The sequence below is a fragment of the Andrographis paniculata genome, unplaced genomic scaffold (assembly GCF_009805555.1).
Source record: "Andrographis paniculata isolate CXL003 unplaced genomic scaffold, ASM980555v1 Contig54END, whole genome shotgun sequence".
Taxonomy (NCBI): Eukaryota; Viridiplantae; Streptophyta; class Magnoliopsida; order Lamiales; family Acanthaceae; genus Andrographis; species Andrographis paniculata.
The window spans coordinates 713716-785804 of NW_026137589.1; the positions used below are offsets into that span (position 1 = coordinate 713716).

At 36.9% G+C, this 72089-nt stretch overlaps 2 protein-coding genes and 3 long non-coding RNA genes across 6 annotated transcripts; all 5 read left to right on the forward strand.

The window, feature by feature from the left end:
• The first annotated feature begins 8102 nt into the window (after positions 1-8102).
• On the forward strand, positions 8103-12143 carry LOC127255947 (uncharacterized). The gene is made up of 3 exons (XR_007839746.1): positions 8103-8234; positions 9573-9617; positions 11819-12143. It is a non-coding gene; the product is annotated as an uncharacterized LOC127255947 (long non-coding RNA).
• A 13534-nt stretch (positions 12144-25677) lies between these two features.
• LOC127255842 (uncharacterized) lies at positions 25678-28063 on the forward strand. The gene is made up of 5 exons (XM_051281592.1): positions 25678-26181; positions 26269-26525; positions 26625-26744; positions 27058-27187; positions 27287-28063. The coding sequence occupies exons 1-5, from the start codon at positions 25678-25680 to the stop codon at positions 28061-28063; spliced, it is 1788 nt and encodes a 595-aa protein (XP_051137549.1).
• A 163-nt stretch (positions 28064-28226) lies between these two features.
• LOC127255394 (uncharacterized) lies at positions 28227-31283 on the forward strand. Of its 2 annotated transcripts, XR_007839617.1 has the most exons (5): positions 28227-28559; positions 28699-28774; positions 28861-29128; positions 29467-29730; positions 29828-31283. It is a non-coding gene; the product is annotated as an uncharacterized LOC127255394 (long non-coding RNA). The 2 variants fall into 2 exon arrangements; XR_007839616.1 differs by having other exon boundaries at positions 28699-29128; positions 29828-31281.
• A 2346-nt stretch (positions 31284-33629) lies between these two features.
• Positions 33630-34250, forward strand: LOC127255843 (uncharacterized). The gene has a single exon (XM_051281593.1). The coding sequence runs from the start codon at positions 33630-33632 to the stop codon at positions 34248-34250; it is 621 nt and encodes a 206-aa protein (XP_051137550.1).
• A 529-nt stretch (positions 34251-34779) lies between these two features.
• On the forward strand, positions 34780-37045 carry LOC127255395 (uncharacterized). Its single transcript, XR_007839618.1, has 3 exons — positions 34780-35227; positions 36387-36442; positions 36577-37045. It is a non-coding gene; the product is annotated as an uncharacterized LOC127255395 (long non-coding RNA).
• The last annotated feature ends 35044 nt before the right edge of the window (positions 37046-72089 follow it).

Genomic DNA, 72089 nt, shown 5'->3' on the forward strand with positions numbered 1-72089 from the left:
CTCTCTGACATTATCATGCTGATCGACAGACACATGGATACCAGCAGAAATCTTAGTCTTTATGAGCATCATGGAAAGATGGTTAGATCTCTCCCATCGCTCATAAAGATCCACATCATATGGCTCGCTGGTTTCAGTAATAACCGGCAGCTCGTCTTTCCATATAGCATAATCAATGTCCATCCAGCCTAAATGAAGGAGAATCCTCTCCTTTAAGATTTTGTAATTATCACCAGTCAATTCGGGAATATCACATTTAATGTCAGAGAAATTCATAGGATTAAATGATGAAAAATTAAACATACATGCTCATCTATAAACGAGACAAATAAATTACATGCTCTACCAATGTAAACACGTCAAGACATAAATCTAAAGATATAAGACTTTGCCTGTGGGCTAAAGTTTTACTCAATTAGATTTCATCAAAAATTTTACAATAAAACTATCAAATTGCGTTCTTTTTCTCAATTCCTGTGGGTAGATTAAGATATACAACTCGATATTTTATCCTAATTACTCGTACAAATATAACAAGACTCTTGTGGGTAGATCTCATCACATCATACATATCTATTAATGTGATTTCAAATAAATCATATATAAAATTTTAATTAATCGAGGATGCTGTGGCTTTTCCGCAATTAAATAAAATTTAAAATAAATCAAAGACATCATGAATGTATAAACTGAAGTTCACATAAATAAATCATATCAATACCATCAGCATGCTTTAATTAAGAATGTAGTGTAGATATATGCAAAATAATAATGATAATAACATTCTGCATGCCTCGTCATCATAGTAATATTAAATATAATAATAATAATAATAGCAAAAATACTACTGCAGCAAGAATAATAAAACTATTGCAACAAGAATACTACTGCAATAATACTCAAATGTGGCACGGAAACTCAGACACACTTTTTATATATTCTTAATGCATGGATATCGATGTATAATATTCATTCAACGCGTATAATTTTAACTGAAACGGAAAGACGTGATTATATAATCACTTGACTAAATATTGATAGTCACATATGTTCTACTAATGGGCAACTAAATTTCGGTTAAACATAAATGGATTTAATAAAATATCTCAATAATTTCCTCAAGGTAATTAATTGTGCATACAAGATAACCCAGATATGAAGTGTACAAAAGACATTACAGAAGAATTTGAACACTCCATCGAAACACAGGAAAAATTTACAAATTTAATATTTTGCATAAATTAATTTCAAAATAAAATTCAAAATTTTTTCAAAAACTATAATGAAAATTTCTCAAATCGCAGGATCGGATCTTGATCAAGAAATATCGCAAAGTAATTGTTGAAAATAAAAAACCAAAATATTTCCAAATAGGAAATTAAAGCGAATTTTGATCAAGAATTTGATGAGAAGAAAATTCAAAGCAAGGCAGAGGCAAAATAGCTCTGATACCAAATGTTAGAAAATAAACATCTAATCAAATATGTTAGCGGAAGCGGGTAGCAAAATTTAAACAAATCTACAGCCATTGCTAAAAATTAAATTTGTTTATGAGATCTTCTTCTTCAAGAACAGTAGATTGAAATCGTGGGAAGATGGTGTTACCAAACTCTAGAACCCTTGAGAGGATGTTGCCAAACTTTGTAACCCTGTGAAGATGTTGCTAGATCCTGGAACCCTAGGATGACGTTGCCAAACCCTGGCTCTCAAATAGCGATGGTGTATTCTAATTTTCTGAGAGTAGGTTTAGTAACCCGTGTGAAAGTATTTATAATAATAAAAAAGAGAAACCGTCCATCACGATTTTTCGTCACTTCTCACGTATATTTTGAATGTGATGGACTTAATGTGAAAAAAGTGGGCCACAATTTAAGGTTAGTTTAATTATACAAGATAATTAAAAAATAATTAAAATTTAAATATGATTAAATAATTAATTAAAGTAACAAGCATCTCATTAAATGACTCATCACATTGTTTATTGTCTATAAATAGGCTATGTGAAGTAAAATGAAATGAATGGGAATTTACTCTCTCTCAATCAATTTGTATCTCTCTGCCTCTGTCTTTCTATATATATATATATATATATAGATAGATACTTATTCGTTTATTTTTGTGTATTGCAAACACATTCATTCACACGGCCATACATATATATATATATATTTATATATTATATCTAATTTGTTATATATTCTATAATATGTTATCAACACCAGAATTTGCCAAGGAAGTTTTAATATAAATATAACATATTTATTTTGTGCTTTTAAAGTTATTTAAAAAGGTTGCAAAATTTGCATTTGAAGAAAAAAAAAATCCCGATATTCTGTCCAAATATTATAAAAAGATATCAAAGCTTTGTGAAAGCTTTGCAAAAAATTCGAGGTATTTATTTAATTATTTTATTTCAATAAAATTATTACTAACATAAATTTTTAATTTTTTCACTAGCTATTATAGATAAAACTGCACCCGAAGATGTCAATATTCAATAAATAAATTTGAAAAATAATGCTATTGGTGGTGATATTTTATTATTAACACACAATTAGATGTGTGATTTTTTTTTATATACCCAAAAGGCACATACTTTGATAACCCCGAAGGTTTATATTTTGGTAACCCTGAAGGTTTATATTTTGGTAGCCCTGAAGGTTCATATTTTAAAAATTATCGATAGTGTATATTGAGCACCCTGAAGGTTCATATTGTGAAACCCCTCAATATTATATATTCAGTACCTGAAGATACATATTTTAAATTTCTGATTTTTTTTTTTTTCATAACCCCCTAATATTGTATGTTATGTACGCTGAAGTTACATTAAATTTTTAATGATTCATATTTTGGACACCCTGAAGGTGCAATGGGATAATACATATTTGAAAGTTTCGATGATTTATATTTTAAACACCCTGAAGGTGCAATGTGATAATATATATTAGAAACTCCTTATATATAATTATTTTTACTCTTATATTTGGTAATAACATAAAAATTATGAATTTTGTTTAAATTTCTGATATATTTATTTTGTGATATTTCTTTCTTTCAGAAGAAATATGAATGTTGAATGCGCTATAATGAATAATACGAAAGACAATTTATGTCTCATTGATAGTGCATCAGCGTACACCATCCTAAAATATAAGAAATATTTCACGAACCTGAAATTGGAAAAAATTCATTTGAATACTCACTTCCAAAAAAGCAGTTTTATGCTACGCCAAAAAATCGTAACTAAAACTTGTTTTTCGTGCAAAATATAGTTTTTGTAACGCCGTAGTTACGACTTATTACCGTAATGTATACTCGCGTAACGAATGTTTTTTACCATGCAATTTTTCATCACAATTGTGGATGGTCAACGCTGCCTGCCCGCGCGTGGGCGGAGCTTTTGTTACGATTTTTATTACGCTCTTTCTTCATCACAATAAATCAGCCCGGCCCGTGCATGGGCTTGGCTTCTGTTACATTTTTTGTTACGTCACATAGTTTGTAACAAAAAATCGGACTTTTTGCACATAGGATTGGCTTTTGTTACGATTTTTATTACGCCATTTCATTCGTCAATAAGAATCACAAAAACATTTATTACGAAATTATAGCAGTAATATCAAGGACTAAGCCATTCCATTACAATCAACACCGTACATCACACTACAAATTCTAAGACAATAAAAATAATAATATATACAATTCCTACTCAACCACAATACACATTAAAAAAATATTCATCAGTCCTCAAGAGCAATTCATACAATATCGTTTCAAGGCGAGACACCTAAAAAAAGCAACAAAGAAAATTGACCACCAGGAGAGTAAAGTGGAAATGAATCCCCGGCAAAAGTATCCAAGAACGAGGCCAATGAAGAAGCTGTACTGAAATCATAATAGTATATCAGTCTAAATTTTAAATTATTTAATCGATGTTCGAAATATACAAAAAAACAAAAAAAAAAGTATAAAGGCTAAAAAAAAGTTGCATTGAAATCCTAAGATAATAACAAAAATACATTAGACTAAGTTGCAAATCAATTAGATAATAACAAAAAATACAAATCGAACTAACAATTTATAAATCCTTGTATGTCTCTTCATTTGGATCGACATGGAATACATTAAACCAATTCAATCAAACAGGTTCTATATAAATTACAAAAAACCTATTTCAACAAATTCAAAATTAAATAAATTAAATTAAACTTATTTCAACCAATCCGAAATTAAATCAAATTATTGTCTGGATCCTATCTTAAATAAGCATATACCAACAACTAAAACCAAAACACAACTTTGGGGTGACCACTAAAACATAATAACAATAAATCATACAACAATAATAAACTATCAAACAGCTCTACAAATGAATATTAACATGTGTGTTTGTGCAGGCCCATGCAGGTGTTTACACTTATACATCTATAGGCATTTGCATCAAAATGGAATGACAGACATCTCAAAACATCTGAAAACAATAAGAAGTGAATATTCTTACAATTTTTTCATCCATTGCTTTTGAATCAATCCTTGGAATCAATTTCATAGTTACTTTCTTCCGAACTTCATTGACATATACAACCTAGCATATATTGGTTAAATTCACAAAGTTAGGAAATTATTTTCCAGAAATACCAATGAAATTTCTCAATGTTAGCAGATAGTTTTCTACTTATGCAAGATCACATTTATGCCTTCCACTAAAGATCGGGCCAACATGCCCTTAGAGATTCCAACCGTTTTGTTTCTTACCGATTGAAAACGAGAAATTTCATTAGTTAGAACCTTCATCACTTTACTGGAATATACAGTCCCAATCCCTTTATATGCCTGCAAATTCAAAATTTTAGATAGTTCCTAACATTACTAAGAATTCAAGTAGATATATGATACATATAATACACCCACACGAAATTGTTTATGCATGCATCTAACAAAAAGCCTCAAATGTAGATAGATTGTTCAAACACAATTACTTTAACTAGATATAATAATCAGATACTCGAACAAGGGCAAGAAAATCACTTCATAGATATCATGTTGTCTATCAGTTTCAACAAAAAAATAAAGCCCTTTAAGTGATCAACAACACATGCAGATATAATCTACAATTTAGTTCCTATTTCCTTCAAGTTTACAAATTTTTGCACAAGACATAAGGCTGAATGCCTCTCACGTCCAACCTAAGAGAAAAATTAATTATGAAATATAAACATTGATGAAGAATTTAATATAAAACAAAACAAATACATAACACCTACCTGTTAGAATCCACATTAGGAAAACAAACATGTTGCAAAACTAGAAACAAACTAAACTAAAATATTGAAACTAATGAATGCAGCATGCTGAACTATCAGATAGAGCACTGCACATGGAGCCATCTATGCATATCCATTAGGAGTGACCTAAAAGGAAAAAAAATAAATGAAAACAGGAGACAGTAAAATATGATATAAATTGGTATAATGTAATTTGAAAAAAAAAAAAAAAATTCATGCTTGATATGCATCATTCCAAAATTGAGCAAGCATGCTTCTATCTTGACAACTGAATATGGAAACTTCTAAATTCATCAGAAAACAAATCTATTTTCTTTCTTTTTTCTTCTTCCAATCCTTCATTTTCTCTGAGTTTCTCTCCATTTTCATTTACATCTGCATGTTCATCTTATCGTCCTTCCCCACAAACAAACAAGTATAGTACTGTAAGTTAATTGATTGAACAATTCTTTGGTTCTAATGTAAATGCATTTATATTAGGAATACTTATTTTCCACTATGACTTTTAAGTTTATCTACTGAACTTGCTTGCTTACTAGTTACCTTGCTTTGTCTATCTGTTAAAGACATAGAACATATATTACGACAAGAAGAACAAGAAGTATCACAACAATTACAACAATCAACCACCAAGCAGGTAGGCAGATAGCATTTCCTCACCTCACCTCCTCCCTCTTCTCTTCTCTTTCAGATAATTCTCGGTACCCTCCAAACGCCAAAATCTTCCAATAATAAGTAACATAAACATATTATAATCATCTATCTATCTATCAAATCCCTACTCTTCTCTTCTATTCTCTTATCCTTAATTGTAAAATTCAAGACTAACCAAACAACCAACCTTAAGATTGGTGTCCCAACTTCTTGAAAATGATAAAAATGATACTTTGAAATAGGAGGGAGGGAGTATAATATTGTGCATTTACTTTAAAGGATATTATTGTAATCCTTATGATTATTTAATAGATTATGAGTTTGTTCTTTCAAACTTTCTTTTTCTATATGATTTTCAATATATATTTTATCGTATCACAAAAATTCTCAATATATATATATTTTATCATATCACAAAAATCCTATTTAATATAATTTTTTTTTTTTACCGACGAAAATTTCTATTCTTTACATAAAAAATCAAATCAAAACACCGATGAAACAAACCCTATATAATTATGATATTAATTAATCGGACGATTTCTACTAAATTTATTCATTCAACAATGGTTGAATTTAAATCAGTCCTTAATCTTTTCACAATTTTTAGTTTTAAAATTATTAATATAAGATAAATGGTTAAAATTTAATTCAGCAAATGCTTAATTAAATTGTACATCGGCACTTTAGTCACATGCATAATCGAAATAAAATTTACTTTATTTGATAAAATATAAGATAACGTCAATTTAGTATAAATATTCTTTAAATAAATTAATTTCATCCTTCTTAATTATCCTTAATTAAAAGTCTATTAGTGTAGAGAGTTTTAATTAAATCGAATTTTAATCAATTACAGTAGATATATAATTAAGTTGGATAAAATAATATTATTTACTCTAATCACTCAAAGTAAACACACTGCTTATATGACGCAGTTATGGTACTTATTTGATAAAATCAGCACCGTGTTGATTTTATCATATAACATCGTTCAATTGTTCAAATAGCACTTATTGAAATTCCAAATATCATATAGTATATTAATAACGTTAGTTTATGGACTCTTGATTGGTGTATTTTAGATTCTTGATCGATGGTTTATGAATTCTTGAATTGATGGTATTTGGGGAATTAACAACACAATATAGAATATAATATACACTACATAGAGCACTAGATATATTTTATAAAGTACCAATATATTTCTATTGAGTATCAGACATATTTTTATAGAACAACATACGCACTTTTCTAGATCACCGATTTAAAAAATAAATAGATAGTACACAATTCTTATTTCACATAGTACTCAGTGTTAGATGCACTAATTAAACAGGGTATGGATCATATTTGATCGGATCACACTACCAAAAAATTGGCTTTTTGTAGCGGATATGTAGTCCGTCAAAATAAATTCGTCACAAAAAGTGACTTTTGTTATGAAAGTTGTCGTCACAAAAAAGTTTAATGATTGGTCAACTTTTTTTTGTATTTATTTCGACAATTTATCCGTAACAACTATATTTTGGACGGAATTTCGTCATATATATATATTTGTTACGTAATTCAAGCCGTGACAAATAGGTCAATTTAAAAATTTTCTATATACTTAGAAAATCTATATAGAATTATTTTAAAATTAGAAAAAAAAAAAGATTATTTATTTCGATAGTTATCCGTAACAATTACATTTTGGACGGAACATCGTCATATATATATTTGTTATGCAATTCAAGCCGTAACAAATAAGTCAATTTTAAATATTCTATATATCAAAAAAATCGGTATATAATTATTTTAAAAATAAATTTATTTAAAAATTGAATAAATTTATCAAAAAAATAAATAAAAATAAAAATATGAAAATATTTTCATAAATCATACCTAAAATATCAATTAAAAAAAATTAATTATTTTTTAAAACATAAAAAATATATTATTAAAAAAATTAAATAAAAACACAAGCATATAATATTTAAAATAAACAAAAAATCTGCATTAAAAAGTACATATAAATTTTGAGAAAAATTTTAAAATGACTTAAGGATTTTGAAAAAAATTTACAAATTATTATTATTATTTTTTTTAAAAAAATAAAACTAAAAATGAATCATAACCCTAATCCAATATCCTAAACCCAAACCCAACTACACCGCCAAAGTGATTTCTCGCACATCGCTGCTCGCCTGCCCCATCGTCGCCTCGCGCCGACGTCCCCAACTCCGTCCGATGACGTCTTCCACCAGCCACACTAGTGCAAAAGATGACTATCTGGTGTTATCCCCAAAGGTTTGTGTTGTCTTCCATTTTGTAATCGTAAGCCCTTCTAATTTATTGTTCTTCGAATTATGTGGCTAGTTCAACCGTCTATTTTTTTTATTATTATTTTAATAACGCGTATTATGTGCTTCCCCTTGATTGAGTAGAATTTTGTTCGAATTGGTTCTCTTATATAAATTTTTGAATGATTTCATGTGCCTTTTGGTGTTGATTTTCCTTCTTTAAAACATGATTTGAAACTTAATTCCTAAATTTTGGTGGTCCTATGTTATTGTCTTCGATCATAATTTCTATGTTTTTTTTTTCTACATATTATGAAATTTCATAAATGAAGCTTATGCCAGTTAAGGTTTTCAATGTCCTGGGAGAATTACATCGTAGAATCGCAGAAATTCTACCCAAAACTTCCCAAAAAGTCTTATCTCGATGATTTTTTTTGGCTGATGTTTGTTTATAAAGTGTGAAGGCAGGGAAAGAACACTATGCAGTATGTTTTTATTATGTAAATGAAAAAAAAAAAAAAAAGAATGTATATATGTTTAAAGCATTGTGAACTGAAGACCATGCTTTGTGTTGTTTTGGGTATCTTCTTATTTGATATAAAAATAATCTATTCTAGTCGTTGTGATTAGTGCTTACTATAGCATATTAGAGTTCCTTGTGCTGAATGGAATTAACGAAGATGATGTTGTATATTAATTATATATTACAGAGTCACAATTATCATTGTTAACTCAAGTTCTTTACATGCTGTTTCGGTCGGCGCAGAACACTACTTCATTAAAAAAAAATTACTTTGTGCGGACTTTGCATATTTCTTGGCACCCTTATAGTGACACACTTGGGAATCTTGTCTTCTGATTATGTTTTTAGGTAATACTTCATTCTTGGTAGCTGAAATTTTGTTTAGTTAACCAAAAATATAAAGTTAGATGGTTTTGCTTTCAATAAATGTCCTTTCATTAATGGGTTGTTACCAATACATTATTGTAGCAATTAATTAAGTAAATATCATGTTGCTTTGCATTTGTGCATTTAAAATTTTTTTCGAGAATCTATTATTAGTACACATATTTTGTATTATGTATGAGGAGCCTAACAAGCTTCATAGCACTAAATCTTTAGGGAAGGGCTCATCTTTTATGAAGCTTCATTGATCTCTAAACTTTTCCAGTGCTATATATGTGGTATGCACTCTGAATTACATGATATATTTACGGTTCAATACACTTTATGCCCTGATGAAGTTTATGAACTGTCAAATCCCAAGTTTTTTTATTTTTTATTTTTTTTGTCCAGAATGGTTGTAAATCTTGTTATTTATGAATTGCATTTTTTATGGTCTAGATTAATTGTCACCTTGTCAAGAGATCTACAAAACGACTTCATACCGTAAGTTTATTACTTTGGATAAAGGAACTTAATGTCTTTCTTCCCTTAGTAATTCTTATTGAACACATATTCTTTAAGCTCCGTGGTGTTTGAATAGCATAATTGTTTTCATTCTGGTGTTTGGTATCCTATTGGTGCCTGATGGTGATGAGAGGTATGGCTTTATTTTATCTTGTTTCCTTTTAATTTTCTAGGTGTCTTTGTGCTTGGCTCTTTATTAAGGCTAGATTAGATTCTTTTAATCTACAACTTCAATCTTAACATGTCTTCTTATGTACTTACTACATTAAAAACACATTTTCCTGAGTGACTTGTGAAAAGCATTATTGACACCTTAGACAACATGGATCAAGGACAAGGACAAGATCTACTGTCCACCTTAAGACATTTTCAAATACTTGCCCTTCTGATGTCTTAGGAATCAATATACTAGTTTCATGTCACGGCTGAGTTATTGTTGCGTTGAGTCCGTTTAGGTGGGTTTCGTTTTTAAAGTGTAACATTTGAATGCATATTTCTTTTTTTTTTTCATTGAATAGTAGAAAGCAATTTTAAATAAATGCTTGCAAATATGGATACATGGTTCTCTAAGTTGATTCAACACTTAAGAATTTGAACCTGAGGTTGGTTAAGCTAGGTGCTTAATGCATTAGGTTCAGGTTTGCTTGAGATATTGATTACTAAGTAAAACCTTGAAATTGTTTTGTTTTTTGTATTGCTTGTTTTGTTTCAGACTTACTAATCTATGTGCTAGCTAATTACTTAGTCTGCACTAGTTGTAGCTTGGTTAATTAGTTCTATTTATCTTAACAGTTCAGCTCCACACACTATGATTCCCTGCTTTGTGTGCGGAAATATGTATGTCACTGAATAAAATATTCATGTAAGATTTAGCTTGCCGGAGAATAGAATGAAACTAACTATGATTGTAAGACTCCCATATATTTTATCATCACAATAGCGCAAAAACACCGCACTCAAAATGACCATTTCTCTCCAGGTTCTCCATCTATAAATGTATCAATAATTTCCATAGAATATGAGTTTATGAATGCCGGGCAGCTAATCGCAGCCGCAGCTCACCGGTCATTCCAATCTTCCGTATACTGCATAAGATAATCATTTTGCTCGTGTTGGTACCCATCACCCTTCCAATCTCAAAGCATTTACCCTCTTCTCGCAAGATATGTCATTAATTATGTATACCTGTAGACATTGTTTTAGAAAATGAAAGCATGTTCCACAGTTTGATCACTTTCTTAGGTAGCCTTAGGCTTTACATATAAAGATTCATAAAAATAATATATTATACACCATTGGAATTGTTGTTTAATCAATGTTATGATTGTGAACATAGTATTGTGTAACTTCTACGGTAATATAAAAGTCTAACTTCTAGGTTGATACGGATTTGAATGTTAACTTCTTACATTCCTCCAAAGTTGGATGAGAACTCTAAGATGTTTACAAATAAAGAAAACTAATTGCATCAACTATGCCACGTAATGAATGATGTTTTGGTCTGTTCCCCATTCGTCCTCTAGAATGCTCTAGTAATATGGTTACACCCATCGTACTACCACTTTGGCATATTACATACTCCTCTATTACTATCAAAATGGACCTATTTGGATCTAAACATCATGGCACACTACATGAACCTCTACAGGCTTAATTTGTATACAATTTCTTGTTCAAGATTTCTATAAATCGTGTTAAAGTTAAACTATACATGTATGGTGCTTCAACTATAGGGCATGCCATATATCATATAGATTTTTAATTCTTTTTGTTATTTTCTTGTGTTGCATCATATCAAAGTTTTAAATGCTATATAGTTATTTCAGAATGATTTGGATTGAATCAGTATGATGGACTTAAGGGCATGCCAAATCTGAAAATTATTTGGTTAATTTAGGTGATGAATTATCAATGTTATGTATTGAATGAACTCAAATGTTGTTTTGGTTAATTTAGGTGATGAATTACAAATGTTTTATTTTGGTTTTATATTTAAAAGATAGTTTAGATAAGAATTTGATAGAAATTTTTGTATTATAGTTTGTAGTTCTTTATATTATCTGTGTATTTTTGTTTCTTCAATGCGTTAAAGCAAATAGAAGATCTTCTCTTGAGCGATATATGCTTTGTAGTTATTATGTGGAAATTAAAATCTTATGTAAGTGCACATTTCATTGCAGCTGCTTTGCCGTTCTTGAGTGCTTTCCCGGAGATTGGAGCAACAAGTTTATTTTTCAATTGCAACTGCTTTGTCATCCTTGAGTGACTCCTGGGAAATTGCAGAACAACGACCATGTGTGTTCATTATACTACGTTAATACTTATGTTTATTTCTTTATCTTTTGGATGTTCGATATTCTGGATTTTGGATGTGTTGGTACTTATTTGATAAGGTTGTTAGGGGTAAAATATTACATTTATGTTTCTGGCGTGTTGGAAACATTGTTGGATCAGTGTCATTTTGTATATTGTTTTTATAATTTTTGTATTTGATATAAAAACAGGTATTATGCTATTTGTAATGAAATTAATTTTATAACAAAATCCTTCTTTGACGCCAAAAAACCTTTTGTAGCAACATTTTGTTATAGGCATTGACTGACACAAATGGTGTTTTACAATCACATGCCTTGTACTTAATTTTTTTTGTTATGGACAAATTTTGTAACAAATAATTTTCTAACAAAAAGTCTACTTTTGTACCGCCTTTTTTGTTTCAGATATATTTTTTAACAAAAAGTTTTCTCACAAGATTTTACTTTTGTTCCGCATTTTTGGATACGGACATATGTCGTCACAAAAACATGATCAATTTTTTTGTTGCGTATAAAAAATGTAACAAATAAACCTAACACATGCTTATTTACTGCGTTGACTACCACTTATTTATTACGAATTTTGTTGCAGCAATGACCTTTTGTACTGTGACTTTTCGTAGTAGTTCAAATCCGTAACAAAGTCGACACAAAAGGCCTTTTTGCACAAAAATTGAGCTTTGGTTACGAATTTCAGACTGCTACAAAAAGTCAATTTTTTGGTAGTGTTAGCATATGCTCATATACATAATAGGGATGGCTAACATATATCTATACATATTTCAACATATTTATAATAGATAATTATATTATACTACCTCCGTCCCATTTAAATTGTCTTATTTTGCTTAGGCATGTCGTTTTATGTATTGTATAATTAGTAAGTAATTGAGAAATATATGAGTAAAAATAATTATATTTTAATAAAAATAATTATAAATTAAGATTAAGATGACTAAATAATTTAATTAAAATAAAAATTATTAATTATTAATTTAAAAATGTGATTAAAATGTATAATTATATTTCCAAAAATGAAAGAACACATTATGCGGTAGAGACGGAAATAGAAAGAGTGGACAAATTAAGAAAAATTGCAAACTATATATCTCATATATACATCATTATTACTTTTGTCATATATTTATTTTGCTGGTAAAATATATCTCATATGTTTGTAAAAGTCGTTATTTATATCATTTGGCCGCGCGTAGCAGTGCGTAACCGCGCATGGTGTGAACATCACGCATGGCCAAAGGACAATAATAACGACTTTTGCAAACATATATGATATATTTTGCTGTAGAGATAAATACGGAACAAAAGTAATAATAAGGTATACATGAATGATATTTTTTGCAATTTTCTAGAACAAATTAAATGGGACATAAGGAGCATTGTAATTCAACATATGGTATCTTATAATGCATCATATGATGAGATATATATAAATATATGTTAATCACCTATATGATATATGCTGACCCAATTAAATTACACCATCCTGACTTGGCCGGATCGGCACAACATGTACAACCAATTAAGTATTAATACTAAATGGACATTCAATCTCTGCTAAGGCCTCTACACTGTAAATGAAGCCGAAGCCGGGTGTATATATATATATATATATATATCCTAGTATAATTGCGACTCGCACTACACTTCGATTGTCTTTTTCATACCTTGTACAAAATCTTTCCGCCAGTCTGTCTGTCTGTCTGTCCGGGTTCCATACACACTATATATTGCATGCTTCTTCAAGCACGATTTTGCTAAAGACTTTCTTATCTGTGCATATGAAAAGTTGTATCCAATAATAAATAATCAAATAAATAAATAAATAAATAAATAAAAGAAATGCCTATAGTATATATGCATATTATATACAGTGCTAGATTTGAGTGAACAATTAATTACTTAAAAATTAATTAATGATAATAAAATAGAACATCATATTGAATGGCACGAAAGATTGCAATCACAAGTATATTCATGGGAATTATAACTAATTATTGTTCTCATTGCTTTAATTTATTTGATTTCTTTTAATCGGAATTAATTTATTTAATTATTGTTTCATTAGTGCAGCTCCTCCTTTATGCTAATCATCATTATATATATTGAATATATATATATATATATTTAATTCATACACATAACAAAAGCCTATTTTTCTGGCCTTTTCCCCATTCAACCAGTATTATTTATAAATAATTGAATTAAATTAAACGTATTGTATGAATGGTTGCGAACACACAAGGAAGAGAGAAAAAAATAAAATTATAAGACAAGATAATTTAACGTGGTTCGGTCTTACAACAGATCTACATCCACGATCCTAAAATGAGATAATCCACTAAAATATTTATTACAATTTTTGCACGGATAAAATTGCAAAACCCTCCTGACAACAACTCATCAAATCTTAATTTCGCCCTCTCTAATTACTAAAGGAAAAGGTTTGTTGTCATCTTAAAATAGGACCCAAAGGGGTCAATTTATAGGAGTCAATGCCCCTCCCCTACCTTTTTATCTACTTCCTATGTGGGACATGGGAAGTTAAACAACATGAATAAAGTTGATCAAAGTTTTCACTACAAAAATATAATATATTTGTAACAGAATTTCGTCCCTAAAGTTCACGTAGCTAACGTAATTTTATTCTTAATTCTGCCTCTAATGTCATTAGTAACGGAAAAGGTAAATTTAGAGACAAAAAAGTTTTGTTACAAAAATATATTTTTTCTTGTAGTGTCTAAAGTACATCCAATAGCTCAGAAGAATCTAATTAAGAAAGGAGGAAGATAGATTCACCAATCACGAAGACAATACCTTGCCTTAAAAGGAAAACCATGTTCAAGAAAAATAAGGCATCCTAGAGAACAAAAATAAATAAATAAATAATGCTACCCCCGTCAGGTTCTAAGGTCATCTACCTTTTGTCTGTTCATCTTTGAATATTAATTATTATATGTAAACGTAATATAAATTAAGGGAAAATGACAAAAATACTTATATTAGTGTCTTATAATACTATTACAATACCATTTGTACAAAATATTATACAAATATAAGTATATTTTTAATGTTAAAGTACAATAACGCAAAAAGTAAATGAGACCCTTACAGCCGGACGAATGGAGTAGTTAATAAAGGACAGGGTATTTTTTTGTCAAAAACCAAAAAACAAAGTACATTTTTTCCAAAAAAATTAATATATCACATACACTCATTATGTTTATATTACCAATACAATTTTCTATACCTCATATACAAAACTATCCCTTCAAACTATTTTATAAAACAAACAAATAAAATTAGTTTCAATTTCTTTATTATGTCATTATCACGAAATCTCTTATAAAACAAAATACTATTTTGATGCATTTTTTGTAATTTTTTAGTGTTGTTTATATACTTTTGTTTTATTTGAGGTGTAAATTTTTGTGTAATCTTTTAACTAGAGACCAAATTTGTTCCATTTTTGTCTAAAATGAATTTTATCTAATTTTTAAAAATTTACAACATATTTCTTGACGAAAGGTCTGTTCGGTAAGTTTAACTAATATTATATTCTTTTTGGATATTATTTTCATTTTTTGATTTAATTGGAAATATAGATATATGTGTTAGCTTTAATTTAAGACCAAGTTTGTCCCATTTGAGTATTGTTATGAGAAAACGAGAAAGAAAACAAATAAAGAACACAGAAGTTTTACGTGGTTTGGTGACGGTGTGTCAACCTACGTCCATGGGCAGGAACCGGAGAGATTTTATTATACTGATTCAGAGATTTACAATATGTCATCCGACTAAGAACCATAGTTGTCTATTTATAAGCATCCCAAAACACCCTAAACCCTAAGCCCATTTGTTATTAATTAGGATAAGCCCAAAAGGAACCCTGCCAATTGAAACAGCCCTTTCGGTTTGGTTTAGGGTCGGGTAGATCGCTAAATCCAAGTCACGTTTCAACAATCTCCACCTTGACTTGGAGTTTCTCCAACTGCCAAAGTTTCGTCAGTATCTCTCAGTCGTCTCCTTCCTGCCAAATGCCCCGAGAGGGTTTTACCTTCTGCGAATATTCACCAAGTTCAAGCAGTGCTCAAACTTCTCCGTTGGTAGCACCTTTGTCAACATATCAGCTGGATTGTGTTATGTAGCTATTTTCTAAATAGAAAACTTGTCTTCCTCCAGAACATCACAGATAAAATTCAACCTTACATCAATATGTTTGGTTCTCTCATAATACACTGGGTTTTTAGCCAAACTCAAAGCACTTTGACTATCACGGAATAACACCGGTTTCTCCACCTTCAGACCCAAACTCTGCACCAGACCATGTAACCAAATACCCTCCTTAATACCTTCAGTCATTGACATGTATTCCGCCTCAGTCGTCGACAGTGCAACCGTAGGTTGTAAAGTAGACTTCTAATTGACTGCACATCCAAACAGAGTGAAGATAAAACAAGTCAGTGATCTTCGTTTCACCAAGTCACCCCCATAATCAGAGTCTGCATAGCCAACAAGACCATCACCATGGCCTTTATCATCATATACCAGACAAATATCAGACGCTCATTTCAAATATTGCAAGATCCACTTTACAGCTCCCCAGTGAGCTTTACCCGGATTAGCCATAAACCTGCTTACCACACTAACCGCATAAGCGAGATCCGGTCTCGTACATACCATCACATACATAAGACTTCCAATTGCACTTGAATATGAAACCGTCTTCATGTAACTAACCTCTTCATCTGTAGCCGGTATAGTGCTTCGATCAAGTTTAAAGTGTGCCGCCAAAGGGGTACTTACCGGTTTGGACTGATCAACAGAGAATGCCTGCAAAACTTTCTCAATATACTTTTCTTGAGAAACCCATAGCCGTCTTGCTTCTTTATCACGCCAGATCTCCATACCAAGTATTTTCTTTGCCGCACCCAAATCCTTCATATCAAACTCACCTTTTAGTAGAGCCTTCAAGTCATTAATTACAGCCATGTTTTTAGCTGCAATTAACATATCATCCACATACAACAGCAGATACACAAAGGAATCAATAGAAACTTTCTTCGAGTAAACACAGTTATCAAACTAATTACGAGTATAACCATTAGACACCATGAATGAGTCAAATCTCTTGTACTATTGCCTCGGAGACCGCTTCAAGCCATACAAAGATTTCTTTAACAAGCATACCTGGTCCCCTTTAGAACTGTAGAACCCCTCCGGTTGAGACATGTAAATTTGTTCTTCTAGATTACCATGAAGGAATGCTGTTTTTACATCAAGCTGCTCTAGCTCCAGATCAAAAGCACCCACCATTGGCAAAAGAACCCGAATGGTTTTGTGTTTCACTACAGGAGAAAAGACTTCATGGTAATCGATTCCTTCCTTCTGTGAAAACCCTTTTGCCACCAGTCTCGCCTTAAACCTAGCAGGTTCAACACCAGGAATTCCCTCATTTCTTTTAAAGACCCACTTGCATCCCACTGGCTTCACCCCTTTTGGTAGTGCAACAAGATCCCAAGTCTTGTTCTTTTCAAGAGACTGCATCTTTTCATTCATTGCCATAATCCAGGTTTCTGCATCTTTACTCGCCACAGCTTCTTTATATGTCTTTAGCTCATCAGAGTCAAGATCATCACCAACCGCCAGTGCATAAGCCACATAATTCATGTCACATGTATTGACACATCCTGCAAACCTAGCTGGTTTCTGAATATTTCTCTTTCCCTTTCTTGCTGCTATGGAATCTTCAACCCGAGTACCAGCGTCATCAGCTTCCCCCTCAATCGGTTTCCCTTGAGGTTTTGACTGATCTGGTTGATCGGATTGATCAATAGTATTATCCTGCTGCTCTTCCTCTAACACAACTCTGTCAAGAGTCTCAAACTCCACCCTTTGGTTAGCACCACAATCTTTTGTACCTGCAATACTTTCACAACCTCTACTCTGATCAAGCATAGCAAATTCATCAAAGGTTACATCTCTGCTAATAAGAAATTTACCAGGATTTTTACCTTTTGTACACCACAGTCGATAACCTTTTACTCCTGTTGCATACCCTAGAAATATGCATTTTACCGCCCTCGGCTCCAGCTTACCATCATTCACATGTGCGTATGCAGGGCATCCAAATATTCTTAGATTAGAGTAATCAGAGGGTTTACCGGACCATACCTTTTGAGGAGTCTTTAAGTCAATTGCAGTTGATGAAGATCTATTAACCAGATAGCTAGCAGTGTTTACTGCTTCAGCCCATAATTGCTTAGATAAGCCAGCAAATATGCGCATACACCTAGCACGCGCCATGAGGGTTTGGTTCATTCGCTCTGCAACATCATTTTGCTGTGGTGTGTGTCGTACACTGCGGTGCCTCACTATACCTTCTTTCTTGCAGAAATCATCTAATGGAGCGTTGCAGAACTCCAACCCATTATCAGTTTTTAGAGTCTTGACCTGTTTACCCGTCCGTTTTTCAACCATGGTCTTCCACTCCTTGAACTTCCCAAACACCTTATCTTTAGTCTTCATAAAGTACAACCAGACTTTTCTCGAATAATGATCTATGAAAGTGACAAAGTAAGAACACCCACCTTGCGATTTCACCGGAGAGGGACCCCATAGATCTGAATGAACATACTCCAGAATTTCTTTTGAAATGTGATGACCGGTACTAAACCTCACCCTGCGTTGCTTCCCTTTGACACAAGCCTCACATAATTGAATTTTACCTATCACATCCCCACCAAATAAACCCTGCTTGCTCAACACAGACAACCCTAGCTCACTCATGTCCTAATCGCCGGTGCCACAAATTTGTCCTGTCATCATGTTTATCCAAGGACTGGGATACCGCCGTCGTTCCCATCACTGAACTGTCCTGTAGAAAATAAATTCCTTGCTGCAGTTTTCCTTTCATCATTACCAGAGCACTTTTCAGGACTTTCAGCCACTCACCTTCACCATGATATTTTAAACCATTCTTGGCTAAGGTGCCAAGAGAAATCAAATTCTTTCTGAGTTCAGGAACATACCAACAATTAAATTTCCTGACAGTACCATCATGCAATTTTATCTGCACTATCCCAATGCCTTTTATGGCTCGAACCCCATCATCACCTAACTTCACCGTTCCATTCCACTCCTTAAAAGAAGTGAGTAGATCACGAGAGAACGTCATATGGTGAGAAGCACCGGTATCCATAATCCAGGAATCAGCAGTACTAGCACTACACGCTGTCAGAACTTCACCAAAGTCCCCATCATCAGAACTGTCTTGTATCACAGCAGCACTGCTGCCACTGTTACTAGAATCAACTTTTGTATTTCCCTTCTTTTGTGGACAATCCCTTCTAACGTGCCCTTTCTCCTTGCAAAGATAACACTTAACTTTGCTAGAGGATTTTGATTTTAAACGCGACCTCCCATTCCCGTTACCCCTCTCCTGTGGTCTTCCCCTACCTGCAAACAGACCTGAACCAGAACCCTCTTCTAGAGAAACCTTTCTTTTTAATTCTTTGGACATAAGGGCATCTTTCACATCATTAACAGAAATTGTAGTTCTACCATATAGCATAGTATCTACAAAATTCTCATATGAACCAGGTAGTGAACACAATAAAATTAGGGCTTGATCTTCATCATCTACTTTAACCTCAACTCCTTGAAGATCAAGAATGATACGGTTAAAGGTATCAAGATGATCCTTTACCTGAGTACTTTCGGACATCCGGAGGGTGTAAAGACGTTGCTTCTGATATAGCCTGTTCGTGAGAGAGTTGTTTTGGTACTTCTCACACAGTTTATTCCATAACCCAAAAGCCGTTGTCTGATCTACAACCTCCCATAACACCTCATCAGTAACTGACAGCAAGATCGCGGAATGAGCCCTTGCCAAAATCTCCTTATTTACCTCATCCTTCGTGTCTTAGGAAACTTGTCTTCTCCCTCCAACGCAGCCGCACATCCTTGTTGAACCAGAAGTGCCCTCATCTTAACCTTCTAGAGCGTGAAGTCATTCGACCCATTAAACTTCTCAAGATCAAACTTATACGAGGACATCTTCAATCAATGAGATATGGCTCTGATACCACTTGTTATGAGAAAACGAGAAAGAAAGCAAATAAAGAACACAAAGGTTTTACGTGGTTCGGTGACGGTGTGTCAACTTACGTCCACGGACAGGAACCGGAGAGATTTTATTATACTGATTCAGAGATTTACAATATGTCATCCGACTAAGAACCATAGTTGTCTCTTTATAAGCACCCCAAAACACCCTAAACCCTAAGCCAATTTGTTATTAATTAGGATAAGCCCAAAAGGAACCCTGCCAATTGAAACAGCCCTTTCGCTCTGGTTTAGGGTCGGGTAGACCGCTAAATCCAAGTCACGTTTCAACAAGTATAAAATGGATTTTTATTGATTTTTACAATAAAACTATTTTTTTCCTTCAATTGAACAAAATATTCGAGTTAAGATGATATTATAGATGTAACTCAAATTAGTAATCGAAATTTTGATCTTTGAAATGAAATTTTGGAATGGTAGCTTTGATTTGATATTATTTTCATAATGTTTGGACTAACGATGAATTTATGGTGAAATTTATAAGATCTATGAAAATTTTGAGTAAGTTGATTAATTGTGCGTGGTGGTTAGGTGAAGTCTGATTGATCTAAGTTTCACTAGTTAGTGATAGTTGAGTTGGTTAGTTTTCTCTAAATAAGGTAAAAGGTTAAATTACGGGCGCTTGAAATAGATTGACCATCTAACTAAGTATCTTAATTAAATAGACAATTATGATTATATCTTCGTATGTGATATTTGGTGAACTTACTATGATATGAGATTAATAATTTTTAAGTTTTGTAAGTTTTTGATTTGTCCAAAATTAACCATTGATGATTAATAATTTGTGTTTGCCATGGATTTGACTTAGACTTTGGCCATTGATTGGCAATTCGATTATTACTTTCGATTGATAAATTCTGTAAGTCGTAGATTTCGCTAGACTTAGCCATTGATTGACAAGTCGATTGATAAATTTTCTAAGCCGTGAATTTATAAAAACTTAGCCTTTAATTGGGAAATCGATTACTAAATTTTGTGAGGCATAGTTTGGCTATACTTAGTCGTTGTTTGGAAAATCGGTTGATGTATTGAGTGAGCCATGAATTTGGGCTAGTTGTAGTTGTTTCTTGACTATCATTATTGTTGGTAAATTATTTTGTACATTGGATATTTATTCTCTTACTCAGCTTTAGCTTATATTTACTATTTTCTTCCATGCAAAGTGATTTTTGGACCTTCGTTCACTTGATGCATCATAGGGATGAACCTTTATCGAGCATGCATAACTTTTTATGAGATAATGTCCGAACTTATGATTAGACATATTCTCTACTTTTGAGATGCATTGAGAGTTTTTAATACATGTAAAGACTTTTTACGACTATATATTTTTGAAATACTAATGGGTGTTGGAAAATATATTTTAAGACTTCCGCAAAGAATTTTTTGTTTTACACCTGCCATTATTATGACGTCATATTTTTGTGTAACGTTGTTCTAGTGTTGGTTGGCGTGTGATACTTCAAAGTTATTATTTGGGGTATTACATCTATTGGTATCAGAGCATTTTACTTAAGAAACCACACCCTTTTTTTAAGAATACCATGCATCATGAAATTTATTTTGGGGCTCGGGGTGCATTACATATCATGTTATGCAATGGCTAACTGGCCGACTTCTATGCGTAGTCTAACTAGATCCTACTAACCTATGTGCCCCTATACACTATCATGTAATGGTATGTTACGATATGTAGATTCCTTAGGCCTCTCTTTTAATAATTGGATGTACTCATACTTGCTTATGAGTTGGATCTTTCTCTATTTTAGAGGTTGAGAGGGCACCACGTGGTATTGATTGTACATATAGTAGAGGCCGTGGCGGAAGTTCCATAAGCGGCCCAGGGATTGGCTTTGGGACTAGCTTTACCTTATAGACTAAGGGGTTGAGCGATCTGATCGAAAGGTTAAAGTCATACCACGTGGCTAGGAATGAGGTCCCTTTACCACCACCATCACAGGTAGCGACCGGGGCTCCCTTTAAGATGTCAACTGGGGAGAGAGTACCCCTGACTATTGAAGAGTTGCCCTTGTGACAAAGGATGATATAGGAGACATTATAACAGAAAATGACACGTTAAAAGGAGTAGTAGGACCTCTTGTGTGAGCAAAATGCACTACTGAGACAGTGGTTGAGCCAGTAATAGACACAAGTAGCTACTACGACAGTCAGTCATGAGCAGAACTTTAAGGCTTATCATGAGGATATTTCAGACAATGCTCACAAGTAGCTTCCAAAATGAGTGGGCAAGGAGGACTCTACAGTCTTGGAGGCATGGTTCTTCTTCTTTGACAAGATGTTCCATGCCACTTGTTGCCCCGAGCTTCATAAGGTGGGTGTGGCGGCTCAGTTCTTAGTTGAGGTTTCTGATGATTGGTGGTGTGCCACCTACCCTAAGGGGGAGGCATTGGAACACTATAGTTAGGAGTACCTTAAGGTAGATATGACAAAGATATTTTATTCGAACTTTCTCTATTTTAAGAGAAGGTTTGAATTTTAGCGGTTGGTCCAAGAAAGTCGCACTATGACTGAGTATTATGGCATGTTTCGTGAATTGATGAGGTTTGAGCCGAACATCCTAAGGTATGACCCTAAGCAAGTTAAGAAGTTTGAGGATGGTCGTAATGAAGATATCCGTGTTGCCTTTCCTAGTGGTCGAGCACCTACTCTTGCCGAGTCCTACAATCAAGCCACATATATGGAGAAGACTCTAAGAGACAAAGAGAGGATGATAGAAAACAAAATATATGGATTTAAGATGAGTTTCAAACCTGTGGGGAAGAAGTAGCGATCCTCTTTTCAAAAAGAGGTAGGACTGAGAACTTATGGGAGAGGGCCGAGTGGACTCATTGGGAGAAGGCTCGGGATAATAGGTCAATCCTTGAAATCCTAGAAGAATCATCCATGCTATTTTTTCATGGAAAGCCTAGAGTTTGTTACAATTGTGGACAACTAGGTCACCTGAGGAACAAGTGCACCACCTCGAGGATTTATGAGGGTGGCAATGCGGGGGGACATCACCTAGGGGTCTAGTCACAACAACAATATATACCTACTAGACAAGGATACCCATAACATGCGGGGGGGTGTCTGATAGTTCTTTCCATGTCTGAGGCGAAGGGGCACAACGATGTCATGACAGTATGCTCCTTATATATCAACGATCAACATTTGTACTTTTTTTATTCTTGTGCATCATGTTCTTTTGTTGATGCTCGGTTTGTCTAATTGTGTGGATTATTTGGTTTGGATTCTACTTCTGTGAGCATATCTTTACCTTCGGTTTAGGATTTATTGTGTGATACATATATTTTTCATCCAACACCAGAACAAGATCACACAAAAATATGATGTGTCCCAATGCTAAGACTAAAATATAATTCCAATAAGTGTAAAAGATTTTTTTATTTGCGGAAGTCTTAAAATATATTTTTCAACACCCACAAGTATTTCAAAAATATGTAATTTAAAGAAGTCTTTACATGTATTAAAAATTCGCAATGCATCTCAAAACTAGAGAGTACATGTAATCATAAGTTCGGATATTATCAAATAAAAAGTCATGGATGCTCGATAAAAGTCTCATCCTTATAATGCATCAAGTGGACGAAGGTCCAAAAATCAACTATGCATGGTAGAAGGTAGTAAACATCAGCTAAACTTTAATATATTTCCTTAAGCGTATAATGTTTTTGATACCTTTGGGAGGTGAAAAGCACGTGCAGTGGAAGTAGTGATGTAATGCCTTGATTTTAGAATGTATAAAATAATATTATTATAGCAAATAAATATTTTTATAATATTTTGGGATCAAGAAATTAATATTCTGAAATAAATTTTATTCCTATTTTATATATTAATTATGATTGAAAAGACTCTTAAACAGATAAATATCGATAAGGATAAATATAAAATATAATATATATAATAATATAATAATAATATTGAAGATGATGATGATGAAAATATAATAATAATAATAATAATAATAATAATAATATAATTATATATATACATATATATAAACAAACCAAACCCACCTTAGAAGGAAGAAGCAGACGTCCGCCAGGAGGAAGAAGGAGAGAAAGAAAGAAAAGAAGAAAGAAAAAGATTTTGCCGTCCGATTTCGATTCCGACTTCGGTATTGTATTCCTTGTTATACGTAGAATTTAATTATGGATTTTAATATGAATTTAGATATTGAGGATATTAAATTAGAAATTCTTAAAAAATTCATAACTGGCTATTTGGCTATTTAATCGACGAATTTCTTTAGTTAATAGCCTATTCGTAGTCCTAGCATTACATTTTGAGAATTTCGTATCGATTAGAGCCGAATTGAAAATGGCAGTGTACTGCACCTGCCTGTTTATTCATATTTTTAAGTATTTTTATTTAATAATCGGGTAGTATAAATATTATGAGGTATAAGAGTTTTATAGCTAGAATATCGTAGTCTACTAAATATAAAATTTTGAAACCCAGCGAGCTAATTATAGAAATTAGCTTTGAATAAGCAAGTAGCTCCTATGAATAAGCATATAGCTCAGCTGATTTAAGTAAATAATGGGGCAGGTGTACGTTGGAAAAGATTTGGGTGAAATTTCGAAAGCTAAGGAGTGTCGATAAGGGGTAAGCAGTAGGGAATTAAATATAATTTTAAGAAATTAGGTATGCATGTTGCATGCGATTTTGATTAATATGTTAACGTGATATTATGTGAATCATTTTGTCAGTGCATGTATATATTTATATATATATGTGTGTGCGTATGCATGTGGGAGACTTCACACGGTTTATGATATTTGATATACGTATTTGATCGCATTGGTGAATTTATGAAAAGGAGGATAGGTGAGCTGTCTCACCAGCTCTTTTCGGTAAATTCACTTATTTGGCATGTTGCACACATATTGTTGTCAAGTTTGATATCTGTATTGCATCATTTCACTATTGGCATGACATGACACGTATTTTATGATTAACGGGAATTAAACTTTATTTTAAAAAGGTATGAAATGACATATTTCACGTAGTTCTTAAAATGGATTTAATTCTAGATTGCTTTTAAGAAAATATTTGTTTCAAGTATGCATGGCACATCCGAGACAGGGGACGTCTCGGGATATAGAAAGACGGGCTGAGTGAGTGAACTTACATCTATTGTATTATATGTAAATTTTAAACCGAAAAAACCTCTTGTTTAGGAGTGTGTTTTGTAAATATTCATAAATCAGATTTTTTTTATATAATAATGCGCTTTTATGGCTAATTTTAGTCTTAACACTGTATTATGGGGCTCGAAGTAGGAGGATACGACCTCATGATGCAGTGTGGCGATAGCATTTCCAATGTGAGCCAACTGGGGATGTTACAAGTTGATATCAGAGCATAGGTTTGGTAGATTTTGGCTCCTTCGATTAAAAAGGTTTTGAAATTAATGATGATATTGAATTGGTTTGGCGAGGTTTGGATTTTGTGGGTGCATTCATGTTAATGTGGTTTATGTTTTAATGTTATACCTGGTTTAGTTGTGTTGCTGAGTTGATATTGAATCAGGGAAGTCAGGGGGCAGTATGTCGAATTCTCGAAGTGATGGTTTACATAGGGCTATTCGAGGCCCAGAGCTAGATCCTTCATCTGATGAGTCACGATATCCTGTGCCAGAGCATGTACCAATAGAGGCACCTAGTCAGGATTTCTTCCGGCAGTTTATGGCTGCAATGATGCCTCAACATAGGAGTTTTATTGATGTTGTGATGCGGCATAACCCGCCAACATATTCTGGTTGCGTAGAGCCTGGAGTTCTTGAGTTCTGCGTTGAGAAGATGGAAAAGATATTTCGTGTTGTTCAGGTTCCACCAGGTCAACGAGCCAATATAGGGGCTTATTTCTTGGAAGGTCGAGCAAATCGGTGGTGGTTAGGTGAGGAAGCTGCGGGAGTGGACCAAGTGGATATGACTTGGGATGAGTTCAAAGCAAAATTAAAAGCTAGGTTTATACCGTCACATGTTCGAAAAGCAAAGAAGCAAGAGCTGCTGGACTTGAAGCAGGGTTCGATGTTAGTCGAGGACTATTTTGTAAAGTTCAATGAGCTGGAGATGTATGTTCCTGACTACTTTTCCTGTGAGTGAGATAGAGTTGATCATTTTGTAGATGGGTTGTAGCAGAGGATTCAAGAAGCTTTAGTTGTGTTGGATAACAATTCGTTGTATGAGGCTTACGAGCGTGCTGCTCGATTCTATCAGAAGCAGGAAGTCAGACAGAAGGGCATTGAGAAGGAAATGGGGTATCAACATCAGTTTCGAGATAAAGGAAAAGCTAAGGTGGAGGACGAACCAAAGGGTAAAAATAAATGGTGGCAAATATTCAGGTCTGGGCCATCGTATAAGGGGATTTTGATTAAAGAACCAAGTCAAGAGAGGTTTCAACAATCGGGGGTTGTTTGTCGACGTTGTGGAACAAGTCATTCAGGTACCCGTTGTGATAAAGTTCTATTAATATGTTTTAAGTGTGGTGGTAGTGGTCATATTACCAGCCTATGCCCAAGTGCGGTAACTGCAAAGGAGTTTCCAGAACCGAGATTTAGGCCATGGCAGCAGCCGTCTTCACAGTCACAGGGGAGAGGATTAGGACCATCATGGTGAGGTGGTCGAAGTCAGTCACGTCCGTCATCTAGGCAGCCAGGCAGAGGACCTGACTAGTGTGGCAGAATAAATGTTGTTACCCAAACAGAGGCTGATCATCACCCAGGTGAGGTTCTAACGGGTAGATTTCTTGTTTGTGGTTTGTCAGCTCTTGTGTTATTTGATTCGGGTGCAACATTCTCGTTCATATCTAAACATTTGGTTAAAAGATTGTGTCTGAATTCATCGGTAGAAAACGGTAGTGGAAGTTTTACTTCCATCAGGAGAAGTACTAGAGTGCCGAGAACTCTATATGCAAATTCCGATTAGTATTGGGGGAGTTGATTTTGCTACTAACTTGTTGAGTATGAAGTTATCCGAGTTCGATGTGATACTTGGGATGGATTGGTTAATGGCATATCAAGCTCAATTTGATTGTCGAAAAAGATCAATTTCGTTGGTTGGTGCGATGGGTGAACAAGTGAATTATGCAGGATCTGCAAGACAACCTTCTATGAAGGTAATTTCATCCCTATGATTTCAATCACTTATTCGTAAGGGGTATCCGGTGTATCTGTGTGAGGTAAGAGATTTGAAGCAAGGGGAGCAGCGATTGCAAAATATTCTTGTGGTTCGTGATTTTCCTGATGTATTTCCTGATGATATTCCTGGTATGCCACCAGCTCGTGAGATGGATTTTACTATTGATATTGTGTCAAGCGCCGAGCCAGTATCAAGAGCCCCACATCGCATGGCACCGTTAGAACTACAGGAATTACTGGATAAAGGTTACATTCGTCCTAGTACGTCGCCTTGGGGTGCTCCAGTTTTATTTGTGAAAAAGAAAGATGGAAGCTTGAGGTTGTGTATTGACTACCGTGGGCTGAATAAAGTAACGGTAAAGAACAAATATCCTCTTCCGAGAATTGATGATCTATTTGATCAACTGAGAGGTGCAAGTATATTCTCCAAGATTGACTTGAGGTCTGGATATTATCAACTAAGGGTTGCAGAGTATGATATTCCTAAGACAACTTTTCGTACTAGATATGGCCATTATGAATTTACGGTTATGTCCTTTGGCTTGACCAACGCCCCGGCTGTGTTTATGGAATTGATGAATCGAATTTTTCAACCATACGTTGATCAGTTTGTGGTGATATTTATCGATGATATCTTGGTATATTCTCCAGATAAAAAGACACATGCAAAACATTTGCATGTTACCCTAAATACACTGCATGCGAGGAAGTTATATGCCAAGTTATCCAAGTGTGAGTTTTGGTTGAAAAAGGTTGCTTTCTTGGGGCATGTATTTTCTGGTAAGGTATCTTAGTAGATCTTTCTAAAGTTGCGGCAATCTCGGATTGGCAAAGACCTACCAATCAGAAGCAGCCGGCAAGTTCCACTGCTCGAGCTTTTTTCCATGTTTTTAAAAAATGGAGGTTCAGATTTCCCTATTTTTTATTGCACTGAATCTGTGATCATTTATTGCGCCAGGCGGGGTGACCCACAGCACAATAATGTAATTTATTCAACGATTAGGGTGGGGTGTCGTTTAATTGTTGCAAGTGACCTAATTCCGCTTCGGTTGAACCAATTTTGTTTGCCTAGACGATCACTGCTTCCTCCTGCTATAAGTACACTCCCCTCCGATTTCGATTCAATTTTTCAGGTTTTTTCCCCAATGTTGGGTTCGTAGACTGCTTTAAGATCTTCCGTCTGCTTTCGGTGGTGGCGTGCGATTGTAGCGTTGGGGGTTTCGGTAATTAGGGCGCCGCCTCGCCGATAGCGTCGACGCCTCCGCCTCCGGCGGAGTGGGAAGGCGACAGGTAGAAGATGATTACTCTAATTTAGGTTTTGCATTTTCTGATTTATTTTTATTTTGTTTGTTTGTTTGTTTGTTCATATGTGATTACTATAATCTCAATCTGAATTTGTGGAAGATGAGTAGTTATTGCTGATTTTCAGTTCTTCGAACACTGTAATTCGCAAGGATGTGCTCAATGCGTCACCGAGGCCATTAAGTTTTACAGATTCTGATACTGTGAGTAGCTTTGCATTCTGTGTTCTTAATTTTTCACTTTCATTTGGAATTTACTGTAAACAAATGGTAATTGTGTGAAACTACAGCGGGTAAATGGTGAAAAAGCTCTCAATTATATCAGAGCTTTCATTGAATTTTGTCGAAGATTTTCGAGCAGTAGCTTTCTTCTTGGTGTTCTTATGAATATTTACATCTTTAAGCGTTGCTGCTAGAAATTTGCTTAACTAAAGGTAACTCTACTTGGCGCACGCCGAACATTTGAACATTATCTGCGATAGGACATCCGGCAGCTGGAACGAACATGTCTTAGAGTCAAGTGGTGTTTTTAATTCAAATGTCTTGACAACACACAAGGTATTCGCCAATTTTGTTTCTTGGTATTTATGCAATCCGTTTGACGATCAAATTTTGTGTATAGTGACCTTGCAAACACGCAAAATGTTTTAGATACTAAGGTTCTGTTTGAATAGAAGTTTTGAAGTTGTAGAAAATTTTGGGAACGATAAAATGTTCTTTTTGATACGATATTTTGTGAGAAAATAAAAGATAGCATTTGATGCGAATTTTTTTTTAAATGTTACTGTTAAATTAATGGCGTCAAAAGTTCAAAAAATGTCTATGTAAATAGAGTTTGTTTGAATATTCGTTTCTTGAGAGATCTTGATTGAATATCTGAATTTGTTGGCAAGTAGTCGTCAGTCGAACTGATGGAAGAAATTGCCGTGCTCGAGGTTGAAATCATGCATTTGGAACAGTATCTTTTATCTCTTTACCGAACTGCTTTCATGCGATATCTTCCGACGACACGACTAAGGACCGCCCAAGAAATGGATGCACTGTCCTATCAAGCTTCATCCGGCCCCCATTCTCCGAAATCGAAATCAGCAACTCCAAGAGATAGCAAAAGTCCTATGGATCTTGTTCTTGTTTCTGTTCCACTGTCGTCACCCGTAAAGGTTAAACTTGCTTCGGATTTCGTACTTGAAATTAACATTCTTTGAATCTCAGAGAAGTTTTTATTTATATTTTTGCATTTCGGATGAATAATTGCAGAAGCAGCCGGCAGGTTTAACATGTTTAGAAGCATAAGTAAGAAGCTTTTTGGGTTTGGCAGGATATTACCGAAGATTCGTTCTTGATTTTTCGAAGGTTGCAGAGCCATTAACTAATTTGCTGAAGAAAAACACAATGATTAATTGGGATCGTGAGTGTGAGTCCTCTTTCTTAGAATTGAAACATCGATTAACTTCAGCACCAGTCATGGCTTTACCAATAGAGGGTGAGGATTTTGAAGTTTATAGTGATGCTTCGAAAAGGGGATTGGGATGCGTCTTAATGCAGAATCAAAGAGTTATTGCTTATGCGTCACGACAACTAAAACCTCACTAAGAGAATTATCCTACACATGACTTGGAGATGGCAGCATGATCGAATTATTTTTGGAGAGTTTTTAAAATATCTTTTAAGATACAAAAAAATGATATATGAAAATAGTGTCGTGCGTGTTCGTGTAGTAACTCCAAAAAGTTCGTCAAAAATAAAAAATCTCTTTAACCGGTGAGTGTCCGGGTCGAACTCAGGGAATATGCGAATATCCTATATTTAATTAGAAAAAGTGCAATGAGTTAATGCAATCGAAGAAACTGAAAAGATCAATTGCAGGAATTAAATCTAACTAAAAAGCGATAAAATATACGTATCTCGAAAAGGATGAAGCGAGGCGTTTGTGTCTGACTTTTGCGTTCCTTAATGGCTAGATTTCCATGGATGAAATGAGCGGGATGACGATAGCGTGATAGCGAAAAATATATGTATAATTGCGGGGCGGCTCGGAGAAATGAATGTGATCGCATTTGCTCGCTTAAGCTGATTATCGACTCGGTTGGTACTTGATCTTGGGGGATTTACAACGAGGCTTCAGCGACACCCGGCGAAGAACATTATAAGCAAGAAACCCTACTGTCACTAGGAATCTCTGTGACCCAATAGACCCCCGCCTATGCCCCATGAATTATTCTTCCAACCGTTCCGCTAGTGGCTCTACCCCTTTTATTACCTCTCTTTAATCAAAATCGAATTCAGAACAGCAACTAAGCAGGTCGACAAGGCTCCCGCGTACTTAGCTACGTTGAACTACCCGGAAACCGCTTTTGGCGCATAACAGGGCTGAAATAGTCGATTCTTCTGTCGCCCTTCCGCAACCTTGTCGAAATCCAACTTGAACAATTCAAATCGAACATGGAATTTTTGGGTGAAGGTGAGGTGGAGAAATATGATAGGAATTTTACTAGCTAAAATACTATGCTGAAATTAAAAGAAAAAGGGGGAGAAAATCAGTTTGCTCGCGACACAAAACCGAAAATCTCGTATTATTAAACTAGATAAAAATACGGAAGAAAAGAAAATGGAGAAAATGGAATGTATATTATTGTGTATATATGGTGTATATGTATATATATATCTACGGTGTATCTATATCTATCTATGGTCTATATATATATATATGGTACAATTAGAGGGGATATTTATAGGGGAAAAGCTTTCTAGAAGCTTGACGGTTACAACCGCCAATAAATAACTAATTCTAAAAATAACTACTAACTACCTCTAAAAATAACCATAAATAACTAACTCTAAAAATAGCTACTAATATAACTACTAATAACTACCTATTTTCTAGAAGGTTTTAGAATAAAAATTACACAAAAATAGCCAAAAATTGGCTAAAAAGTAGTGCAGGATTTTAATTAAGGGAGCTGGGAGAGTGTAGTAAATGCAGAAGCTGAGGGTGCAGGAGACATAAATGCAGCAGAATTCTGTGCAGGAATTATTGTGGCGGCGCAGTAAACGCACTGCTGACCAGCGGCAATAAATGCAGCGAGAATTAATGCAGCCGCCGCTTCGCTCACTTCCACGTATGGCTTTCCGCTCCGCTCATATTTTCGTGTCAGCCGCCGCTTGAATTCCGTGTTAGCCGCCGCTTCGCTTTCATAAATACAGCCGCCGCTCGCCTTCCGCGCTCGCTTGCCTTCCGCGCTTGCGCACTCCTATGTAGCCGCCGCTTGTCTTCCGCGCGGCCGTCGCTTGCCTTCCGTGCGGTCATCGCTTGTCTTCCGCGCGGCCGTCGCTTGCCTTCCGTGCGGTCATCGCTTGTCTTCCGCGCTCATAAATACAGCCGCCGCTTGTCTTCCGCGCGGCCGTCGCTTATCTTCCGTGCTCGGTTGACTTTGACTTTCGAGCGTTGACTTTCTGGCGTTGACCTTTGACTTTTGTTGACTTTCACGCCGGTGACTGTTTTTTTCGCTTCTGAAGCTATTTTTTCACTTTTTAAGGCCAGTTTTGGGCTTCCACATCAGTTTTCAAGCATTATTTCACCTATATAAATAATGAACATCTTATAAATATTTCTTTAAATAAATAATACTTATAAAATAAAATTAATTCAGTTAAAATTAAATACGTAAATAGCACATAAATAATGCCAAAAAATATAATTCAAGAAACACATCAATTAATTTAATTTATACACCAAAATAATTATAAATTGCACTTAAAAACTAATAAACTAATATTATACAAACAATAAGAAATTAATACAATTATTAGAATAAATTAACATAAATGATATCAAAATTTGACATAATTAAATAAATAATTAAATAAATATAAGCTATAAAATATGGCAAAATCAAGAGTTATCACAGCAGTTGTGTTTGCTTTGAAGATTTGGAGGCACTATCTTTATGGTGCCCATTGTAGAATGTTTACTGACCATCAGAGTCTGAAATATATCTTCACCCAAAGAGAATTAAATTTAAGACAAAGAAGATGGTTAGAATTGGTGAAGGATTATGATCTCGAAATTGTATATCATAAAGGCAAAGCAAATGTTGTAGTTGATGCCTTGAGTCGAAAACCAAGGCATAAGTTAAGTTCTATGTCAGTTGCTGATAAACTGTGTCAAGATTTAGCACGGATGGAAGTTGAAGTACTTGGACGGGGCATGACGCGGGGATATTTGCAAATGATGCAAGTTGAGCCTGAAATTTATGATCATATTAGAGCAGCTCAAATGGAAGATAATAAGATGGTCGAGCTGGCTATAAAAGTTCAGTGCGGTCAGACTCAAAACTTTAATATTGCTTCAGATGGGAGACTTTGATTCCATGGGAGGTGGTGTATCCCAAAGGACCGAAGCGATTTGAAGAAGCAAATTATGAGTGAGGCTCATAATACACCATATTCAGTGCATCCAGGAGGGATTAAAATGTATCAAGACTTACGTTAACATTTTTGGTAGAAGGGCATGAAGAAAGATGTAGGCAAATTTGTTGCACAATGTTTAAATTGCCAAAAGGTGAAAACAGAACATCATAGACCAATTGGGTTGCTACAACCTTTAGAAGTTCCGCTCTGGAAATGAGATTCTATTGCAATGGATTTTGTGACAAGACTTTCAAGGGCGAAGTCGGGAACAGATGCAATTTGGGTGATTATAGATAGATTGACCAAGTCAGCAGTGTTCATCCCAGTACGTATGACTTGGAGTATGCAGAAGTTGGCCAAATTATATGTTCATCATGTGGTTAAACGACACAGTATTCCTGAGGTAATCATATCGGATCGTGATCCACGTTTTTAATCTCGATTTTGGCAAAAATTGCAAGAAGCCTTTGGTACTCAGTTGCATATGAGTACTGCATTCCATCCAATGATTGATGGTCAATCAGAGTGAACTATCCGTATTCTGGAAGATATGCTAAGAGCTTGTGCAATAGAATTTCAAGGAAGTTGGGAGGACCACTTGAATTTAGTGGAATTCTCATATAATAATAGTTATCAAACAAGTATTGGAATGGCTCCTTTTGAAGCCCTTTATGGACGAAGATGCAGGACTCGTTTAAGTTGGGATGACATGAGCGATCGACTGATATTAAGTCCAGAAATGATCGAAGAATCAAAAAATAAGATTCGAGTTATAAGGGAGAAGATGAAGATAGCTCAAGATCGCCAAAAAAGTTATGCTGATAAAGCCCGACGTGAAGGTCAATTTCAAAGTGGAGATTTCGTCCTAGTAAAAGTATCTCCAATGAAAAGTATTAGAAGATTTGGAATTAAAGGAAAATTGAGTCCGCGTTATGTTGGACCCTATGAAATCCTCGATCGAGTTGGAGATTGGGCTTATCGGTTAGCACTTCCTAATTGCATGGAACGAATTCATAATGTGTTCCATGTATCACAGCTTCACAGGTATGTCTCAGATCCTTCTCATATTTTATCTCCCGATGAATTACAGCTAAATGAGGATCTTTCGTATGAGGAAATGCCTCTTTGGATCATGGACACAAAGGTTCGAACTACGAGGAACCGAAATATTCGTATGGTGAAGGTAATGTGGTCCCGGCATGGAGCAGAAGAGGCCACGTGGGAAGTAGAACAAGAGATGTTCAAAGCATACCCACATTTGTTTAACTAAGTAGTGTTGTTATGCGTTTGAGTTTAGATTTCGGGGACGAAATCTTTTAAGGGGGAGTGATTGTAATGCCCTGATTTTAGAATGTATAAAATAATATTATTATAGCAAATAAATATTTTTATAATATTTTGGGATCAAGAAATTAATATTCTGGAATAAATTTTATTCCTATTTTATATATTAATTATGATTAAAAAGACTCTTAAACAGATAAATATCGATAAGGATAAATATAAAATATAATATATATAATAATATAATAATAATATTGAAGATGATGATGATGAAGATATAATAATAATAATAATAATAATAATAATAATAATATAATTATATATATACATATATATAAACAAACCAAACCCACCTTAGAAGGAAGAAGCAGACGTCCGCCAGGAGGAAGAAGGAGAGAAAGAAGAAAAGAAGAAAGAAAAAGATTTAGCCGTTCGATTTTGATTTTTCGACTTCGGTATTGTATTCCTTGTTATACGTAGAATTTAATTATGGATTTTAATATGAATTTAGATATTGAGGATATTAAATCAGAAATTCTTCAAAAAATCATAACTAGCTATTTGGCTATTTAATCGACGAATTTCTTTAGCTAATAGCCTATTCGTAGTCCTAGCATTATATTTTGAGAATTTCGTATCGATCCGAGCCGAATTGAAAATGGCAGTGTACTGCACCTGCCTGTTTATTCATATCTTTAAGTATTTTTATTTAATAATTCGGGCGGTATAAATATTATGAGGTATAAGAGTTTTATAGCTAGAATGTCGTAGTCTACTAAATATAAAAGTTTGAAACCCAACAAGCTAATTATAGAAATTAGCTTTTAAATAAGCAGGTAGCTCCTATGAATAAGCATATAGCTCAGCTGATTTGAGTAAATAATGGGGCAGGTGTACGTTGGAAAAGATCTGGGTGAAATTGCGAAAGCTAAGGAGCGTCGATAAGAGATAAGCAGTAGGGAAGTAAGTCTAATTTTAAGAAATTAGGTATGCATGTTGCATGCGATTTTGATTAATATGTTAACATGATATTATGTGAATCATTTTTTCAGTGCATGTATATATATATGTGTGCGTATGCATGTGGGAGACTTCACACGGTTTATGATATTTGATATACGTATTTGATCGTGTTGGTGAATTTATGAAAATGAGAATAGATGAGCTGTCTCACCAGCTCTTTTTGGTAAATTCACTTATTTGGCATGTTGCACACATATTGCACGGTTTATCGGATATATTTTATAGATCTATCGTTTAGTCGCCGTGTGCGGTAGTGCTAGGCGAGGGCATCATCTTGGGTTAGAATATTCGACCCCGATGTACCGTAACACTTTGGCGATAGTGGACGATAATAGTCGGACAACTGGGTGACTTAGTCGCACGGTCATTCAGAGATTAGACCATTGTAGTTGAGACGTATTTTGATCTAATCATTCGTGTTCGGTGTTGTTCCACTCATTGGAGTAGCTACTAGTGAGGTCTACCGGTAGTTTAGGATCATATGTCAAACTCCAAACGTGATCCCGTTAGGGCGCGGGAGGAGTAGAGTTTCCGGGTTTCCCTTGGGTGATTCCAGGTTGCACGGATTCTACTACATTACACGGGATAGGGCTAGTCTGGGGGTCCTATCTTCGCTATCACAGACTATGGGGCGTCTTGTGGTTAATGGCGATAACGTTCGGCTATCCATGTATTGATTGTTGAAGTTGTATGATGGGTATATGGGAGTGACCGGATGACCGTTATATTATTATGGGTTTATCAGGTCCTTCCTTGAGCCGAGGATTTTCCAGCTATTTATTGATGATGGTCTAGTGAGTTTGTTACTGCGGGGCCGAGGGTATTCCGGCTGCTCACTTAGACAGAGGCAGTGAGCCTATTATTATGGAGCCGAGGTTATTCCGGCTGCTCACTTCGGCGGATGTATATATATGTGCATGTGCATTGTTGTCGAGTTTGATATCTGTATTGCATCATTTCACTATTGGCATGACATGACACGTATTTTATGATTAACGGGAATTAAACTTTATTTTAAAAAGGTATGAAATGACATATTTCACGTAGTTCTTAAAATGGATTTAATTCTAGACTGCTTTTAAGAAAATATTTGTTTCAGGCATGCATGGCACATCCGAGACAGGGGACGTCTCGGGATATAGAAAGACAGACTGAGTGAGTGAACTTACATCTATTGTATTATATGTAAATTTTTAACCGGAAAAACCTCTTGTTTAGGAGTGTGTTTTGTAAATATTCATAAATCAGATTTTTTTTATATAATAATGCGCTTTTATGGTTAATTTTAGCCGTAACACTATATTGTGGGGCCCGAAGTAGGAGGTGACGACCTCATGATGCAGTGTGGCGGTAGCATTTCTAGTATGAGCCAATTGAGGATATTACAAGTGAGCCGATTTGTGAGCAATCTTGGAAACAACCTAACGCGGTGACCTTAGATGAGCTGAGATTGTGTTCAACCTGATTTGGCCTCGATGAGTGAAAAACGAGGCTTGACGCTGTCATTGCGGATGAAGTAAAATGTTGAAGTGGAAGATGCAATCAGCCTTCAAGTGAGAGATTGTTGGGATATGAAGCCTGATTATATCCTAAAATCTAGGAATATGATTTGAATATGATTTAGATATTACCCTAGATCTAGATATATGATTTGTATATTATTGGCATAGGTTTAGTTATAAATATTCATATATTCTCACTTTAACATTTGTGTTGTATATTATATTCTATAGTAAAATTCCTGATTTGACAGCGCCTTCAGACGTAAATCATTCTTATCGAACTGAGTAACCAAATTATTGTGTTCTATATCCTTGTTTATCTCTTCTTGATTTCCTAAAATTTTCTTAACATTGATAAGATCAATTCATAATATATCTGTTCGACTATGTAGTTGCACAATATAAGAATATGGAAAGTATATACTTTTGAAATTAAATATATTGTTTTGAATCGAATTAACCAATTACATAATAAATGAAGTAAACTAAATATACGAAACTAATAAAGTAAGAAAAAAATAATAAAAAGAGAATCAAACTTAATCAAAAATAAAGATTTCATTGTCGATGTATATAATTTAAAATAATAATTTACAGGTATTTTTATATCTAAATTAAACTTAATAAAAAATAAAAGATTACATTTTGTTGATGTATATAATTTAAAATAATAATTTACAGGTCTTTTTTATATCTAAATTTAGTAATAATATTATCAACATAAATAAATTTTTTTCTAAGCTAGTATAAAATAATTTTGAGGGTTTGTAAAGTAATAGTCGAAGGTTATGTTTATGGATTTGCTCTTTCTTTGGGCCTCCCCCGTCTTGTAATATGTGGTGTCGAGGAACTAAAGCCTGTTCGATTTTCCTAACTTTGTTGTCTTTTAATTTTTTGGAAGAATATTACATCATTTTGCAACTACTTAGGTTCGTTTGGATTAATTTTAGAATTAAGTAGAAGTCAAAGTAGGAGTAAAAAGAGAAATCAAAATAGAGGTGGTTTGATTTTATATTTTAATGAACTTCCATAAAAATAGTTTTGTTTAAAAAAAAATGTTTGAATATATCAAATTAGTTTTTTTAACTATTAAAATTGTCAAACAAAATATATTATTAATATAACTGTGTTTTTATAATTTTATTTATTTTGTAAATTATATTAAAAAAAATTAAATTGTGAAGTCTAATTAAAAATATATGTGTATTAAATTCTATATAACAATCATATTTATAATTATAAGATAAATTAAAATTAAAATATTGGTTTAACCTCAAAATAAATTATACTCTACTCTAAAACACTACAAAAAAAAAACAATTTTCTACTATGGCCGGAAATTCGTAACAAAAAGCCAATTTTCGTGCAATATGCGTATTTGCTACGCCTTAGTGACGACTTTTAGCCGTAATGTATACTCGCGTAACGAATGTTTTTTGCCACGCACATTTTCGTAACTACTACTCTTGGTCAACGATCCTTATGGCAAGCTTTTGTTACGATATTTGTTACAAATTTTTTCTCGTAACAAAAAATCGAGCATTCCACGCGTGTGCCAGGTCTTTTAGTCACGATATTTGTTACAACAATGCCTCGCGTTACCAAAAAAAATTTTGCTGATCCCTTGTCAGAGTACGCTTTTTGTTACAATTTTTTGTTACTGTCATTACAACCGTAATTAACAATATATTCTCTTATGATCACGAAACCGACCGTAACAAAAATATCCCTTCGTATTTGTTACGTCGAAAAACCACCTTTCGTTACAACATTTAATTTTTTTTGTTACGTCATATATTTTTTTGTTACGTCATTGAACCCTTAACAAAAATATCCATTCTTACAGTCACAAAACCGGTCGTAACAACAAACACCAAAACCAACATTTTGTTGCATCATTTCTCATTTTTTGTTACGAAAAAATAGCGTCTCATAGAAAAGAGTAGTTGCTAAACAGTTGAATTTGTGCATAACAAATTAACCTGTTGTGATCTTTCTTATACAACCATGCTATAAATATTACGATCGGCCATAATTGCAAGTAATAAATACTATAAGGAAATCCCAACATAGGATATTAACATAACAGTATTTACTAGTCGATGTCCTCCAACAAACAACAAAGTACATTAACCAATCAAACAAGGCTAGCAACATCTCCAATTTGACATTATGTTCCGTCAAACACAAGCATTTCAAACATCCAACCTAGTAATAAGCAAATGGGGAGATCCATCAATCCATAGCAACAATTCTTACCCCATAAAAGATACTTCCAAATGTCTATGCATCTATTCCATAGGTATTTCACATAGCCATTAAAACCTACCATCCAAGCACATTAACGGCATGCAATTGATAATGCAAACAGAGGCAAAACATAAAGGAACCGGTCGATATGTTTCAGGGGTGGCGCATGAGCTGCAATTACAAACATAATAAGGTTTAGTTTAAGTAATAATTATTTTAACATAAAGACCATAAATTATATATCATTCCATTTCTTTTCAATAATAATACATTCCATTTAACATATTTTTATATATCCATTCAAAGAAATAGATGTACTAGAAACAAGTACATGTTAACAAAAACGAAATTTTGTGTATAAAATCTTACAAAAGAAGTGCATAATAGATAAAATAATTTTTATGAGTGCAACTGACCCCTCGATCTGAAAGCGAGAATGTGACACTTCTCAATTCATTCACATTTGATAAAAGAACACATACAACACTAATAAAATTATGAGAAAAAGAATGGAAAATATTTTGTGCCACGTACTTGATTTCTTCTATTCAATGTAAGTTTCGCACATAATCCATTAAACCAAGATCTATATGGATAAGCATATTTAAATATAAAAAAGAACATAAAACATTGAAATTTTTAGTTTACCTATCATAACTAGAACCATCCATGAGGATGTTATCAGCTCCTATATGCTTAAAATCTATGTGTATCTTATCATCGAAGTACTTACATAAATGATGGAAAAACACGTTTGTCATATTCTGATATTAATCAACATAAATTCAAGCATGATGGTAGCTCATCCAACACTAAACATACATCCGAAAGATTCCTACCTTCTAAATCATAAAAAATATGAACAAAAAAACTAGGACAGAATGAAGGTTAAACAATCAAGCTACTACATTTCATTAAAAAGATATATAATTGAAAACACAACAATAGGTGACAAGTAGAAAAACAAGAAAAACTCCTCGGCCCACTTAAACATATTACCCTACCGTACAACTATATCAAACATTCAATTGGAGAAAATAAAATTTAAAAATGAAAGAAATTGGATGGAATGAATATAAAAGATAATTTTTTTTTAAAGAACCTCTTTAATTAAACCAATATATACTAAATATATATATCACAAAATTATCTATATATCTTATATATACATAGGAACGCACAGACCCAAACTAAAAGAAACCTACCAAATCCAACCATCCAAAGCCTAAACATGATTACAAAAACCATAAAATCCCAAGCAATTCGGCAACTCAAGCCATACCAACCTCCCACAACTAGACTAGATTAACAACAAACCCACTCCTTGAGAATAAATATCTCCTATAACCAATATTGCACCAATCATCCAATCCATGATCTCCAAACCGCAAACTCAAGCGCAAGGATATAACAAGCCACCAACCAAAAGGAAGAATCAACCAAAGATCACACCTGATATGTTCAATCCTCAATGCAAAGCCAACAATAAAAAAATCTACCTCCAAGAATCAAAACTATAGATGAAATCCCATGATGAGAACTAAACTCACAATATCAAAACCAGAGATGAACTTCCACTGCATCTGCCAAAGGAAACAACAATCAAATAATGGACTGCTTGGATCAATCCAGCCTCCAATTCCATGACTTAAAGAAGCATCAAAATCAAATAAAACAAAAGTCACCAGCAACTCAGAGTTGAGGATAATACCAGTCTAGATAAAAAAATAATGAAGTGGAATATCAAATGGATGCATAAGAATACAAGATTCTTCCTTCAATGTTGCACACCCGAAAAACCATGCTGCCAACACCAACTCTGCACACCCCTCGCACTACTCAGTTACCTGGATGACTGTCAATCAAAATCTGATTTGAATAACTTGCCCATGCACCAACCTATTCGATCAAAGACAAACTACCATACACCAATATCAGCCTCCAACTCCATGACTTCAAGAAGCACCAAAATAAAATAAACAGAAGTCATTGGCAACTCAAAACTGAGGTTACTACCACCCAAGATATATGCATGAAACCAACACTTTCCAAGAATGATCACAACCAAATCGAACACAAATCACAACCATCTCACCAAAATTCTCACAATCTAGAGTGACTCAACTGCCACACACAAACAACAAGAAGAGCAACAAAGGCCAACAACCAAAACAAAATGCAGACACCAAAATAAAACAAGCCAGGTGAATGAGACATAAATAAACCAGAACATAGATTAATTGAATCATCAACCACAATCAATTTAAAGCTGAAAATTGACTCACAAGGCTGATGTAAAAATACTTAGAGAAAAATGTTTATGCTCGTTCTCTTATCTTAACTTTTCCAAATTTGCTTTGCTGGTCTAAAGCTTCTTCTTTTTAATTTAGCAAACTCCTATTCCAAGAAAATAAATATATATATATTATATTTCAAACCTATGGAAGCTACCCTGTAAGAACTAAAGAAAAGAGGAAAAATGCTAGAAGACAATACATGTATAAAGAGAGTAACAAATATAATTCAATAAAAGACTTTAATTTGATGCCATATCACAAGTAAGAAAAAGGCCCGCAGCGAGCTGATTTATTTTGTTATCCAATAAGAAGCCTACAATCTTATCAACTCGGAAGATATATAGAGTTGGTTTTGGATCAAGGGGGAAGAAATTAGCCGAATGAGCAAATGATCGAGCAGGTGGAGTGCAAGCTGAAGAGGCAGTTACGGAAGGGTAAGTTTGGGAATGGAGAGAATACCTACCAAATCAACCCGAACTTCATACTCAACTAACTAGTCAACACCATCAACACCGATGAAAATGAACAATAATGTACATAAAAATGGGGAAACAAATGAGAGGACACCTTCGCCGTCAAGGGGATAGGTGACTAATTGTCCCTGAAGAGGCATTGGAGATGGCGATTAAAAGTCATGACACCATTGTCGGCGCTCGACTCATAGGGCGAAGGATAGGGAACCTTTTTGATTCTCAAAACTATAAGCGAATCAACCATAACAGATGGTCAACAAAATCGAAGGACATATCGAGTACCAAAATAAGTTGGTGGTGGCTCCTTAACTCAACAGTGGTGAGCTGTGACGGCTGACGAACACCTTCGATTTCACCGGAGGGATGTAGGGCTTCGGAGTCGCAATGTCTATGAAGATGAGTGGAATAATTTTTGAAAGTGTGAATATTGTATAACTGAGGATATAAAAAGCATATGTTTTTTGTTTTTTTTAATTTATTTTAATATAATTAAAATAAATAATTTTTTTATTAATAAAAATCATTTTTTTTCCTTTTCTTTAAATTTATTTTAATATAATTAAAAAGAATAATTTCAAAAATAAATTTATACACCATTTGTTACGAAACACAATCGTAACTAATGTTATTTTGAACAAAGTCTATCAACTTCGTTTTTGTTACGGATTATTTTGCGTAATTAAAGAACCAGAAACGTTGACCAAGATAATATTTTTTGGTAACGGAAGTTGTCGTAACAAAAACCATTATTTGTTATGATGTTATTGTAACGAACCGTCAAGCCGTGGCGAAAGACTATTTTTTTGGTAGTGAAACTTTACAAAGTATATTAAAAAATATTAAATTATTTAGTATAATTAAAATTCTATATTTTTAAATTTGATATCTTAATTATCGTTAAATTTTAATTTAATTATAACATATAAATTACTTACTTTTATGTTATTATAATTGTTGATGTATTTTTGCAACAAACAAAAAGTAAAATTCAAAGATATGGAAAATATCTTTAAATTTGATTAATTAGCGTCTGAGATTAGGAATCTCTAAACACTATATGGTACATAAAAACAATTAACTGGAAATAAAAACGCTGGAAATTTAAAGTGGTGATCCCCAAATCTGACTTTGCTTTGTTGAAGTTGATTGAAGATAATTTCTCCAGAAAAATTCCAATCCTTAAATATCCCTTGAGAAACAGTATTGGAAACCGTCGCCCGAACGGTTACAACGTCTCTTTTTTCAACCGTCTGCCAACACTTCTCCTGCTGACACGTGCCCTCAACCGACCACAGTATCATCCTCATTTACTCTCAACAATGTCTAACTCCCTGGACCGACCGCAGACTTTCCGCCTCTTTGGCCCGACCGCAAATCTTCCGTCTTATTGATCCGACTGCAAACCTCCCGACTTATTTGGTCCACTCACAAACCTCCCGACCTACAGACCATCCGACTTGTTAGTCCAGCCGCAAACCTCCCGATCTACAGACAATCCGACTTGTTAGTCCAGCCGCAAACCTCCCGACTTAAAGACCATCCGACTTATTGGTCCAGCCGCAGACCTCCCGACTTAAAGACCATCCGACCTGCGGACCTCCCGCCAACCCGCGGGCTTTCCGTCCTGAGGACTTTCCGACCTGCGGACTTCCCGTCCTGAGGACCTTCCGACCTGCGAACCTTCCGACCTGAGGACCATCCGACTTGTGGACTTTGCGTCCTGAGGACTTTCCGACCTGAGAACTTTCCGACCTGCGGACCTCCCGACCTGAGGACCTTCCGACCTGAGGACTTCCCGACCTGAGGACCTTCCGACCTGCGGACCTTCCGACCCGCTATTTCCTTATAAATATATCCATTTTGCCTAAGTTTCCTACGGTGCCCCTCAGCCAGTTCGATCAACTCGATTGCTAGGCCCATTTTTCTTTTTACCTTGGGCTTTTTAACCTAATTCTAAATTTCATATGTAACAACTTGCCCGCCGCCAAGGGACTTTCAAACGCCATTTATCAATCGTCGTTTGGAAGTTCACAAACCACAACCTTACTGAGAAATTACCTTGGCAACTGCATCAGTTACTGCAACACTCCTGATTCCACAAAACCTTCATTTCTTCAATACGAGCCTTTGTAAATCATAATCTCTACAACTCTAACCATGGCGAATCGATACATCCCTGCACTCCCTGTCGACGGATCAATCCCTGAAACCACTCTCGTGTCAACGAAAATGCGCACTCCAACTGTTCGCCCATATTGCACAACTGTTGAAGACTCCAACCGTATGAGAGAAGTCTTAGAAGCAAGAAATCTACTGGCAATTAACAACCCCAACTACAACGCCACTCGCCTCCATGACAACATCAAAACACACTTGACGGACCCCAAGGATCCATATCGCACCTAGTACCAACGAGTAGCAGAACATTACCAGGGGCAATGGAAAACTCAACAAATCGATCAGGCCATACGTCTATCAACTCTCCCATGTCATTTACATGAGAAAGTCCTCCTGGCCATGGCGACGTTCTAGCACCCTGAGGTTTGTACCTTCCTTCTTCCAACAGTCCCCATCGGCCCCACTCTCATGGATGTGGCCATGATCGCTCATCTGCCAATTGTTGGGGAAGACCCTGTAATGGGTGCCCTAGATGGACAAGAGCCTAACTCAGACCACTTGGGCTGGTCTCTGACAGACGTAAAAGAATGGGGCTGGACTAAATTTCTAATCGACCAACAAGGAGCGGATGGGACCCCTGTAACCGACCGAGAACACACAGCCTTCCTGCTCTTTTGGCTCTGTAAGTATGTAGTAGTTTCCTCTTCAAAATGTGTCCTCCCTTCTCATCTTGATCTTACTATACACATAGCCTCGGGTCGGTTCTTTTCATTGGGCACCCTTTTCCTTGCCAATCTCTTTGAAGGGCTATCCAGGGTTAGTGCCCGCCTTACTGATAAAGATGGTAAGAAATTAGACATTGTTGCGTCAAGTCCTTTTTGGTTCCTAGAACTATGGTTCCGTCTCTATTTTCCCGACGCCTTCCAACTTGGTCATCCTCCCGTTGCCCACACACTTGAGAAGTCTCTAGGAGTAGCCGTGAACCGACTTTGCTTAGGCCGTAATAACCTTCAAGCGTCTGATCCAATCATAACTGCCATCCTTACTGATAATCGAAATGATAACCATTTCTACCGACACAAAAGGTATATTGGTTATGCATCCGGCTTGTTTTGGCCATTCCCTGTTCCGTCACCTTTGTCCCAACCAGATCCACTTCCACATCCCACTTATTCTTTCTCTTGGGATGTTGTTCTTAAGCCCAGGTCTCTATTCACCGGTAAGAAAATCGATAAGAAGGGTCCCAAAATATTTGATACCTTCAACTATCAACCTCAATTTGTGGCACGCCAATTCGGCTGCCAACAAGGCTTGCCTGGTCCCATTGCTCATCCCCATTTAATAATTCAAAGTCCAAATGGGAGAGCTATTCCTGATGCAATCGCCCCATACATATCCCAACTCACAAATTACATCACTTCTAACTCTTACATTCCTTTCAAAACTTCTCCAACTTCAATCGAATCCTTTCGCGAGTGGTGGTCGGTTACTTGGGCCCTAATCGCCCCTGACAAGGATCGCCTGCTGAACATCCTTCTTCCCTCACCTGCAATAACATTAGGAGCAAACCCTCTGACCAACATCCGAAGGAACTTGATTACTCAAGGCACTGAGTCGGGTGCTCCACAGAGGAAGAGAAAAACCTCTTAAACTCAAACTATTCCAGCTTCTGGACAAAGCCAACCGTCCCCAACAAAGCGCCCATCAGGTCGGCCCCCTATAAGGACCCGACCCCGTCTAGGTATAATCTCATACTCTCAATTTAACTTGATTCTTTCTTTACCATGATATTAATCCTTATTTCTATACTCAGGTGTAACTTCGGCCCGGGCGACCGCCCAACCTGTCTCTAGACCAACTAAAGCAATGAAGCCACCAACCGACCAATTACCAGAACCCGAGCCCCTGACCAAGCGCCGGGCCTCGAATAAAAAACCTTCTTCCATCGAGCAGGAAACAACAAGGGTTTCATCTCCCAGCGAGGCGACTGCTTCATAGATGGGTAGGTTACCTTATGTTGCTTCAGACCCATCCCTGCCCACTATGGCACCGGTGGCCACACCTATGTCTGCTTCTGCTGCCTCTGATGCAACCGTCCCAGACACATCAAACCAAAGAGCAGCCAACTTAGGGGTAACCGACCCAAGGGCGGCTGACTTAGAGGTAGCCGACCTAGAGGTAGCCGACCCAAGGGCGGCCGACTTGGAGGTAGCCGACCCCGAGGCAGCAGACCCTCCACCAGCGGCGGACAGACAGGAAGGAGAACCTGTACCTGCTCAACCAAGGGAACTCTTACAGGAATTACAAGAGATCCCCTCTTCTGAATCAGAGACCTCTGTCAATCTGGTAAACACTTGAGATCCTTTCTCCCAAAGTACCAAAATACAAGCTAGTATTAACATGACCTTTGACACACTATCTTTCCATCATTCAGGGACCCAGATCCATACCTCAGCATCCACTCGAAGCAGCCGACGAATCAGCTATCGAGGCACCAGCCGCCCAACCCCCCAAACTTAGGGCTATTTTGGCATCTTCAACGACCACCATCCGTCCAGAGGTACGTGCAACCTTTCACAATTGATTTTAACATTTATTCTCCATTTAATCTGAGATAAACATCTTTCATTTCAGGGATGCTCTGATCTAACCCTGTTGTCGGCCGTCCCCATTCCGACGGACGTCCGCACTATAATTGCACAGGCTGTCAATCGTTCCCCAACCTGTGGTCAGACTTGCTTGACAGCCTTCTTCAAGCTATTGGTGGTCTTTTGTTTCAAATGTCCTCAGAGTCGGCTGCTGCCCCCATTCTTCACCAACTGATGGAGCGACTATCCGAACTCCGAAATGAGGTTTTGTTCGTCCAACTTTTGACGGCTGAGACACCCTTGCCTAATTTGGAACGAATAAGTCTGGATGCTTCCTTGACCAAAACCAAGGAATCCATTCAACAGGCAATTGGCCGACTAGAAGGCCTGAATAATGCCAAGGCACAACTAGAGGGGTCAATCCAGCAAAAAGTGGCAGAGCTGAGGGCGCTTCATCAAGAAAGATCTGTCCTGGAAGGACATATTAACGAAGAGCAACGCCTGATTGATCGGTACCAAAGCAATGCAGCCGACCTGGACCAAGAGTTGAAGATTTGCGCCCGATCCCAACTCATAAAGCAGTACCAGTCGGCTGCTAATAAAAGGCGACTCTCCAGGACAGAGGATAAATGGTCCCAAATAAAACTTGTTTTAGGATCTCTTTTGTAAATTTTGACTTGGTAAATAATATTTTTCTCCTTTTATTAAGGATCATCTTCCAAAATTCCAACCCTTCAGGGAACCAATCAATTAGCCTCCTCTATAAACACTTGCAGTCCTTGCAAATTATCATATAAACATTTACTCACAAATCAACCTTGCACATGCCTACCAAACAGTATTAAAATGCCTCCTTACCGTCCTCATGTTCCTGTAAACAATTGGCAAAGTGTCATTCAATCCTTTTTCGTGGGTAATCATCCAGTTGGAGGTCATGCTAAAGACCTGTTATTCTTCCTCAAACAATTAGATTTCAAATTCAAGTTTTCCTAGCGAGGCAGAAAGACCATCCATCGTGTCATTCGCTTGATGGAAAACGTGCTAGAAGGATATGAGACCCTTCGGGATATCCAAAGTCGCCTTCCCGACATTGATCATCACATGGATTTGATTGAACACCATGTGACAGCCATACTTCCAGACCTTGGCTGGGATCACACCTTCTCCAACCAATGTGTAGTCTTTTCAAGATTACGCACTCTTGTTGATCGTGAACGCCAAGCCATAACAAACATGAAAGCCCGAATTGGCTATGATCTTGAGAAGATGCAAGATCAGTGGGAGAAGTACCGACCTGGCTTAGAGGACCTTATTGATGAAGACCCTGAAGTAATTCCCAGTCACTGGAATGAAGCTTCTGACTCAGAAGAAAATAATACTCTGCAGGACTCAACATCTGAAAATGAATGAACCCTTGTTAGGTTCGAACCCTTGGTAAATGGGTTCTGAAATATTACTGTTTCATGCTTTCTTGTAATCTGAAAAGGCAGGAAAATACCTCTTCAGATATCTAGCATTAATACAGTCATGTACCCTTTTACCCTCTTGATTTATGATAATAAAGGCACCATTTCCAATCTCCTTTTAAATTATGAATGGCCCCTCCCAATTCGGGGACCACTTTTCTAATTGATCAACCTTCTTATAAGTTGGAAGAAAAGTCTTCCAGACCAGGTCTCCTTCTTTGAATGTTCTGTAAAAGATTTTCTTTCCATAAGTCTTGGCCCTAATCTCATTCTGCTTCACAATCTGATCAATTGCATGAAGTCGGTTGACATCCAAACTTTCCAACTGCTGCAACATCATTTGTTGATACTCCTCAGTAAATTCATCATTGGTGAAACTTGTGCGTCCGGATGAGACCTGCACTTTGGCTGGCACAGCATCTTGTCCAAAAGTGAGTTAATATGGCGAAAACCCTGTGGCAGAACTTCTGTTATTCCTATGCGCCCATAAAGCTCGAGGTAACAACAAATGCCATTTCCTTGGGTTTCCCTCAATTGTTTTCTTGATGATCCCAATGATAATCTTGTTAGCTGCTTCTGCCTGCCCATTAGCTTGGGGATAGTAAGGCGAAGAATGATTCAGACGAATGCCAAACTCTGCCAAGAAGCTTAAGAATTTCTCCCCAGTAAAGACCAGACCTTGGTCGGTTGCAACTGAATGAGGTATACCATATCTATATATGATCTGATTCAGCACAAAATCAAAAACCTCCTTTTGATCTACATTTTTCAAAGCAACCGCCTCTACCCACTTGATAAAATAATCTGTTGCAACCAAAATAAAACAATGATTCTTGGATGAATGAGGATGAATTTTACCAATAATATTCATAGCCCAAGATTTAAAGGGCCATGGCTTCACCATCGCTTGCAATTTTGTTACTGGTAAATGAATTAGTTGCCCATGCCTCTGACATTTGTAGCAGCCCTTGGCAAATTGTATGCAGTCCTCACAAATCTTTGGCCAAAAGAAACCAAAACGATGAATAGCCCATCTCATGTTCAGACCTGCTCGATGAGCTCCACATATTCCACCATGTACTTCTGTCATCACCTCCAAAGCCTGCTCGGGACCCAAACATTTCAAAAGCAATCCTTCGAATGTCCTTTTATATAACACTCCTTCTACCAATTGAAATCGCAAAGCTTTTAGTCGGATTCCAATCGGTACATTTGCTTATGGATCTTGCAAATACATGATGAGTTTTGTCATCTAATCGGTTCTTGCTTCAATCTTCCAGTCGGTTCTTGTTTCAGTCTCACGGCCGACCTCTGCGCACATATCTTTTAGAATTCCCTTGCAAGCTTTTTGAGCTAAATCATCTGCAAACTGATTCTCCTCTCTAGGGACGAACTCGATTATCACTTCGGAGATCTTTGATAGCAACCGACCTACCAAATCCCTGTACCTCCGTAAGTGAGGATAATTGTAAACATATTTTTTGTTCACTTGGTTACTCACCAATTAAGAATCCCCTTTTATAATAACTGATTTAACTTTCCTGGCTATCAAAGCCTCCAATCCCAAGATCAAAGCTTCATATTATGCTGAATTATGGGTCATATCTTCCAATTGCAACTGCAAATTGACCCTTTGACCATCTGGTCCTTCCAACAGGACGTCTGCACCTGATCTGTTTCCTGAGGTAGAACCATCAGAAAACATTAACCAATTTCGGTTGCTTACATAAGATACACACCCAGTCGGTTGCTCCTCACAACCTGTGAAGTCTGCCAGAAATTCTGCCAGAAATTCTGCTATTGCCTGGCCTTTAACCGCCCTCAAGGGAGAATGATACAAATCAAAAGGAGCTAATTTAATTGCCCACTTCATAAGTCTCCCCTGCATTGTAGGTCTTTGCAAAATTAATTTGATGAGATCAACCTTTGAAATAACCTCAACTCTTCTGGGCAACATATAATGTTCAAGTTTGGTGCAAGCGAACACCAGTGAATAACACATCTTCTCTAGCATTGTATAATTTAATTATGGTCCTATGAGAGTCTTGCTCAAATAATAAATTGCTCTTTCCTTTCCATAATCTTCATCTTCATCTTGAGCTAATAAACAACTGACCACTTCATGGGTATTTACCAAATAAAGTTTGAGGGGCCGACCTTCCTTGGGAGGCATCAACACAAGTGGTTGAGCCAATGCTTGCTTTATAGCCCTCTAAGGCTATCTGTTGGTCTGGTCTCCACTCAAAAACGATTCCTCCTGCCTTCAATAATTTAGTGATTGGTCTGACCTTGCCAGCAGCATTGGAAATGAACCGCCTGAGATAATTTACTTTTCCCAACAGACTTTGAATTTCTTTAACCGTCCGAGGTGGTCAGCTGATAAGAATTGCTTTGGCTTTGTTAGCATCGATCTCAATACCCGTCTCATGAACTAAGAACCCCAAGAAACTCCCAGCTGATATACCGAAAGCACATTTAGTCGGGTTCATTTTCAATTTGTATTTCTTCATCCGACTAAAAGCATCTTTAAGATCCCTCAAATGTTCCTCAAAACTAAAGGACTTGACAATAACATCATCAATGTAGACTTCCATAGACTTACCAATGAGATCATGAAAAATTGAGTTCATGGCTCTTTGATAAGTCGCCCCAGCATTGTTCAAACCAAAAGGCATAACTGTCCACTCACAAATATCTAATGCTCCTGGACATCTAAATGTTGTCTTGTGAATGTCTTCCTCTGCCAAAAATATTTGGTTATATCCTGCATAACCATCCATCAAACTGAGAATTCTATGCCCTGCTGCTGAGTCAATTAACATGTCGGCCATAGGCATCACATACTCATCTTTAGGAGTGGTCATATTAAGATCTCTAAAATCGATGCATATCCTGATCTTACCATTCTTTTTAACCACTGGTACAATATTGGCCAACCAATCCGCATAACGGCAAGGTCGGATGAAACTCACTTTAAGGAGCTTATGAATCTCTTCTTTGATCTGAGGCATCAAGCCAGGACTCTTACTTCTTGGAGATTGCTTACAAGGCTTGAAATCCTTCTTAATGGGTAATCGATGTTCTATCAGACTTTGCTCTAAACCGGGCATTTCTGAATAATCCCATGCTAAACAATTAATATTGTTTCTTATAACTTCGAGCATTAATGTCTGTTGCTCTTTAGACAAGTAACCACTCAACCTGATTACTTTTGGAACCAGGTCGGTTCCTAAATTAAATTCCAGCAAAGCATCTTGTGCTGAAAAAGTTGGCTCTGTTTTCTCTAATAGATCAGGCCAACGAAATTGTTCATCTTCTTGGAAATGAACATCATGTATATTTTTTACTTTTTCAAAAGCTGATCTAAATAATATTGATTAATAAGTAAACTACAATCTCGTAATTCTGCACCCTCCAAAAGAAATATATTATATAAAGTAGGTCTGGCTTACTAAAGAGCCATATCGTACAACTGTTCTTTTAAAAGACCATTGAATTCTGGCCAATGAATTTAAAACCCTTCTTTGGGTAGTCATTAGCCATAAAAAACTGATACATTTGAGGTACATGACCAGAATAGAAAACTGATTCTTCAACTTGTTTTGATGCTCCAAAAGGATTGTCATTTGCCTCCATTTTGAAGACCTGGTTGCCTTCCCAAAACATCAATTGTTGATGCAGTGTTGATGGCACACATTTAGATGCATGAATCCAATCTCGTCCAAGCAGGATTGAATATGTGGTATCTGCATCCACCACGAAGAAGATAGAAGAAATCTTCTTTGGACCGACTTCAATGGAGGCGACCAGCATGCCTTCTGGTCTGGTCGGCTGCCCTCTAAAGCTAGTCATCTCAAAATCCACAGGGGATAGATCATGAATTCCCTTTCCTAACTTCTTGAGAGTTTTTAATGGCATTACATTGAAAACGGCCCCATTATCTATGAAAACCTTTGTGATTGGTTTCCCACAAATATGGGCATTAACATACAGATGCTTCAAATGAGACGCCATGCCTTCTGGAATAGGAGGGAAGACTATTGGGGGAACCTCTGATTGCAAGTCAGGATCCGCAATTTCTGCCCATTATGGCTCCTCTATAGACTCATCCACCAAACTTGCCCACAAAGGCTCTTCTTCAACCCAATTAATTTCTGTCATTCGGCAGGGGATACGAGGTCCTAGTCGAGATCTGACAGACCTTGAATCCTTCTTTGGAATTTTGTCTCCAGCTTCAATTTCGGGTCGAACAGTTAAAGATTCCAAACGAAACTCCTCCAGTAATGGGTTAATGTTAACCTTCTCACAATGTTGACATTTGAAACCCTTAACTCTTTCATCCGACAAGCCTTTACCCTTCTTCTGCATGGACCGACCTCCCTCATTGTCCCGAAAGCTGGTCGGCTACTTTGATGAGGCAGCCCCAATGAACCGACCTTCCTCTGCCCCATTCGGCTGCTCAAACAAAACGACCTTGATGGACCGACCTCCTTCTGAATACTTAGCAACGCCTCGGGTGTCATTCGATTGCTTTGATGAGGCAACCTTGTCTCTGTATCTCACAGCATACCTGCGCTTGGCATTCCGAATCTGAGTACGATTCATGCCTGGGAAGCGAGGATCCGCATCAATTGGTAAAGGTTTCTTATTTCGAGTCCATTTGCTTCCGACCGCACCCATCTTCCGGATCGGGTGGTCCCGAACTACAACCTGGTCCTTTAATTCCACATTAAAAGAACCATCTTGGTTCTCCCATTTTTCAGCCACTGTTTTTTCACAAACCTTGAGTTTCTTCTCTGGTCGGCCACTGTTTGATGAGTTCCCTTTTTCTTTTCTGGAAGTTGCTTGTATATTAACCATTGTTGTGGTTACTTCTGGAAACGGTTGCTGCTTCACTCCCAAAGTAATATACTTTAGCCGACCTGCCTTAATAGTCTTTTGAATCTCATTTCGAAAATGAGTGCATTGACTTGTATTGTGTGTGAAGGAATTATGCCACTAACAATATGGCCTCCCTTTAATTTCTTCATTGGTAGCCAACCTCTGCCCCTTTGGAATTTGGATTTGACCATCGGTTAGCAGAATGTCAAATATCTCAATGGCCTTTGAACTGTCAAAGGTCGGTTGCCCTTTAGCTTATGTTCCTGGTGTTGGGTTTAACTTAGAGCAAACATAAGGTTTCCCTGAAATTATTTCGGCCGCCATCTCTTCTGTTTGATCATAATCAAAGTCGTATGCCTCTGTTTCCATACTAGCCATATGTTGGCCTTTATTACGCCTGAAATTCTGCTCTCTTTCCCTGAAAAGTGATTCCAAACGTCCAGCCTTGGATGCGAGACTTGCCAAATCCTCGACATCATGTGCAGTGAGCGCATCCCTTAGGCGACCATGCATGTTTCGGACCGCTAAGTTGGCCATCTCTTTCTTATTGATTATAGTAGGACATCGTCCCTTCGTTAATTGCACCCTCTCAATAAATTGTGAAGCTGATTCCTCTGGATATTGTTTCATTTCCAATAAATCAGTCAGAGAAACCGTTGGCAGGGGATTGAAAAATCTGGCATGAAATGCCATTTCTAAACCTTCCCAAGTTTGTATTTGCCCAGGTGGCAGACTTACAAACCATGAAAAAATTGTCCTAGTTAGAGACAATCCAAACAGTTGTAACTTGTAAAAAGGATTGTTACCAATTTCCCCTAACTGTGCTGTAAAACGCCCCACATGCTCTATAGTGGAGGACACATCCTCTCCAAAAAAAGCATGAAAATCTGGTGGCCTATAATTCCTTGGGAGAGAATATTCATTAATAATCCTTTCTAGAAACGGTCTCTGATAAGCAGGTCGGTTGGCCATCTGAGGATTTAAACCAAACTGAACCCTCAATACGTGAGCAATTTCATCACCCAAACGAAACTGTTGATGATTAGGAACATCAATGGGATTTTGCACAGGAATATGAATGGGATCCTGCACATGTCCCCCTGGCCTTTCCTCTCTTATAATGTTCGGTTGCACACTTTCAACCCCTGGTCCCAAAGGAATATTATTTGGGAAAGTCAGAGGAGTCTTTCCCCTATCTGTTCGGTTGAAGTTTGTGGCGCTTGGAAGTGTGTTGTCCACATATGATGGCCCTGCAAAATTCGCTTGCATTCTTGATGGTGACACCCCTGGTGGCGTCTGCGTAGGTTGAAGAGTAACCCTTGATAATGCTTGATCTAACATGTTCTGCATAAGATTTTGTTGCTCGCGCAACATGGTCTGCATCGCTGAAGTATGCTAATTGTTCAATTGTTGAACATAAGACAACCAATCGGTAGGTGGTTGTGGAATTTCCCCTAGATTTGGCATGACAGGTGGTGAAGCATTTTCTCCCACCGGTGCTGATGATGATTGAGGTTGTGTGCCTGCCATATTGATTTTTCTGATGATTCGGCCGGACCTCAGTCGTATGAAATTCTCTGGTACTGTAGGATCAGAAATCTTGCCTTTCTCCCACTGTGGTCGCCAATTTGTTGATGTATTTTTTCAACAAACAAAAAGTAAAATTCAAAGATATGGAAAATATCTTTAAACTTGATTAATTAGCGTATGAGATTAGGAATCTCTAAACACCATACGGTACATAAGAACATTTATCTGAAAATAAAAATGCTGAAAATTTAAAGTGGTGATCCCCAAATCTGACTTTGTTTTGTTGAAGTTGATTGAAGATAATTTCTCCAGAAAAATCAAAATCCTTAAATATCCCTTGAGAAATAGTACTGGAAACCGTCGTCCGAACTGTTACAACGTCTCTTTTTTCAACCGTCTGCCAACCCTTCTCCTGCTGACACGTGCCCTCAACCGAAAACATTATCATCCTCACTTACTCTCAACAATGTCTAACTCCCTGGACCGACCGCAGACTTTCCGCCTCTTTGGCCAGACTGCAAATCTTCCGTCTTATTGATCCGGCTGCAAACCTCTCGACTTATTTGGTCCACTCACAAACCTCCCGACCTACAGACTATCCGACTTGTTAGTCCAGCCGCAAACCTCCCGACCTACAGACCATCCGAATTGTTAGTCCAGCCACAAACCTCCCGACTTAAAGACCATCCGACTTACTAGTCCAGCCGCAGACCTCCCGACTTAAAGACCATCCGACCTGCGGACCTCCTGAGGACTTTCCGACCTGCGGATTTCCCGACCTGAGGACTTTCCGACTTGCGAACCTCCCAACCTGAGGACCGTCCGACCTGTGGACTTTCCGTCCTGAGGACTTTCCGACCTGAGAACTTTCCGACCTGCGGACCTCCCGACCTGAGGACCTTCCAACCTGAGGACTTCCCGACCTGAGGACCTTCCGATCTGCGGACCTTCCGACCCACTATTTCCTTAGAAATATATCCATTTTGCCTAAGTTTCCTATGGTGCCCCTCAGCCAGTTCGATCAACTCGATTGCTAGGCCTATTTTTCTTTTTACTTTGGGCTTTTTAACCTAATTTTAAATTTCATACGTAACAATAATTATTATTGATAAACTATTAATTATTAATTCAAGTTTTAAAATTTTATGATTTTTTTTAAAAAAAATTACACTAAAATCTGATCTTACAAAGTATAAGAATCACTAAAAATATGTTTGGACTTATACTCGTTAAAATTTTATTTTGCCCGATTAATAATTTATTTTTTATATCCATCCAGTTAGTTATATTTATTACATTTCTCAATTGAATTGTCTACTTTATCAAACAAAATAATTAATTCTTCAATTTCATTATCTACTGTCATTTTTTCCTGCAATTCTATTTTATGTACCAAATGTCCCTTAGTGTTTTTAAGTGAAACGATTTTCCATAAATATTATTAAAAAATAGTACAATATAAATACATTACCACAATATATGTAGTATATTTTATTTACTTAAAAAAATTAACAATTTATCACAATATATATTTTTAATTATGTCTCTCCATTTATTTATTTTTTTATTCAACCAAATCCTTCTCCAAATCACATATAACATAATTATCTCAACTCTCCTTTTCATTAATTCTTTTCGGGTGTGTTTGTTTGACGATTGGATTTTGGATTTGGATTTTGGAGAATTTTAAAGTATGAATTTTTAAGTTATGTTTGTTTAAGAGTTTGAATTTTGTAGTGATTACGTTGAATGAAATTAATATTTTATTGAAGAAAATGATATATGGATGCGATAGTTTGAAATAGATGATATTTAAATATTATTTTATTGAAGAAAATGATATACTCCCTCCGTCCACCACCAATCTATCCATTTTGCCATTTTAGTCTATCCATCGCAAAGTATCTATTTCCTTTTTTAGTAAATGTATCTTCCGCTAAAATATAAAATTACTCCACCTTTTTATATAATATTACACAAATGTCATCAAATAACACCACTTAATACCATAAATGTTAAGGGGTATAATAGTTTTTATGGATCAATTGTACCACATATCAATATAATACTAATATACTAAAATCTACGTGCAAAAAGTAAATGGATAGATAGGCGGTAGACGGAGGGAGTATTTAAAATTTGAATTTTTTTTTTTTGTTTTATTTTTTTGGTGTTCTTTTATCAAAATTTTTCAAATTTTTACTATTATCCAAATTTGTTTTCTTTAAAAATATCAAATCAAATACTTATTTTTTATTTTTATAATATATTAAAAATTAATATTACATTCAAAACATCACGTCAATATCCATTTATATCACATTATACCACTTTTTTAATTTATTTTTTTACTAATCAAATCACAACAAAAAATTCAAAGCCCTAAACAAATACACAACATATTTTTATTTTATTTTATTTTCTTATTTTTGGATTTGTTGGATTAGACCAATCTTATTTCTTCATCACTTGCCACAGTAATTTGTCATGGTATTAATAAGTCAAATCACATGAATTACCCTGGATAGATTTGATAGAACTCACACTACCAAAAAAACGGCCTTTCACCACGGCCCGAGAGTTCGTAACAATAATATCGTAACAAATAGTGGTTTTAGTTACGTGAGTATCCGTGACAAAAAAATTTCCTCCTGGTTAACGTTTCAAGTTTATTAGTTACACAAAAAATATGTAACAAATAGGGAGATTGTAGACTTTGGTCAAAATAACATTAGTTATGATAGTTTTTCGTAACAACTGTTTAAATAATATTATTAAAAAAAAATTGCAATAAACAAATAAAAAAAAATAAAAAGGTAAAAACGCATCTGCGCTTTCACTCAAAAGACAAAATAAACACGCTTGTAGAGATCTAGGGCAAAAAGATTTCACTTTCCCGTACTTAGAAAAATCAAACAAATTGAGGGCAGAGTATTTTGTCCCCTCCAACGATCGACGATTCCCTTCTTTCTTTCGCCGATGCGACGCGCATAGTTGTGGAATTGAACAGGTAGTCCGGCGCTGGCGTCCAGGTAATGTTTTAAAGTTTCTCCAATATTATTTGTTGTCGATTCACAGTTCTTCATCTCTTCCTATAAGGAAAAATCGAATTAGGGAGTATTAATATTCAGCTTATTCCTCAGGTTAATACGGAGCTCTGCTTTAGGGAGTATCTTTAGGTACGGAAAGATTTCTTCCTCATCGTTACAATTTGTGTGTGAACGGAGACATTGAGCCCAATTTTGATTTTTCTTTCTGGGTATATATTGTTCTTTCATGATATCTTGCACTAACTCTCACATTTCACAAATGTGTGGGGGTGGATTTTCAACTATATTTTTTTTATTTTATTTTTCATATTTGAGCTTGCAGTGCCGGGCTGCCCTGCCCCTTGTGCAATTTACTTTTTTTTATTCTAGATTTAAGATAAGACTGTTATCAAAATGATTCTTAATGTGTGTCTTCATTAATAACTCAGCTTCATAATGAAGATAATTTAATATCTTTATCACCACATTTTCAAATATGATTTTGAAATAAATAAATAAATAAATGTATATATATGAAATGAAAAAAATAAAATATTGACAACTGCACAAAATGAACTTGAAAAGCCACAGGCTTGTGAATTAAGGATTAATAGTGCGAAGGCCAGAAATTGTTGAATTGATTAAGCATCATATTCGAACGGTGAAACTGTAAATGGTGCTATTCATACTACCCAAGTTTCTTTACTAAAATTCTACCATTCAATAAGTGTTTTGGAAACAAAATCATTTTTGAAGCAGTGAATCAGTTGCTGAATAGTATGATAAAGATGATGTATGTGTGGAATGGAGAAAGAAAACAAACAAATGGGTTTCGTAACTAACTCCATCTAATTCATTCCATGAATATATGCATACACATGCACATGACATGCATTATCATCTTCTTCTCATTGTTTGTTTGTCTATCTTTGAAAAAGCTCTGTATTCATTGTTGTTGCATTCATTAATATTAAGTTGCTTCCAGATATTGCTGATGTTGTGGGCTTAAGTTAAATTAGGCGAGCTGTTCATTGGATAATTTGCTTAACTGTTGTAAATTAATTTAGTTTGATGTGTGATAGATTAGTTTAGTGAGCCAACATTGTTTGTAATGTGTATATCTTAGTTGTTGCTGCAAATTTAATTAGTTCTAGCCTACTATGTTAATCAATCTCGTTGTAATTGTAATAGGCTCAATCAGTTCAGATTGTTTAGGTTAAATTTAATTCCTTACTATGTCTGTGGTACATTAGATAGTTAATATAATCTACTGCTGTCATTATACTTAGGCTAGTTTAATTATGATGCTCCTTGCTTGGTTAGTCGTCAATTCGTCAGCTTCATTCCCATCAGAATAATAGCATTTCACACTTTTAATCCTTTCTTTTAGTTTTATGTACTTCAAATGTTAATCCTGCCATCATATAATACTAAAAGTGAGATATATATGTACCAATTCAATCCTACAATAAGTAATGGATATTGCAACGTAGTGCGTGTTTAACTTTTGTAGTAGTTTGTGCTATTTTTACTAAAAATGAGTGCATATTTAACTTGTGTTTTTTTTTTTTTTTTACAGGATACTAAATTGTGGAGACAAAGGCGTGTAGTGTGAATTCAGGATAAGCATACTTGAGTTTAATGAAAGGTCTGATTTCTTTTTAATGCATTTCCACTGTGCAAAGCTTCTAATTTTTCTATGTTTTCTCGGGTGGTGGTGTAATGGACTTCAATCTGGAGTTGCATAAACAGCAGTAGGGTTGTGTCGAAACCTGTAGAATAGTCATAAGTAGGTGCTATTTGCATACTTGCTATCTTTGCTTACTATGTGAACGATTGACTTATAAGAAATTTCGATAGCACCGATTTGATCTGTTAAATTGTCATATCTTGCATTACTGCTAGTTACTGGTTCCATGAAATCTTCTATGTACCCAATGATCGATTGCTAAATTGCCATCATGTTTGATGCATCCATGATTATGTTACTAGCATTCCACTTATTTTTGCATTTGTTTCTACTATGCAGCGATGACATTTAGGAAAGGCGCAGAACCAGGAGCCAGAGCAGAAGCTGAACTTTGAAAATTTATTAGTATTTTCAAATCTATACAGAAGTTCCTTTGGATTATGTGTTTACTGTGCTTGGACTTAACTAGCGCTGCTATGTACGCAGGGCCACGCCCTCTGCTTCAACTCGGGATTTGCTTGTCTTTACTCTACTTCAGTACTGAGGTTGTGACACTTTATCCTTACCTTATCTGTCTGTGCTTTTTTTTCTTTTTTTGGTTCATAGAAAAGAGATGCATTGAACTGTACAGTCGTGCTGCATATGATATGGATCTTAATAGATTGCTTCTTGCCTTCTTCATTTTCTTCTAAACCTCACTGATTTCGCTAGATACCTAGGATTTATGGCAGAATTTCAATATAAAATTTTGTATAGTGTTTATACACTATTTTATTTATTCAATATGCTAGACGAACATACCTTTCATGTAATACTAGCCGGCCCGACCCTGGGCCAGGGCGAAAGGGCCCTCACCCATGGCCCAAAATAAGAAGGGTCTATTTTGTAGATATGTATTATATATCAATCTGGGTATGTCCCTAAATTTATATTTAGGACTATCCTGAAAAAAATTACAGTTGTTTGATGAAAATTTTAATCAATGGATGAAATTGCAGGAGGTAGATATGTAATTTGATTTATATAATTAATAAGCCAATTCTTTATTTTAGTATAAATTAAGGGAATAGAAATATGGATAGATGTTGATCGTATTTATAATCCGAATCAATTCACATAAAAAAAAAAAGATAACTTCATCCCATCGAAGAAAATAAAATAATGGAGAAGCCAGAGCGTAGAACAAGATGAAAAAAAAATGATGTGCATTCTGTTCGGTTTCAGTGTGCCGTGGACAAAGATAACGTTCTAAAAAGTGCATTATACGGTAAGTTTTTTTCTATTTTTATCGATTGCGATAGTAACGTACTGACGAAATTTTATTACATCATATCCCTATTTTCTGAACATCATATTCTAAATATATATGCACCATAATCATATCAGTCATTCAACGTATCAATAATATCATTTCGGTCTAATACATACATCATAGTATAAACCAACCAACATCATCTTGAATGCAGAACAAGCAATACAGTCCGAAAAAATTCCAAACCTATCTTTGAAACCCAAGGGGGACACAATGGAGCAGAATCCGTAGAACTATGTCGCTCAGCAACACAAAAATGCGGAAGAAATGCAAACGACTAGGAAAAAATGGAACAATAGTGCAAGCAACAATGAACTCTGTAAAATAAATTTGTTCCCACAAAATCCGTTCATGTGAATACCATGTTTAAATTGATTAATACAAAAGAATGTTTTATTTTAGCATATTATCGTCTAGAATCGAGTTTAAATATAACATATAACATATGTAAAAATTTAAAATTACGTATAAAAAATACAATATATGTAAACATGTCATAAACGAAATAAAATAATAAAATCACATGTAAGATAATTCAGAAGATAATGGTAGTCTGAGTTGCACGCAACGTGTTTCATCGTTTCTATATTATACGTGCATCATCTCTACATATAACTTACATCATTTATATCTGATGTATATATCATTTCTATTGAAATTATATATCATACATATATACATAATGGTGAAAAAATCTTTATTTTAGGAAACATAAAGTCAAATTTATCCCGTTATAATTAATAATCCGTAAGTTAAGAGAATGCATCATAATGCATTTATTTGGACATCATTTGAATAAATTACATATGAAGAGAATTTCAAAATAAAAAAAAAAGTAATATTATAGAAATATCATTTGTGATATTGTATACATCACGATATTTTCCATATTTACGATTTTAGAAAGTAATTATTTGCAAACATTTTTTTTATTTTGTTTAGTATTAACTTAATCCCGAATATATCGGAAGTAGTTGAGATAATTTTTTCTAATTGATTCTTTATTTTGTTGATGTAATTTTTCAACAAAAATAAAGTAAAATTCAAAGATATGGAAAATATCCTTAAACTTGATTAATTAGTGCCTGAGATTAGGAATCTCTAAACACTGTAACGTACAGAAAATAATACTGGAAAATAAAAGACTGAAATTTAAAGTGGTGATCCCCAAATCTGACTTTGCTTTGTTGAAGTTGATTGAAGATGCCTTGCCAAATGATGATTCAAACCTTTAAATATTCTCTGGGAAACCGTACCGAAAACCGTCACCCGAACGGTTACAACATCTCCTTCCCAACCGTCTTCCAACCCCTCTCCTGCTGACACGTGTCCTCAGCAGACCAAAATTATCCCTATATTTCACTCTTTAAGCCAACCACAGACCTTCCGCCCTTTAGGCCCGACTGCCAATCTACAATAGTATGGGTCCGACTGCCAATCCTCCCGACTTGCAAACCATCTAACTTGTTGGTTCTGCCGCAGCATTCCGACCTGAGAACTTCCCGACCTGAGGGCCTTCCGACTTGAGGACCTCCCGACCTGAAAACCTTCCGACTTGAGGTCTTTCCGTCTTAAGGACCTCCCGACCTGAAAACCTTCCGACTTGAGGTCTTTCCGTCTTGAGGACCTTCCGACCTAGAAACCTTCCGACTTGAGGTCTTTCCGTCTTGAGGACCTTCCGACCTGAAAACCTTCCGACTTGAGGTCTTTCCGTCTTGAGGACCTACCGACCTAAGGTCCTTCCGTCCTGATGACTTTCCGTCTTGAGGACCTCCCGACCTGAAGACCTTCCGACTTGAGGTCTTTCCGTCTTGAGGACCTTCCGACCTGAAAACCTTCCGACTTGAGGTCTTTCCGTCTTGAGGACCTACCGACCTGAGGTCCTTCCGTCCTGATGACTTTCCGTCTTGAGGACCTCCCGACCTGAAGACCTTCCGACCTGAAATCTTTCCGTCTTGAGGACCAACCGACCTGAGATCCTTCCGACCTGAGGACTTTCCTTAGAAATAAACCTATTTTCCTTCATTTCCTCACGGTGTCCTTCAGCCAATACAATCAACTCTATTACCAGGCCCATTCTTCTTTTTTCCTTGGGCTTTTAACCTAATTCTAAATTTCGTACGTAACAACTTGCCCGCCGCCAAGGGACTTTCAAACGCCATTTAACAATCAATGTTTGGAAGTTCATAAATCACTACCTTCTTGAAAAATTCCCTTAGCAACTGCACCAGTTACTGCAATACTCCTGGTTAACTTCCTTCTCCGCAATACAAGCCTTTGTGAATCACAATCCCAAAACACTCTAACTATGGCGAATCAATACATTCCTGCCCTTCCTTTCGACGGAACCCTCCCGGAGGGCCCATTTTCAGCCTCGAAAGTACTAACTCCGACAATCCGTCCATACTGCACTACTCCTGAAGACTTAAATCGGATGAGGGAAGTTTTGGAATCCCGAAATTCCTTGGCTATCAACAATCCTAACTACCAAGCAGTTCGCATTCGAGACAGCATCAAAACCCATCTCACAGACCCAAAAGATCCTTACCGCGCTTGGTATCGACGGGTAGCAGAACACTTCCAGGCCCAATGGCGATCTCAAAAAATCGACCAAGCCATACTACTGTCCACCATGCCTATCAACCTGCATGAGAAGGTGCTGTTGGCCATGTCTGCCTTCTGGAATGCGGAAAATGGGACTTTCCTCCTACCCTCTGGCCCCTTTGGTCCAACTCTTATGGACGTGGCAATGATCGCGCATCTCCCAGTCGTGGGTGAAGACCCTGTAATGGGAGCCCTAGATGGGCAGGAGCCATCAGAAGACCATCCAGGGTGGTCTTTACAAGGTGTGAAGGAATGGGGTTGGACAAAGTTCGCAACCGACCAGCAAGGGGCTCCAGGGACCCCTGTAACCGACCGGGAGCATACTGCCTTTATCCTTTTTTGGCTTTGTAGGTACGTTATTGTTTCCCCTTCCAAATGTGTTCTTCCTACTCATCTCGACCTGGCAATTCATATCGCGTCAGGTCGGTTCTTCTCCCTTGGCACCCTGTTTTTAGCCAATCTGTTTGAAGGACTCACCAGGGTTAGCCTTCGTCTGACAGATAATGATAGTAGAAAATTAGACACTGCCGCATCGGGTCCTTTTTGGTTTTTAGAACTTTGGTTCCGTCTTTACTTCCCCAACGCGTTTAACTTAGGATCTCCGCCCAATATGCCAACAGCTGAAAAACATTTGGGATTAGCCCTTAACCGACTCTGCTCAGGACGCAATAAACTCCAATCTTCCGATCCAATAATAATCGCAGTTTTAACAGATACCCGCAATAACTCTCGATTTTCTATGTATAAAAAGTATGCGGGCTATGCTCCCGACCATTTTTGGCCTTTTCCAGTACCAAATCCGCTTCCGACTCCTGAGCCTTGTCCTCATTCCACTTATCCTTTTGCCTGGGACGTTGCCCTCAAACCCAGGTCTCTTTTTAGTAGCAAAAAACTTGATAAAAAGGGGCAGAAAACCTTTTACACTTTTAATTATGAACCTCAATTCATGGCGCGCCAGTTCGGCTGTTGCCAAGGTATCCCTGGACCCGTCGCGTGTCCACATATAATTTTTCAAAGCCCTGACCGACGAGTCCTACCGAATTCAATCCCTTCTTATATCTCCCAGCTCACCACGTATATAACTTCCAATTCTTATATTCCTTTCTGCTCCAACCCTGAGACTGTAGAAACATTCAATGAATGGTGGTCGGTTGTATGGCCCCTGATCTCCCCTGATGAGGGTCGGTTGCTGAACATACTCCTTCCCCCCCAAGGATTGGTTCTAGGGGCGGCTAGACATACTAGCACTCAACAACAAACAGCCGCCCCGGGGATCGGGTCTAGTGCTCCAACGCGAAAAAGGAAAGCGTCCCAGCTGCCAACACCCCCGACCTCTGGGGCCGACCAGCAAGCACCAGCGGACCTTGGAACTACAAGGATGTCCGCAAGGACCCGACCCCGAATAGGTAATTTTTTCCTTACAACCGTGAACCAATTCACTATTCTTAACTTTGATGGCACTCATTTCATTCCTCAGAACCGACCTTGGCAGCACCGACCACACAACCGACGCCAGCCCCGGCCGACCAACCTTTGGTCCCGACTGAGGCAGTTCCTCTCCAAACCCCTACTCCACTTCTCACTTTGCCAATGAGCAGTCGGGCGGAGGACCCGACGAGGAGGCAAACTCTTCCTCCTACACCGAGGAGCGGTCGGGCCAGGCACCCGACCAGGAGGCAATCTTTACCAGTAGTGCCTAGAGAACCAGTAAGTTCTCTCATCAGCAATACTTAGGATTCTAATGATCAACCCTGATATATTTAACAACCAACATTTCCATGATTTTTTCACAGACACCTTCACCCATCGGATCAGCAGCAGGGGTCTCTTCTGACAGCGAGGGAACTACTTCCCAGATGGGTCGCCCGCCATACATGGCATCAGACTCATCCATTTCGAAGGAAAGACCAACTGCCCTCGCCGAAGCTGACCCTCAAAACAACATCCTTGATGTTGCTGATTCCGAAATCGAAGGTGCCCCAGAGATCCCGGCTGCAGCGGCTCTAGAAGCAGCCGCCCAACCTGCAGCCGCCCAGCCAGCAGCGGCACTTCCTCAAGCAATCGAGTGGCAGGCAGAAGAACCACCTGTGGCAGCCCAACCTCCAGAAATGGAAGAAGTATCTTCATCCGATTCGGAGACTTCTGTGAATTTGGTAAGATTAAACCAATCCATGCCACAATGTTTCTTTCAGAAAACACTAACTGTTTTACATACTACTTTCAATAGGGACCCAGGTCGGCACCTCAGCGACCATTCGCAGCAGCCGACGAGTCGGCTGCTGTTATACCAGCTGTCTGCCCTACTCGACCGACCTCATTGCTGCCCCCCTCACTGACAGCAGTCCGCCCAGAGGTAACACATATCTTATCTGAATAAATTTGCACCTCCCTTGGAATATTTATTGACATTGTAGGACTTGCAGGGGCCTTCGGACTTAGCTGTCCTATCGACTGTTCTGGTTCCGGCAGAGGCCCGAACTATATTCACTGAGGCCAATAACCATCCCCTGTCAGAATTGAGATCCGACTTAGTGGACAAACTCATTCAGACGGTTGGTGGCCTTCTCTTCTACACTCCGACGGAATCGCCAGCCGTCCCCATTCTGCATCGGCTGATGGAAAGACTTACAGAGCTCAAGACTGAAATACTAGTCATTGGACTCCTGTCAGCCGAAACCTCCCAGCCCGACTTCGATCAAACAACGCTGGAGAATTCTTTGGCTAAGACCCGAGAATCCCTTCAGCAGACTACTGGAAGGCTGGGCGGTCTCCTTAGCACGAAGGCTCAAGTTGATGAAGCCATTCAGAAAAAGGAGACAGAATTGCGGGAACTAAGGAAAGAACAATCTACCCTGGATAAGCAAATTACCAATGAGCAGCGTCTGCTTGAGAAATATACCAAGAATGAGGCTGAATTGGATCAAGAGCTGAAAACCCAAGCCCGATCCCAATTCATCATAAGATATCAGACGGCTGCCAATACCAGAAGGCTATCCAGGGATGAAATCAAATGGACACATATAAAAACTGCCCTAGGGGCACTGTTGTAATACTTCCCCCTTTGGAACAACAACTGACTTAGTAATCCATTTTTTCCTTTCTTCTCTCAAAATAAGGATCACCTTTCAATTTCCAACTTTGTAGGAATCGAAACAAACTCCTTCTTTAAAAGAACATTGTTTCTCACATTTTAAGAAACACATTCCAAGGCAGATTTGAAAATCAAAACACTTGAAGTGTTAACAAACATGGCGAATGACCGACCTCATGTTCCATCAAGCAACTGGGAAGGTGTCCTTCAACCCTTCTTTGTGGATAATCACCCTATTGGAGGCCATGCAGAAAACTTGTTACATATACTCAAGCAACTAGACTTCAAATTCCGATTCTCCCAACGAGGAAGAAGAACCATTCATCGCGTCATCCGCCTGATGGAAAAAATCATCGAGGGATATGAACCTCTTCGTGACATCCTTAGCCGCATTCCTGATCTTCATCATCACATGGAAATGATCGAAAATCACGCAGCAACCATACTTCCAGATCTTGGTTGGGATAATATATTTTCCAATCAACGAAAAGTCTTTTCAAGATTGCGCACCATTGTTGACCGTGAACATCAAGCCCTAACAGACATGCAAGCACGTACCCATCAAGATCTAGACGACATGCAAAGCCAATGGGAAAGGTACCGACCAGATTTGGAAGATCTTATTGAAGAAGAACCAGAGCTAATATCCACTCACTGGGATGAAAAGTCTGATTCAGAGGCAGAAAATTTCTCGCAAATACATGATGACTAACAGAAATGAACCTTTAAATAGGTTCGAACCCGAACCCCATAAATGGGTTCTGAAAATAATATTTTGTTTCAGGCAGTTTTGTTATCTGAAAAGGCAGGATAATACCTCTTCAGATATTTAGCATTAATACAATCATGTACTCTTCCACCTTCATGATTTACAATAATGAAAGCGCCATTCCCAATATCTTTTTGAACAATGTATGGTCCTTCCCAATTCGGTGACCACTTTCCCAATTGGTTAGTTTTCTTATATGTAGGAAGGATGGTCTTCCAAACTAGGTCTCCTTTTTGAAATGTCCTGTGAAGAACTTTCTTTCCATAAGTCCTTGCTCTGATTTCACTCTGTTTCACACTTCGACCTATTGCATGAAGTCGGTTAACATCCAAATCCTCCAACTGTTGCAACATAAGTTGTTGGTATTCTTTTGTAAGATCACTATCAGTAAACTCTGTTCGGCCAGATGATACTCGAATTTCGGCTGGTAAAACAGCATCTTGGCCAAACGTGAGTTGGTAAGGTGAGAACCCTGTGGCCGTATTTCTGGTGTTCCTATGCGCCCATAAAGCCTGAGACAATAACAAATGCCACTTTCTTGGGTTCCCTTCAACCATCTTCTTTATAATCCCAATAATAATCTTATTTGCTGCTTCCGCTTGTCCATTGGCTTGGGGATAATAAGGTGAAGAATGATGTAATCGAACCCCGAATTCTGCCAAGAAACTAGAGAACTTTTCCCCTGTGAAAACCAGGCCTTGGTCGGTTGTTATAGACTGAGGAATACCATATCTGTAAATAATTTGGTTCAAAACGAAGTCTATCACTTCTTTCTGATCCACATTTTTCAAAGCAACTGCTTCTACCCATTTGGTAAAGTAGTCAGTCGCGACCAATATGAAACAATGATGTTTCGATGAAGCAGGATGTATTTTCCCAATAATATCCATAGCCCATGATTTAAAAGGCCATGGTTTTGCCAAGAATTGCAATTCGGTTACTGGCAAATGGTTTAAATTTCCATGTCTCTGACATTCCTGGCAGCCTTTGGCAAATTGTATGCAATCTTCGAAAATCTTAGGCCAGAAAAAACCCAAACGATGAATGGCCCATCGCATATTCAGACCTGCCCGATGAGCTCCACATATCCCACCATGTACTTCTGTCATTACCTCCAGAGCTTCTTTAGACCCCAAACATTTCAAAAGTAAACCTTCAAATGATCTCTTGTACAGAATTCCATTTATCAATTGAAAACGCAAAGCCTTCAAACGTGTCGCAACTGAAACACTTGCGCCTGGATTCTGTAAATACGTGATAAGCTCTGTTCTCCAATCGGGCACTGTTTCGCTTGTATCTTTGTGTCCGACTATAACCACGCCGTCGGGCTCCTGCCCGACAGTAACTATGCAGTCGGGCTCCTGTCCGACAGTCTCCTGCCCGACCATAACTTTGCAATCAGGCTCCTGTCCGACAATAACTTCGCAGTCGGGTTCCTGTCCGACAGTCTCCTGCCCGACCATAACTTCGCAATCGGGCTCCTGTGCGACAATCTCCTGCCCGACCATTCGGTCACATATTGGGTCTGTCTTTTCTTCTATGCCCGACTTGACCTCCGACCACATATCCTCCAGAATTCCTTTACAGGCCCTTTGAGCCAACTCATCAGCACGTTGGTTTTCTTTCCTCGGAATGAACTCAATTATTACTTCTGAGATTTTCGTCAGTAACCGACCCACAATGTCCCTGTATCTGCGAAGATGAGGGTAATTGCAAACATATTGATTGTTTACCTGGTTGATTACTAGTTGAGAATCCCCTCTTATGATTACAGACTGGACCTTCCTGGCTATTAAAGCCTCCAAACCCAAAATTAAAGCTTCATACTCTGCCGAATTATGGGTCATGGCTTCCAATCGTAGTTGTAAGTTGATCTTTTGACCGTCAGGACCTTGCAAAAAGACCCCTGCCCCTGATTTGTTTCCAGAGGTAGAACCATCAAAGAACATCAACCATGTTCTGGTACTTATATAAGGCACACATCCGACCTGTAGGGTATTCAAATATGATGAACAGCCAAACAGTCGGACGCTATCACTATGAGAATACCCGACTTGGGAAAATTCTGCTAAGAAGTCGGCTACTGCTTGTCCCTTGACTGCCCTCAGCGGGGAATGTTGAAGATCAAAAGGAGCCAATTTGATGGCCCACTTCATGAGTCTGCCCTTCATAGTAGGTCTCTGTAAAATCAATTTGATGAGATCCACCTTAGATATGACTTCAATTCTTCTGGGCAACAAATAATGCTCGAGTTTAGTACAAGCAAAGACCAATGAATAACACATTTTTTCTGGCATAGTGTAATTCAGTTCTGGTCCTGTAAGGGTTTTACTGAGATAGTAGATTGCCCTTTCCTTCCCGTCATCACCATCCTGTGCCAATAAACAGCTAACCACTTCATATGTATTTGCCAAATAAAGTTTGAGTGGCCGACCTTGTTTAGGAGGCATCAAGACTGGAGGGTGAACCAATGCCTGCTTGATAGCATCTAAAGCCGTCTGTTGATCGGGACCCCATTCAAAAGCATTTTTCCCAGCTTTCAACAATTTAGTAATGGGTCTGACCTTGCCAGCAGCATTAGAAATGAAACGCCTCAAATAATTCACCTTACCCAACAGACTTTGGATTTCTTTAACCGTCTTGGGTGGCCGACTATCAAGAATGGCTTTAGCCTTATTGGCATCAATTTCAATTCCTCTCTCATGAACTAAAAATCCTAAAAAGCTCCCGGCTGATATTCCAAAAGCACATTTGGTTGGATTCATCTTCAACTTGTACTTCTTCATTCTTTCGAATGCCTCTTCAAGATTTCTTAAGTGTTCGTCAAAACTGGCAGATTTAACAATAACATCATCAATATAAACTTCCATAGATCTGCCAATTAAATCATGAAAGATTGAATTCATGGCTCTTTGGTAAGTTGCCCCTGCATTCTTTAACCCGAATGGCATGACTGTCCATTCATAAATACCTAAAGCCCCTGGGCATCTGAATGCTGTCTTAGGAATGTCTTCTTCTGCCAGAAATATTTGGTTATAGCCTGCATAACCATCCATCAGACTAAGGATTTTATGCCCTGCTGCTGCATCTATCAACATGTCGGCCATAGGCATCACATATTCGTCCTTAGGGGTAGCTAGATTCAAATCCCTGAAATCGATGCATATCCTAATCTTACCATTTTTCTTGACCACTGGCACAATATTAGCCAGCCACTCCGCATAACGGCAAGGTTGAATGAAACCCACTTTGAGCAGTTTTTGGATTTCTTCCTTGATTTGAGGCATCAGATCCGGGCTCATTCGCCTTGGAGGTTGTTTGTAAGGTTTACAACCTTCTTTGATAGGCAATCGATGCTCTACTAGACTTCTTGTCAAACCAGGCATCTCTGAATAATCCCATGCTAAACAATCAATGTTGTTTCTAATAACTTCGAGCATCATTGTTTGTTGCTCTTTAGACAAATAACCACTTAACCTGATCACTTTTGGAACCAATTCGGTTCCTAAATTAAACTCCAATAATGGGTCTTGTGATGAAGCTGTTGGTTCTGTTTTTTCTAATAAGTCGGGCCAACGAAATTGTTCATCTTCTTGGAGGTGAACATCCAAATTTCTTTACTATTTTCTGCTTTATGTAATAACTGCTTTAAATAGAACTTATTAATAAGAGAACTACATACTTCTAAGCTTGTATCTTCCATTACAAACAAATTATATGGGAATGGGTGTGGCTTTATCATGAGCCATACAATAAAGGTGTTCTTTTAATAGAACATCGAGTTCTGGCCAGTGACTTTATAACCCTTGTTTGGGTATTCCCTGGCCATATACAATTGAGACATCGGAGCCAAAGGACTGGAATAAAACACTGACTCTTCAACTTGTTCTGATACATCGAATGGGTTGTCATTCGCTTCCATTTTGAAGACCTGATTTCCTTCCCAGAACATTAATTGTTGGTGCAAGGTTGATGGCACACATTGAGAGGCATGAATCCAGTCTCTTCCCAGCAAGAGAGAGTATGTCGTATCTGCGTCCACAATGAAGAAAACAGTGGAGATCTTCTTTGGCCCGACCTCGATCGTGGCAACCATCATGCCTTCAGGCTTAGTCGGCTGCCCTGTAAAACTTGTCATTTCGAATTCCACAGGAGACAGATCATGAATTCCTTTCCCTAGCTTCTTGAGAGTCTTCAATGGCATAACATTAAAGACTGCTCCATTATCCACGAAAACCTTTGTGATTGGTTTCCCACAAATGTGAGCATTAACATACAGAGGTTTCAAATGAGAGATTGCACCCTCTGGAATAGGAGGAAACACAATCGAAGGTGTTTCCGACTGAGGATCGGAATCTGAGGTCTTTGTCCCCTCTGTCTCCTCTAATTCACCATCTGCCAAGAATGCCCATAAAGGTTCGTCCATAGTTTCATCTACCAGACTCGCCCACATCGGTTCATCACTCATCTGATTAATCTCTGTCATTCGACAAGGGATTCGTGGTCCCAGACGAGATTTAACAGATCTTGAACTTTCCTCTGTAGTTACTACTTCTTCTTTCGTCTTGTTCTGAGATTGAACCGTCAAAGATTCTATACGGAATTCTTCAAGAGATGGATTGATGTTGATCCGTTCACAATGTTGGCATCTAAAACCTTTAATTATTTCATCTGCCACTCCTTTACCTTTCCCCTGCCCCGACGAACTTCTTTTGGTATGGTCGGAAGCACCTGATTCGTCATTCGGTTGCTTTCCTGACCAGACCCGACTGGACCGACCAACTGGAGACTGAATGGCTACTCCCTGCTCGTTGGTCGTTTGTTCTGTAAAGACCCGAATGGACTGATCTCCTGCCAAGTGGTCGGCTGCTTTTTGTTCGTCGGTTAGTTGTTTTGCTGAAGGACCTCGTTTCCCATACTTTGCAGCATACCTGCGTTTGGCATTGCGAATCTGTGTACGATTCATACCTGGGAACCGGGGATCTATATCAACTGGTAAAGGCTTTTTATTTCGAGCCCAATTGCTCCCGACCGACCCTGTTTTTCTGGTCGGGTGATCACGTACCAAAACCTTTTCTTTCACCTCCACATTAAACGAACCGTCTGGATGGTCCCACTTTTCAGCAACTGGCTTCTCACAAACTTTGAGTCGTTCTTCCGGTCGGCTGCTGTTTGGCCGACTTCCTTTTTTTATTTCGGGGC

Bases quoted from the DNA above. Each gene is read 5' to 3' on its own strand.
- LOC127255842 (XM_051281592.1), top strand. From the start codon at position 25,678: ATGTCGAATTCTCGAAGTGATGGTTTACATAGGGCTATTCGAGGCCCA. The intron at 26,182-26,268 runs GTAAAGTTCAAT...GATGGGTTGTAG, and splicing joins TGTTAGTCGAGGACTATTTT to CAGAGGATTCAAGAAGCTTT. The intron at 26,745-27,057 runs GTGAGGTGGTCG...AATTCCGATTAG, and splicing joins AGAGGATTAGGACCATCATG to TATTGGGGGAGTTGATTTTG.
- LOC127255843 (XM_051281593.1), top strand. From the start codon at position 33,630: ATGGCTCCTTTTGAAGCCCTTTATGGACGAAGATGCAGGACTCGTTTA.